Source organism: Lacerta agilis, chromosome 17 (genome assembly GCF_009819535.1).
Source record: "Lacerta agilis isolate rLacAgi1 chromosome 17, rLacAgi1.pri, whole genome shotgun sequence".
Taxonomy (NCBI): Eukaryota; Metazoa; Chordata; class Lepidosauria; order Squamata; family Lacertidae; genus Lacerta; species Lacerta agilis.
The window spans coordinates 18,378,271-18,449,707 of NC_046328.1; the positions used below are offsets into that span (position 1 = coordinate 18,378,271).

General features: G+C 48.1%; 2 protein-coding genes across 2 annotated transcripts in view; one reads left to right on the top strand and one right to left on the bottom strand.

The window, feature by feature from the left end:
• Positions 1 to 6,960: 6,960 nt before the first annotated feature.
• TBC1D10A (TBC1 domain family member 10A) lies at positions 6,961 to 49,228 on the bottom strand. The gene is made up of 9 exons (XM_033174356.1): positions 48,816 to 49,228; positions 24,490 to 24,589; positions 18,869 to 18,976; positions 17,727 to 17,833; positions 16,350 to 16,464; positions 15,308 to 15,373; positions 14,287 to 14,476; positions 12,641 to 12,795; positions 6,961 to 9,197 (listed from the first exon to the last, which is right to left on the bottom strand). Exons 1-9 carry the CDS (start codon positions 49,211 to 49,213, stop codon positions 8,805 to 8,807), a joined length of 1,632 nt encoding a protein of 543 aa, XP_033030247.1. The 5' UTR covers positions 49,214 to 49,228; the 3' UTR covers positions 6,961 to 8,804.
• An 11,074-nt stretch (positions 49,229 to 60,302) lies between these two features.
• Positions 60,303 to 71,437, top strand: part of TMEM233 (transmembrane protein 233) — a 21,782-nt gene continuing 10,647 nt past the window's right edge. The window contains exons 1-2 of the mRNA XM_033136370.1: positions 60,303 to 60,845; positions 70,039 to 70,173. Of these exons, the coding sequence (XP_032992261.1) occupies positions 60,624 to 60,845; positions 70,039 to 70,173 (357 nt within the window). The 5' untranslated portion in view covers positions 60,303 to 60,623. The remainder of the gene's footprint in view (positions 60,846 to 70,038; positions 70,174 to 71,437) is intronic.

Below are 71,437 nucleotides of genomic sequence, written 5' to 3' on the forward strand. Positions count from 1 at the left end.
TAATTTGCAGCCAGCTCCTGCTGGGCTGAAGGCTGCAAACTGTGTGCACAGTTGTATAGAAACTACTCTAGTGTACAAAGGGCAAATTTCTGTGCCCACTCTTGCCTCCAGCCCCACCTGCCATGTGGCCCCTGGAAGGCTCTCCAGAAGGTCCCCCAGTCTGAAAAATATCCCCTATCTTAATTTTGCAATTTTCTTCTGAACAGACTTCTTTTTCCTAATCCCTGCCACTCATTAATCATCTGGAGCCAGGGGGTTAAGCCAAAGTGGGTTACTTATTGATTTTGCACCTTTGTGTCGCCTTATCCCCTTGTCTATGATCAACCAGTTGCAATCTGACTGATGCCACCACCAGGGCATAATTCATTCCCTTAAGGCAGCAATTTCCAGAGGGGGCATCGCATTAGACTTCTGCAGCAAAAGCAACCCTCCAAAAGGTTTGGGATTTCCTTGAAGACGGACACTTATTATAGGATAAGCTTTCCCGGACTCGACAAGTTGGGCTCACGCTCCCATTCATTGGGCACCTCCTGAGTTTCCAGTGTTGAGGTTTTAATCTGTGTTCACATGGATAGCTCAGTTGGTTAGAGCTTGGTGCTAACAACACCAAGGTTGTAGGTTTGATCCCCATATGGGATTTTTGCATTGCAGGGGGTTGGACTAGACAATCCTCAGGGTCCCTTCCAACTCTACAAGTCTATGATTCTATGACGTCCTCCAAAGGCCGAATGTATCCTACACTTGGTTAGAAAACACTCGTGTCTGGTGGGTTGTCTCTCAAACCAGGTTCGCACCTTCACAGGAAAGAGAAACCCAAATGGATTCAGACCCTCCATGTGTCCTTATTTTCCAGACACAGTCCTGGGTTTACAGAAGCCGTCCTGGTTTCTTATTTGGTCCCAGAATGTCCCGCTTTTCCTTAGGACATCCCTATTTTCATTGCAGAAAAGTTGAAGGGTATGCCCTATGGGGAAAGTTTGCAAGTTTAGAGAACAGACTGAAGTTAGACAAATCCCATCATTTTCAATGGGTCTCTATAAGCGGCCTATTGCTGGATAAAACCCATACTAAATGGGGGTGCATGGGATGGGAATGATTTGGTGATTTAACAGGGAGCATTAAAAGGGGAAAGAGACTTGTCCCTTAGAAACCAGTTGGACCACGTGCAAAAGACCACATGTAACTGGATAAGACTACTATATAAGATAAGACTGCAATCCAAAGGGTAACTGGAGCCCCATAGTACGCAAGATAAGACTGTGATCCAATCATGACAACAGTGTCCCATTTGACAATGCCGTCTTTCTCCTTACCCTTTGCTAATCTAACTCTTCTGTGGGGAAAGAAGGGCAGAAGCAGCCCTGATTAAATCACAAACTGAATAGAGCGGAATTTGCTGACACATTTTTGATTCAGCGTTTCTACCCCAGAGCCTCCCTTTGAAGTCTTTGTGTCGAGGCACTCCCACTTTTGAGGTTGCAGAGGTTGTCATAGCAAATGTCATCATTTCCCCCCTCAGCTCTCTTAAGTTCCCTTTTTGTGTGTGTGCATGCTGCAGAAAAAAACCCTGAAACATAATACTTGAGAAATCATCAAGTCAAACCATAAGTTTTCATTTATTCAAAAAAACTAAGATGAGCCCCTGCAGGATCAGGCCCATCGAGTCCTGCATCCTTTTCTCACAGTGGCCAACTAGATGCCCGTAGGAAGCCTCTAAGCAGGATCCGAGGGCAAAAGTTCTCTTGGGGTACCACCTTTGTTCTGGCAAAATACAAGGCAGGGCAGGGGGTTGCGGTGCAATTTTTTTCCTCACCTGGTGCCGAAATGACTTCAAAGCAATCCATTACAATCTATTGCAGCCTAACAGGACGGTCCCCTCTGGAATTTCACACAGACACACAAGTTAGCAAATTTGCCTGTGCTTTGCTACCCAGAGTTTAAATGCATGACCTCTCTCTCTTTCTCACACACAGCAATATACATACTGTACCTCCCATCAGATGTCAAGGAAATAAACAACTATCTGACTTTTCGAAGACATCTGAAGGCAGTCTTGTTTAGGGAAGTTTTTAATGTTTGATGTTTTATTGTATTTTTAATATTTTGTTGGAAGTCGCCCAGAGTGGCTGGGGAAACCCAGCCAGATAGACCGCGGAGTATAAATAATAAATTATTATAATAATTACTATTATGCAAGCAACTGTCATAGCTTCACTGTCTCCAACCATGGCTAGTAGTCACTGATAGCTTTCATCAATTTGTCTTAATCCACTTAAAAAACAAACAAGCCATGTTTTTATTAAAGATTTTCTTGTGCTACGAAAAAACAACAACAGATGAATGGGGGAAAGTACATCTTTCGTCCCCACTTTCAGTGAGAGACGCTTTTGTCATGGACCTGCTTCCTATGCCTGGCTTAAGTTGTGTCATGTTCAGAGAATGCAAATGGGACTCAAGGCAAGGAGGAGTTGCTTTGGCCTGCCATTGGGCTCTGGCGCCACCTGCTGTTTGGCTCCCTGCTTTCTGCCCCTTAAGATTTCCAGGGGCTAAGATGTGACCTGGGACAGACACACCCAGCTCTGCCTCCTCTCAAGATTCCTCCTGCCTCAGGGTGGATTCTTTAAGATCAATATTGTCCTCATCAGGCTTAAGTAAAGAAAAAGTCCTTTAGCAGCTATGACTGAGCACGAGAAGATGCTTCCAGGGGTGAGGAAAAGCTAAACTTAAGAATGTTGCACTTCCTAATGAGCACCTTCTTTAAATAAGTAGCTGAAAGCTTCTGGAAAACAATTGTCTTCATTAAAGGCGAATGGTTCCTAGGTGTTAATGCAACGCCCAGACATGTGAGAATGGCAAGAGGGTTCTCGATGGCTTCTTGTTGTTGTTTATGGAGATAATTGCTGCTTTTTTGCATTCATTCAAAACCACATCTGGAAACGCTTGCGGCCACACCTCAAGAGAAAGACTGAGTGTTGGAAATTTCAAGACAGACAAAATCAAGGGTCTCCTTCGCACAGCACATAGGTGAACCAGTTGAAACTTGCTCCCACGGGAGGTAGCAATGGGCAACAACTTGGATGGCTTTAAAAGGTGGTCAGGCAAATTCATGAAGGAGGCTGTCAATGGTTACCAGCTGCTATGGCTACATTCTGACTCCACCATCAGGAACCACAGGAGGGGTTCTACCTTTTTCTCAATGGAGCTCAAGGTGGCTTACAGAATTCTCCTCCTCCTCCTCATTTAATCCCCACAACAACCCTATGAGGTAGGTTAGGCTGAGAGTGAGTGACTTGGCCCAATGTTGCTCAGTGAGCTTCATGGCCGTGTGGGGATTCAATCCTGGGTCTCCCAGTCCAACACTCTAACCACTGCACCACCTTGACTGTCAAGTTCCTCTTGTGAGAACAGGAAGCCTGACAGGAGGTCTAACACTTTCCTCTTCGGGTGAATCCGACACGGTGGATTTCTCTCACTTACGCATTTTCCTAATCTTAAAAGCTGAGTTCACCACATTTCCACATCAGTTTGCAATTTTTCTTCAGTGGCCTCGTGAAAATTCACCAGCATTTTTGTGCACACCTTTCCTAATAGACATATTTTTGTGTGCAATTTCCCCGGACATGATGCAACTTGCCGGATTTCCCTCTAATATGTCTTCTTTTATGCACATGACACACCACAAGCTCTGCAGGCCTGGACTGACGCTAAATTATTTTTTTTTTACCCTATACTTTCTCTCTTGCTGGGCTCTGCAGAGGCAGATGCCTCCTTCCTGTTCCAACCTGTCTGCTGGCATCACTGCAAAGCTGCTCCAAGTGCTGCTAACCCTCATCATCCAAACTCTGCCAGGTGAGAGAATGCTTTCTCCTCAACTCTCAGTGGTACGGAAAGCAGGTCTTGTGACAAGGGCAGCTTTCGGCCAAGGTGCATCTTCCACAGAGGAAGTCATTGCAAATGTCAATGGAATCTGCCTGGTGTCAGGGAATGGTCTGAAGACAAGGACTGGGGAATGCATTCTATGGCAGACCAACTTCTCTCCAATGGAGAGCTGGAGGGGGAAGAGTCGCTCCCCTTGTACACAGCGTGTTCAGAAGCAGAGAGACAGAAGCTGAACAGCTTAGGGAGGAGTTACCCAGTTTCAAGATAATGACAACAGAACCAGAAGGGAGGGGGCAGAAAAAAGCACCGATTACAACCATCAAAACTTATTTACACTGTTGAATTTATCTTAATGCTGCCAATGTTTTCAAGTGTACACAATTCCCCCCCATATATTCAATAGACATTTTCCAATCTTCTCTAAACTTATGTTCTTCTTGTTCCCTTATTCTGTATGTTAAGTCCGCAAGCTGCAATCTCTTCCAGACTCAACAGACGATATCCTCCAAATGCCATTTTTGGATGTCTATCTAGCATACAGCCCTTAAACGGTTTAGTCTTTGGAAGAAGATAATGATTGTAATGTCTTTCGGCCTCTTTTGTACCACCGCACTGACGCAAATCTAGCTGGACCACAATGCTAGTCAGTATTGCTGCTGTGATAGGCTTGCTTCATGCTTTCACCATTGGGAGTTTTGGAGGAACTGGGTTGCCGATTACAACCAGGAATTTCTTCTCATTGGATCATGGTTAAGTCCTGAAGTGATGGCTTCTTCAAGGTTTTGAGCCCAGTGACCCTGGCTTCCTGCCTAAGGCTTGTCCTTGACCAGCAGACAGAGTTGCATTCATCTCCCAAGCAACCTTCCAAACAACCGTGGACTGATAACTGACCTCCCAAATGTTATGTACTAACATATGTAGTGAGTTACTTACTTCCAGCTTACATGCCGGGCTAAGTTCAAGGTCCTGGTTTTGGTGTATAAAAGCCCAATACAACTTGGGACCAGGAGACCTGAAAGATCCTCTCGCCCCGTATATACCCGATGCATAATTTTATAAACTTCTGTCATGTCGCCTCTCGCTAGCCTTTTCTCCAAATGATAAAGCCAATATTGCATGAGACCAATGGTAATGTTTTTTGAGGGGCTTCAGAATGCAGGTCCAAACCTCAAAGAACACTTCCAAAACCCATGCCCTTAACTTTGAAAGCTAGCATCACACAAGGCATCGGGGTCAAGCAGAAAAAAATGGATGGGCAAATCCCTTCAATGATTTACCCATTTGCCACATTACATCTTGATGTCCAGCTTCACATTAACCAGCCATCGTCACGTAGAGTTTTGTTGATCAGAGAACCGTCTTTTTGAAGGAGGAGCCAACGCAGAAGTAGTTCTTACTGCTGGAATTTTCCACCAGGGATTTTGCTCTTAACGCAAGATGTCGGGGACCTCCGGGTGTTGTTGGACTATACCTCCCATCATCCCTGTCAGGCCATGCAAGCTGCAGCTGATGGGAATTGGGAGTCCAACATCTGGAGCAAGGGTGGCAGGCCTAATTAGCCTTGCCAGACTCACAGGTGGCTAGCCAGGTGGCTATCCTATACCACCTGGTGTCATGTCAGGTATGGAGCAGGTAAAAACTTGGCACAGCTGACAGGCTTGTTTGTAGGCATTGCTGTTCATCTGATGGGCAGTGCCTTCACAGTGCAGCATGAGGTAGTGCTACGAGAGGGGCTTCTGAAGACACCTCGCCCAGCATTTTGAAAGAGATCATCAGAAGAGCTTGCTGGATCAGGTCAATGGCCCATCTAGTCCAGCATCCTCTTCTCCCAAAGGCCAACCAGATGCCCCAGTGGGAAACCAGAAAGCAGGACCTGAGCACAAGAGCACTTGTCCCTCCAGTGGCTGCCAGCAGCTGGTATTCAGAAGCATTATTGCCTCTGACCATGGATGCAGAGCACAGCCATCAGGGCTAGTAGCCATCACTATCCCTCTCCTCCATGAATTTGTCCAATCCTCTTGGAAAGCCCTCCAAGTTGGTAGTCATCCCTGCCCCCTGGGGAAGCAAGTTCCACAGTATATATACCTGTATATATACCTGTTGCAGCATGATGAACTGTGTGGAGAACACACCCTGTCTCAAGAGTCTGTTAGCTCTACAAATGATTCCTGGTACAGGAGTCAAAAAACATTAAAAAACAAACAAAACACACATACACACAGATCAACAGCCAGCTGGCTGAGGGTGGGAAAATGATCTACTAACATGAAATACATGTGAGTTACAGAATAGCCTATACATGTATTTAGCCAGATTCCAGGGAAAGCAGACTATTAACTCCTCCACCATCCCTTCACTCAACTTCCTTAGCAGAATGTCACTTTTGACGCCCCACTGCTCTGGATTAAGGATTAAAATGTGAGTGGAATTCGGCAGACAAGGAGAAAGCAGCCCCTTTCTACCTAAACACACCACTGGAGCTTCAAAACAGATCAAAGGTGAAGGGACAGAGCTTAATCCCCCCCCCCCAAAGTCCCATGCTCACTCTAGACTCTGAGCCAAGGTCACGTTAACATGAATGCCATAAAACGAGTAACCTGCTTTCCAATAATGGCCGCTAAGTCGACAAGCAGTATACATAGATCAGGGGTCAGCAAACCTTTTCAGCAGGGGGCCAGTCCACTGTCCCCAGACCTTGTAGGGGGCCAGACTATATTCCTATGCCCCACAAATAACCCAGAGATGCATTGTTAATAAAAGGACACATTCTATTCATGTAAAAACACGCTGATTCCCGGACTGTCAGCAGGCCGGATTTAGAAGGCGATTGGGCCAGATCCAGTCCCTGGGCCTCAGTCTGCCTACCCATGACATAGATGCTTAGGAAAGCAACACACAGGGTGGGCTTTTCTGCAGCAAAGGCAAATGAGGAGAAAATCAAAACAGAATTTATAGAAGTGGCTGCAGGCTCAGCTGCCAAAGACACTTGCAAAGACTACTTGCCAGGCGGCTATCAAATACTCACTTTTTAAACCGCTCCCTCCCCCTTAATACCCAACAGAAAGCCACTCAGACAATACAGACCATTTACATAATTCTGGTTTTATTTTGCCTTTTGTACAAAACACTTTCAGCTAATGATTTCCCGTTTTAAAAAAAATGCACAAAAATAACTCCAGACCCATCAGTAATAACCTAGTACTGGGGGAGAAGGAAGGCAAGCCTCCACCTCCCCACCCAACCTGGACATACAACCCCCTGGGATGGGACTGTGCAGGCGAGGTTGGCTATCAGAAAAGATGGCCTCAAGTGCCACTGCGTCAGCCCTTCCTGGCAGATCTCTGTTGAAGGAATGAAAGGGGGCCTGTGGAGAGGAAGGAGGGGCCTCTCCTTGAGCCTTCTTAATAAACTGCAGTCTCCCATTTTTTTTGCTTTGGCCAGGAATTAAATTGTTGCCCATGGGAGCCTTCAAGAACAGGAAAAGTTCAACCTCAGCCTGCAAAGGGGCTAGAGAGAAAATGAACAGTGGCAGGGGTTTTGCATTTGGGAACCAACCAATCTATGAACAACACCATATCAGTTGGGAGGCAGGGCCACAGGCATCAACCAATGGGTGCTGCTCAGTCCCTTCTCTTTGGCCATTCAGGGTTCAGCTTTAATTCCATCAACTGAGGGAGGTTGTAGGTGAAGGACCAGGACTGCTTTCTGAAGAATGAGAGGGTGGGCAATGGAAGTGATTAATGCCTTGGAAACAAGCTGCCTCATTTTCCAGGGCGTCACCGGCAGAGCTGGACCATAAGTCAGCTCAAGCCAATGCTCAAAGACCCAAATCGCACAAACGAAGCAGCAAAAGCTAACACATTTCTGCAGCAGTTCCTTCTATAAAGAAAAATGGTCCAGAAGTGAATGATTTCAGCACTCCCGATTCCAGCATGGAAAAACCTTTTGAGAATTTTGGTCAAGACAGCAAGGGAAGGTGAACTTGTTAGTTCTCTGACCTTCACAAAACTCTGAACCATGGATGCACAGAGCAGGTCACCCGACTGTTCTGGCGTACAGGGCAGAAGACACTGGGGTAGGAGGGGAAGACATCGGGCCCTCCAGGAGCAGGAGGATTTCCAGATCCAGGTCAGGGCCACCAGAGTACCAGCAGGCACCCGCAATGCTTGGGCAGTAGAAGGAAGTGTTTCATCAGCTGATGTGAGGAACCCAAAGGGAAGGGAAGGAGGCCCAGAGGGGAATGTTGGAAAGGGAATGTCAAAACGATAGAGAGCGCACAGCTGCTCCCATGATCGAGGTTGGAATGCAGGTCCTGTAAGAGGCGAAGTCTCAACCGCAACCCTGATTGCACGAGGAAAGAGTGACAGGTGGCTAATAGGCCAAGAGAGCCAGGGAATGGATGCAAGTCCCATCCATTGGAACAGAGAGGGCCACCATCAGCCAGCCAACCTGGCTCCTGCCAATTCCCCACAGAACAGATACTTGCCGGACTGTCCCCAGCACTGCCAAAGCAATGATGGTGGGTGCGTAGCAGGAAATAAACCTGTATCTATACCTGCATGATCCTCACAGGCCAAACCCTGCAGGTGCACAGCAAGGGCAGCGCCCCGCCCCATCCTGTGAAGACTTCACAACAGAAGGCAGAACAGCAGCTTCTAGGTTTTAGCCTTTCCCACCGGAGACACAGAGGTGCACTTGTTGTGCCTCACCTCCGGGCCACCAGGGGGCACTGCTGCATACAAGATCAAGCTAGAGAGCCCCTGCAGTCCTAGCTCACCTTGAGTGCAACAGCAGAAATCCTCAGAATCCCAGCTACCCACTCACCCCCACCCATGGGTCGCTGGCTCCCTCTGGCTGCAGAGGCTACTAAGACAAGCGGCAGAGCAGGCCGGGTGGTGGTGGTCTGGAGTGTTCAGCCACCCAGTTTACAGGTAAGTGTCCTCGCTCTCCTGAGAGTTGAGGCTCTCCTTGGACTGGTGGAGGAGAGAGGACTCTGGCTCCAGCAATGTCCGAGTCCCGTTTTCTTCAGGGATGGGGCCGTTGACCGGGGTGCTCTTCCCTTGGCCGCCTCTCTTGTTCCCCTTCAGCGGTTTGGTCTTGCGGCCCTTGGGCGAAAGCGTGGTGCCGGGGGGCAGGATGATGGAGGGTGAGGGCTCCAGGGCTTTGCGGGAGTAGGGCTCGGCGTCGCTGATGGCCTTGGCACCGTGGAAGCGGGGAGGGGATTTGCACTGCAGCTCCCCGCGGGTCTCTTTCCACTTCTTCAGCTGGATCAGGTGCTCCCGCTCTATCTGGCGCTCCGTCACTGGCAACTCTATGATCTAAAGGAGGACCAAACAAATAAATACATCAATAGCCAGTTCATCCTTGGGCATCATGCCAGAACATGGTACAGAACAGAGGAACCCAAAGTTTAAGGGTATTCTGTCCCTCTCCTCAAATATACACCAGGTTCAGCTTCTTAAACGTGGAAATGCATCAATATTCACACCTTAACTTCCATTCAATAAAAAACTGAACAAATGTTTACTTCTGCTCTCAAGACGCAAGCTGAATTTTGAAGGGGACCAAGTGCACAGGCTTACTCAAAAGATGAAAGGGTGCCTCTCTTCTTGAACTGTCTGCACCTGCTCTCAAGTTTCCAGAAGCAAGAGCTCTGCTACACATTGCTCACCTCAATCAGAGAGAGTTTTCTTCTGCCCTGGGAACACCTGGAACTGAAAACAGAACCCACCTCCCTCCACCTCTCTTTAAAGAGGGAAGCTAAAGAGCCTATTGCAAGTGGGGGACCCTAAACTTGAGTCCAGCCCCAGGGGCCGCGTGTCAAAGTGGGTGTGACAAATTATTTTTAAAGGACAAATTTGGAGGGTCTGGAGTGCCGGGGGGGGGGGGAGAGAATTCACGGCAATCTTTTCACATTAGTCGGGTACCCATGGGAGCAGTCGGGTATAAATAAACTGGAGGGTGGAGTTTCAGGTCACAAAAGAACTATTGCGGGGGGCAGATTTGTCCCATGGTTACAAGGTTAGCTGCCCCTTGTCTAGGAGAGTCACTAATATACAAGTGACTAATCTTCGGGATACAACCCCCTCCAGAATATTGATTACACTTTGTGCTTCTTGAATAGTTAAGGCAAAAAGCAAGGCCTGTCTGTAACACAGCACAGTGGCAACCAGGAAAGACTCTACTTTGCCCTTTTGTAAACCAGTTATAAAAAGGCTATTCCAGCAGAGGGCAGTGTTGCCTTGGAACACATCAGCATCCCAACAGGAATAAAGTTTCCTTCTGCAAAGTACCCCATTGGTCTGCCTAGCCCGGGGGTCAGCAACCTGCGGCTCCGGAGCCGCATGCGGCTCTTTTACACGGCTGCCGCGGCTCCGGGGCAGATACGCCCGCCCACTTCTCCAGCTGGTAGCAACTGCCCTCCAGCTGGCCGGCGGCCCGCCCTCCGGAGGCTGAGGGCGCTGCTCAGGGGCGTACCCAGGATCACCTGGCCTTGAACAGCAGGGCAGCAGGGCTCGGAGGCGGTGGGGACGCAGTAGAGGTGGCGCAGCTCAGCCGAGGGCTCTGGCGGGGAGCGCGCCTGAGGCGCGCACGCTCCTTCGGGAAGAGATGGAGCTGGGCGAGCGGGAGGGGGAACTTTGAAGACCCCGCCTCCGCCTCCGAAGCAGGCGCCCATGGGAGAGGCCGCCCCCCGAGCCTGCCTGGCGGGACCAACCCTGCCCAGCTCCGAGAGTCTTCCTAGCGTGGGAGGGGACAGGGGAGCTCCGGGGTCGGCGGGTATGTGGGATCCCGCGGCATCCAGAGGCAGCTGGGAGACGGGACGGGATGGGGGCAGGAAGGGGGCCTTCAGACGCGTCCCCTCACGGGCACTGGAGGCCAGGACTCCTCGGCTGGGTCATGGGACCGCGGGGGAGGGCTGGCCGCGGTTCCTCTCGGAAGGCTGCTGGCTGCTGCGTCGAGGCGACGACGAGGTAGGCAGCTGCGGGCTGGGCCAGGGGCAGCGGGTGGCGGGCGAGGGGGGAAGCCCTCTTTTTAAAAATGGTTGAGGAAGCGGCGCCTGTTTCCCTGCCGCTGCCTCCTTCGCTCCTGGTTCCGCTCGCAGCCTCAGACCACGCTCTTGCGGGCGCACGTCTCTCTCCGCCCCGGAGCAAGGCCGGGACGTTTTGCAGTTTTTCCTCTGTCCTGAGTGTGTGTTAGGGGAGCCTTGACAAAGCACCTGTTGGCGTGGAAGAGAGGAGTCCTAACTTGGATCTGTGTTCATGTGCAAAATCTATCGCCATTGTCATTAAGGGGGCAGGGAACTCCCCTAAAAAGGTTTGAACACTACGAACTACTACAGCCACCTGTATGCAAGTCAGCACAAACATCACAGGCTTCTCTGGTGCAATTCTGTGCTTTATTTAGCAAGAGAGGAGGTTGGAAGAGGTGAACATAGCCTCTGGTCTGGAATATTAAGGGTAAAAGACACTAAGATTATTGTAAAAGCCAGCAGTCTTCAATTAGACATGGGACAAACATTTAACACAAGTGTGCAGTTGAGGACTCATTTAAAAAAAACAACAACAACAACAACAACAAATCAAATATTTGTATGCTGTTGCAACCCACCTTGGATCAGGCTGTGACCTGGTAGTGGTCCCCAGGGTGGATAAAAATGAATGATTTTTTTTTTAATGGATTTTTTTTTATTTAAATCGGATTTTTTAAATTTAAATCGGATTTTTTAAAAATTTAAATCAGATTTTTTAAAATAAAATGCAGTGTTATATTTGTTTTAAATGTCGCAATGGTTTTGCGGCTCCCAGGTTTTTTTTTTCCTTCGGAAACGGGTCCAAGTGGCTCTTTTGGTCTTAAAGGTTGCAGACCCCTGGCCTAGCCCATTACTGTCAGTTCTGGCTGGTAGCTTCTGCAAGGCATCAGGCAAGACTCTAGAAGCAGATGCGCACAGTGAGATTGAACCTTTAGGCATGCATGGGCTGTGTTTTATATTACTTTTACACACACTGGGACCTTCTGCTGAAGGAATCATAGAAACGGCAGATTTGGGAGGGGTCACAAGGGTCATCTAGTCCAACCCCCCGCAAGGCAGGAACCTTTCACCCAACGTGGGGCCCAAACTCAAGACCCTGAGATTAAGGGGTCTCATGCTCTACCAGTTGAGCTATCTGTATGGTATAAACAAACAAACAAACAAACAAACAAACAAACAAACAACAACAACAACAACAGGTGAGGGGGTGGGCAGAAGGTAGACTTGGATCTACCTGAACATCTTGGGGTGATCTGCAGTAGATAAATAAGGAATTCCAACTCTCAACTGTTTCAGCAGGAGCAAAACAAAAAACTAAACAACGTGCCCATGTGACACAGAATTCTAGTTCACTAAGCTTGACAAAGAGTTCTGTGTAGCCTGGAAACACACACACTGCTTCAACTGACACAGCTTGTGGTATAGTCAAATCTCCCCCCCCCCTTTCTTTTTTTGAAAAAAGTAGCAGTTCAAACACAGCACATTTGCTGCGAATCTCAGGGAAATCCAGTTCTGGTTGCACTTCTCCAGAACCACAAGTTGGGCCTTTTTTGGGGGGAACTCTGAGCTGGTATGGCTGCCTACTGACTTGGGGGAACTGAGGCAGCGATCAGTGCTGTGAGCTGCACTGGGGGAAAGTGACTCCTTCGGTCTGATCAGGTGACTCCTTCGGTCTGATCAGGTGAGGAAACCCATTGAACAGGCTGGGGCCAGCCCCCACTCCCATCTTACCTCTTGCACAAGGAAAGTCTCCTGCATGATCTTGGGGTTCAGGGCCCTCAGCCGCTCCATTGTCTCATACTGCCCCTGGCAGGACTTGAGCTTCTCAGAAGAGCCCAGGGTGTACTTCAGCAGCACCAGACCCACTCGGAATATAATCTTGACTCCTGGAAAAGAAGAGGAGGCTGTCAAGTTAACCATCAATGTGTGGAACAGTCATCAAGAGGCAGAATACATGTCAACCTACCTGCCCCTCCCAATTTATTTAGACTACTTCTGTTCTGCTTTCTAACCCTGAAAACAGGCATGGAGAACTCTCAATCCTGGGGGCCAAATACAACCCTGCCCCCTGGCCTCTCCACATGGCTCTCGGGACTCTCCCCAGGCCACACCCCCTTCCCTAAGCCATATTGCCTTACAGATCCTGCTGCACCCCCTCCAGGTGCTGTTGCCTGGATGGAATCTATCTTTGAACTCTTGGCTTGTCTGGATGGGGGATGGAGGGGTGTGTGGAGAACTCTGACTTTGGTGTGTGTATGCCATACAAAGGTGAGACTTGCCCACTTTTGCCTCAGGCCCCGCCTGAGGTTGCACACAAGGAACTGCAGCCCTCAGGCTGAAAAATGGTTCCCCACCCCTGCCTCAGAGACAGAATTGGCCCAAGCACTGTTATGCTGGTAAAAACTGGGCCAATCTAGGCTTGGTGGTCACCTTCCTCAGCAGGAAATGCCCAAGACCACCCGATCAACACACACTCAACATGCACAGGGGTCTTCCACCTTCCCATTCTTCCTCAAGTCTGTTAAGTGAAAGGAAGTATGGCTTTACATTTAAGAGAAGAGCCATCAGTGTGGTGTAGTGGAAGGAAAGAGAGTGTTCGATTTTGAGCCAAATGGTGTGGGTTGAAATCCCCCCCCCCCCGTCCTCAGCTACAAAGTGTATTGGTGATCTTGGATCTCTCTCACACACAGACCCCACAGTGTGGATACAAAGGTCAAACATGCTGCATTTTGCTGCCATCCAGATATACATAATCTGGGAATAAAGTTCTGGCATTCCTCAATATAAAGTTGCACATATGCCAATTGCCAGCAGGAGGCAGCATTTCAACACAAATCGATTCTCCCAAAGTGGTAGATGAAAGTTCGGCAATGAGAATGCTGCTTGGCCCACATCTGCAGTTTTAAGAGACCCTCACGCTTATGTGACCTACCCAGATGTGGGACAACCTTCCAGGGGCCACTTGCTGGACCTAGGCAGGGCCAGAGGCAAAAATGGGTAGAGCCTGCTATAAAGTAGGACAAATTTGTTATCAAGGAACCTGGGAACAGTAACCCCTGTTCCAGAAAGAAACTTTATCCGGTGGGCTTAAGATACAGAGACAGGGAAGCTGTGGCCTTCCAAATGCTTGTGGACTCACATCAGCCCTGATCACTAGTGATGCTGGCTACTCCTGGAGTCCAGTGATATCAGGGGGGTGGGGGGCACAGATCCCTCAGCCTGGGCATAAAAAGGGCCTCCTCTATGGTTGTGGAGCCAGAGGAAGGAGGATGAGCTGGGATTATCACTCACCCTAATGCAGCCAAGTGCACCTCATCCCCTTGCTCTCCCCGCTCCAGTTAGCAATGCAATTCAAGGGGCCCCACCCAAGACAGTACCTTCGCAGAAAAACATGTCCCAGACGCGCAGCACGGAACTCCAGGGCAATGTCCTGGAGAAGGCGCACATGAACCACTCCGTCATGTACAGGATGGGGTCAATCTTCTGCTTGCTCAGATGCTTGTAGGCCACAGGGGAGACCTTGTGCAAGAGAGAGAAGAGGATCTCCCCATCCAGCTGGATGGCCTCCTGTGCAGAGAGAGAGGGAGGGGAGGAACATGGGTCAAAGGGGTAAGAAAAGGCCTGGGTTGTCAAAGCACCACATGCTCCACTCCCGCTGGTCACGACTCCCTACTGGTCGGTCATATGACAAATTGAAAGCAGAAAGGACGTAGGGAGATGCTTTATACCAAGTCAGGTCATGGGGCCCATGGTGCTCAGGGCTGTTTACACTGACAGGCAGCACCTTTCTGGCATTTCAGTCTCTCTCCCAGCTCTAGGGGATTGAACCAGGGACTGTCTGCTTGCAAGAGCAATGCTCTACCACTGAGCATGCTTATTGGGGAAGGTTGAGGGAATTGGGTGTGGCTAGCCTGGGGAAGAGAAAACTAAGAGGTGATACAACAGCTATCTTCAACTATCTGGAGAGCTGTTCCATAGAAGACGGGAGTGAGCTGGTTTTCTGCCACTCCAGAGCAGAGGATCCAAACTAATGGATTCAAATGACAAGAAAGGAGATTTCGATGAAACATTAGGAAGAACTTTCTGATGGTGTGAGCTGTTTGTGGAACGGATTCCCTCACAAGGTGGTAGACTCTCCTTCATAAGAGGTTTTTGAAGAGAGGTTGGATGGCCCTCTGTCAGGGATTCGTTAACTGTGCTTGCTGCACTGTGGAGGTTTGGACTAGATGATCCTTGCGGCCTCTTCCAACTCCACAATTCTGTTATTCTATGTCCCCATCCTCCTCCCTGCTTAATTCTACAAGGGGCAACACAGACTGAAGATCGAATAAGCTGCCATCCCTTGAACTAGCCTGTCCCCCTCAAAAGGGGCATTCAGGATTGCTCCAGTTAACTCACCAGCTTCTCACTGTAGTAGCCAGGAAGGTACTTCTCACATATCTGCACAAGGCACCAGAATGCTTGCTGAGGGCAGAAAGGAAAAAGGAGGAAAGGCATCACTCTGCAGCACAGAACAGAGCTGATTGGAGCAACGTGCATTCAAGGTGGTCACTGTGCAGACTGATTGAACACCCACCCCACCGCTTTCCCCATCTGTGCAGTCCCATGATGGGAGGAGCTGCAACAGAGAAAATTCTCCCTTCTGTAGCAACTATTCTTAGCTGCTTCATGCACCCCACTCACTCCCAATGCTTCCAGAGAGGCAACACTGTAAGTGCAGCACACAGAGAGCAGGAAGCTGCAGCCGTTGGGACAGAGCAGCTGCCCGGACATCTCCAGCTGTTTCAACTACATTGAAGCTGGGGAGGGGATGTACAAGGGACTTCTTCAGCTCACCATGTGGAGCTGTGCCTGACATGCAACACCCTGTGTGGATATGGAGAAGTCTGGCTAAGATTCCCAGGAGTTTGGGGTGCAAATCCAGGGCCACAGTTACTAGGTCCCAAATTGCTTTCAAAGCCAGATTCCAGATAAGAGAAGTGTGAAGGAAGAGCTGCAAGGACCATGTCAGACCATACAGAGACACCCCCCTTTTAAGCAAATTTAAACAGACAGCACAGGATGTGTATGGGGGCTGAAACACCTTCTCCCCCCAAGTGCTGCTGACCCAAACAAATTCAGAGTCCTTTGTTTGGTTTTTAAAAGCAAAAAATAAATAAATATTAAATTAAATTGCTGATCATGCAGCCCTTAAGAAAAAAATGGGGTTGATGGGTCAATCTTGGCCTGCCAGGGGGTCAAAGGAGGGTCTAACCTGTGGAGCCAAAAAGGTTCCCTATCCCCGTCTTAGATGGAAGCGAGAATCAACCCAACAGGTTGATTAGGTTGAACTATGAGGGGAGAACTATGAATGGCACCTCATGCTCCTTGGAGGTAAAGCTGGGATACAAATGTAAGAAATCAATCGGGGAACCTCTGTTCAAAGCAAGGCATCACCTACCTCCGCAGGCATGTGCATCAGCAACACTGCAGCAATTGGGGCTTGGGCCTGGCAGTAACCTTCCTCCGGCCGATAGAGTGTGTAAGCCTTCAGTACCCGGAATAAGTCTTGCTGCCTGCAGTGAAAGAGCAACCCATACCACAGGCATGAGGACTAAGGGAATGCAAAGTCTGCCGCTCATAAGTGGAGCCCCCAAGGACTCGAAATTGCAGGAGAGAGATGACATCCGCAGTAGGGACCACAGAAAGAATTCATCTGCCACACTGGGGAGGCCTATCTTGCAAGGTTGTTTTAAAGCATGGGCAGGAAACCTGTGGCCCTCTGGATGTCACCGGACTACAACTCCCAGCATCTCTGACCATTGACCATGCTGGCTGTGGAGAGATGGGAGCCCATGAACATCTGGAGGGCCACAGGCTCCCGTGCCCTGTCCAAAGAAGGATTGCTTTTACTGAAAGGGCTCTGAGTGGTTGAAAAGCGTGTTAAAACAAAAAACAAAACATCATGTTTGGCTACCTGAAAACAACCATGCTTGTGGTTTGTTTAGTAGAATTTCCATTCCCTTGGCAGAGCCTTGCAGATTAGCTAAGCTTGGAAGTTCTCAACGAAATTTCAAAGCGGTTCTCCTTGCCCCTCACCATGAGCTGAATTTCAGTTCTCCAAAGAGGGAAGGAACCTAGCGATCAGAGTTGAGACTTTGGCCCCTTGCCCTTTTCCATTACTAGCAAAAGCAGGGGGAGGGAGTTAAGAGTACAAAGTTGTAGAACTACAACCGATGTAATCACACCAAATCACTATGCAAGCTTGCTTATTTACCTGAGCCATGGAGGCAGCAGGATTCAGCTGCCCTTGGTGCCAAAAGGTAACCTGAAATACTGCACCAAATGCACACAGCCCTGTGAATATCCCTAACAATAATAAAACAGATTGACGGCAGCTGATGGCTCCCATGGTCTGAAAGGAAAGTGAACTGCCTCTATTTGCCCAAGGGAATTGTTTTCTTCCCACCCCAGGCAACCCTCCCACCCCAAAGATTTGTCAGGCATGCCCAAAACTGCATCTCTTTGTATGCCAGACGTGCCCAGGTGGTCAAGGCAACCTGAATACCTGGCAGAGAGAACTTCCTTATAGTCACTGCCCTCTGCTAATCCACTTTACTCAGCCCCTGCCAGCAAGACAAGAGGCTCAAGTGGGGTTGCCACAGGGATTTCAGACAATGCCAACAACGCAACGCTAGGCAACCTGCAACACACAGCTAAAGAAAATCTGGAAAGCCTCCCCAACGCTGGGTTCACCAAGCCACTGGGTGCCCATGTGTTTGCCTTGAACAATGAAGATCAGCTGGTATTTGACAAGAGGAGAGATATTCTGGCTTACCCGTGTCCTCCACGAGCAACAAACATTTCGTGGAAGGGAAACTGCCTGTGGAGATCCCGCTCAATCACATCCAGCCACTTGGGGTCTCCCGGCGCCAAATCTAGCTCCTGGGGAACAGACAGAGTAACCACTTTGTGAGTTGTGTGACTATGATAGAAAATGAGTTGTTGGGAGAGGTTTTCCCCCAAGTATCCAAGGCGATCTCCTCTGGATTGATGCTGTTAAAGATATACCAAAGTGGATGCTTAGAGATCCTTGTGCAGGGGGAAATTAGTGGACTACCTAGCAATAGTAAAATAGGCAACGACAAGACAGACTTTCAAATGAGGGAGTGTTGAGGACAACAAACATCACCTCCCTCCACAACTGAAGGAGGAGGAAATGTACAGCCCAATAAGAACATCAGAAGAGTCAGATGGATTAGGCCAATGGTCCCTCTAGTCCAGCCTCCTGTTCTCACAGTAGCTACCCAGATATCTATGGGAGACCTTCAAGCAGGACCTGAGCACCTTCCCCTGCTGTGGCTTCCAGGAACTGGTATTCAGAAGCATTACTGCCTCCAACTATGGAGGCAGAGCATAGCCATTGATAGCTTTATCCTCTGTGATTTGACACTAGAGGGGTTGAGACAGAAAGCACTCTAGTATCCCTGAACTAGGGTGCACATGACAGGATTAGAGAAAGCTGCCTTACACCAGGTCAGACAATTTGTCCATCAACCCTGATGGCTGTGTTTACCTCTCAATCTTTGCCCATGTTTGTTCTCATTTATATATGCAGGCACAATGCCAGAGAGAAGAAACCCCTTTTTGTTACTTGCGCTAAAGAAATTATTCAGCACCAAAACAACATGTTCAATTTCTTGTTAAGGGTGCAACGTCCAGAGACTTGGTTACATTTTAGCACCTTTTTGCAGACTTTGCCCCTTTAAAAAAAGTGAGTTGCCTCATAGGATCAGAGCAGCGTCCGAATTACACAAAATGTTAAATGCATCTTTACATTCCACCTAAGTCACGTGGACTTTTCCATCTAAGCAACTGAGAAGTCAGCACATCACGCGGTAGCAGATGCCCTTGAATAACTCTGCACTGTAGGAATGGGGGCAGAGAGGTAGACTTATCCTGCCTTGAGAAACACCTTACGTCAAACTTCCCGGAATTCTGCTCCAACTTGACTTTTCCTCCAGAGAGGTACTGCCAGGCCCTACCCCGCAGCGATGGTGGGATCCCCTTCTGGCATCGCAGTCGGATCTGAAAAGGCAAAGGAGTTATTGCAGAGGTGTGAGAAAGCCATATACACAGCATGCAAGAATTGCACATGAACACAGAAAGCAGGGTCAGGCGTCCGAATGCCTGATTGGGTTGCTTGTAGGATGAAACTTAGCAGAAGACTGTGTGTTTAGTAGCTCACAGGCCCATACAAAAGGCCCCTCTCTTTTTACCATGAGCTCAAGCCCCCCCTTGAACATCTGTTTTATTGTGCATTGACAATATTAGAAAGGTGACATGTGAATTTGTTCTCAATACTGCTTGCACTTACAAACACTCTGAGTTGGGCAGACTGCTTCATTTCCAACAGTGCACATCCTGTAGCTTCTTGCTAAAACCTTGTAACTTTTCATGCCACAAAAGTTCAGAGGGGTGGGGGGGTCACCTACTTTCACTGAGCTGCAGTGCACAAGAGAGCCCCTCCAGGCAGCAGTATTGCTGCAACGCTGGGGATGCATAGCAGAACAGCTAATAAATTGGAGCAATGTGTGGACAGTTCAGTATAAATCCACCATTAATGTCCTATTACTGCATCAATGACATGCTGCAGAATACAACTGCCACAACAACAACAACACGACGACTCTACAGGAAATCTAACCTAGGGTGACAGCAGCAGAAGCCAAAGTGGTGGTTGGTGCCAACTCTATCTACACGCTTGCATATTTTATCCGTGCTGCTCTAAAACGTGAATTTCTTTTTACTACTTTTCTGTGTTTGTCATTTTATTTGGGATCGTTTTAAGTTGCTGTAAATGACTTAAGAGATTTTCTTTGATATAGGAAGCAGTGTATATCAATCCCCTAAATCAAACACTATAGATTTGCATGGCGGTGGGAAGCTAAGGGGTTCCTTAGGAAAAAAATCAAGGACAGACACTCCAGAACAGCAGAGCATGTTGGGATATGGATAGAAGGGGGGAGGGGGGGCTGTGAACGGGCAGAGAGAAAAGTCAACACGGGATGCAGCTGTATTCATGGGAAGGCGCCAGAGATTAAACGCTGGAAAGCATAAAGGAAATCTGAAGGTCTAGTGCAGACAGAGGAGTCAGCAGTCTAAGGCAGGGCCTGACCACAAGAGTCCACATCCGCAAGAGCCAGTTGCAGATGGACCCTTCTCTTCCCCACCCCAGTGTCTGTGGGAAAGGCGGCTTGCACTGCTAGTGCCAAAGGCAACTTCAGACGCAAACTCCTACCTCCTGCCCGACTCTTTGATGTTGGGATGGAGGAGGAGCCAGGGAAAGCACAGGAGAAGAAACGGACAACCTCAATCCGCAGGTGAAAGGGGGGGAAGCACTGAAAAGTTTGCAGTTGTCAGGGCCCCCACAGGGAGCAAGGTTAAGCCCATTCTAGCTTGAAAACACAGGCTGCAGAGCCGGTGGGCTCTCTGTGGGGCTGGCACGTTGACAGAGCCGAGTGCTACCAGGAATTTGCAGTCACAAAGGGAAAGGCCTCCTCTGGGACGTGTCAGGTGCCAATTCAAAAACTGACCTGTGGAAGTGGGCAGAACTTTCCAGGGCCAAGGAGGCTTCAGAGAACCACACAGTCCCTTTAAACCCTCCCTCCCAGTGCCTAACGGTTGCAAAATCCGACCACCTTTTGTGCTGGTGAATACAAGTTAAGTTGGGCACAAAAATAAGAGGGAAAATGTATTTTGGAATGGTACTTGCAACATGGTTTTATTTATTCTGGTCCTCCCACCCATAACCAGGGAAGTTGGCCTGACAGGTGCCCCCAAGCTACTTGCATTCTACCTCCTCTCTTCACTTAAGAGGGAAGTTGGGGAAAGGGGGGGCAGGGCTGTGTCCAGGGCATAGCTGTGTCCCGTATGATGAAGCATGGTGTCTGTTTCAATAGTTCATACAAAATCCTAAGCAGCATGGCTTTTTAGGACAAAAGTTCCTAGTCTTCACGGCTGCACGGAAAAGCAGGGACATTACCAGATGAGCCTTTGGTATCGTGTAGAAGCTACCAGTTTGTGCCCTACACACTTTGGCAAGGCATGTCAGACACTGATCCAGTTCACCAATCTTGTTACACTTAATTTGGGGCTTCTATCTCCGTACATTCCCACCTTTGATCTTTCCAGAAAGGTGTGTGGGGGGTGAGAAGTTGGGCTGCACCTCCAAAAAATACAGCGGAGGGATTTTTGTGTAAGAAGTGATCAAAGTATTTTGGGTAGGAATGTTAAGATCCCTGCCGGACCAGGCCAATGGCCCATCTAGTCCAGCAATTCTGTTCTCACAGTGGCCAACCAGATGTCTGTGCGTCAAACAGGACCAAAGCACAACAGCACACTCCCATCCTCTGGTTTCCAGCAGCTGCTACTCAGAAGCATTACTGCCACCAACTGTGGAGGCAGAGCGCAGCCATCATGGCTAATAGCCATCGATAGCCCTCCTCTCTATGACTTTGTCCAGTCCTCATGTAAAGCCATCCAAGCTGGTGGCCATCACTGTGGCAGTGAGTTCCATAGCTTTAACTCTGTGCTGTGTTAAGAAGGACTTCCTTTCATCAGTCCTGAATCTTCCAATACTCAGCTTCACTGGATGGCCCCAAGTTCTGGTGTTACGAGAGAGAAAGGAAAAACTTCTTGGCACTCACTTTCTCCACACTGTACAAAACCGTCTATTTCTCAGGGTGGGATTCTCTCCCTACTACTCCCCCCTTCATTTCTTTGTCCATCAAGTGAAGCCAAAAGCTTCGCAAAAGCGGACGACAAACTGCCAGAATGGTTATGGCTACTTTCGCTACCTTCCAAACTCTGGCTCCGTGGTGGGGCTTACCCATATCAATCCCAAGTTCCTAGTTCTTCCAGTTTAAGACTGCACTCTTAAAGCCGACTCTGATCCCCTCCAAGGGAGCTTCTGCAGGGGGAGCTCTAAGCCTGTCCTATGCCACAGCTGGTAGGACAGCAGGCTCAAAAGTGCCAAGGAGTGTCCCAAAATACACACACAGCAGCGCTATTCTGCTTGGTGACTTCACAGGCAGGAAGGAAACAAGACAGGAGGAGCTCAACTGGATGCCGCTTGTTGAAAGCTCTGTCTCAACAGAACTGAGCCAAGCTCCTCTTGATTAGGGAGGCAGATGGATTCCAGCTTTGCATGGGGGCAGGGCAGTGAGACATAACAATTAAAAGGCCCAGCAGGACAAAGGATCCCTGGGAATTTCTGGGTAGAGTCACTGATCTTGGCAGGGATGGCAGATTCTGTCAGCACAAAAGCAGGAGCTGTTATCATGGGATGAGCCGGACAGTGTAAACAGGAAAAAAGGGGGATTCCCAGCCTGTGCATACAAGGGATTTGATGCAGGATAACAAGTCCTGTTGAGAGATCCCTGTCCACAAAGCCTGTATGTTTAAGTGACACCTCCCCCCCCCCCCATGATGGGGTTGAGGAGGGGGTGCTAAGACCAAGAATGAAATGTTAACAGGAAATGCTTGGCCTCACCATCAAGCCACAATTATTCCTACTGTTTTTGATTTTGCTTTGTTTTTTTTTAAAAAAAATTCTTACTATTTGAGTCCAGAAAGAGGAAAAAACTTGGAAGACCTAAGAAGCACCTTAGGGCCAAGCTCCGTCTGACAAGTATCTTGAATCACTGCAGGTTGCTTTATGTCACAATGGATTTGTGAGGTTTATCAATGAGTTTGCTTTACTTGGCCAAGTTGGTCTGCATACCGATTACCAGGGACTGCAGTCACTGCCATGGAAGTCAGTGAGGATTATCAACCAGTAGAGATGGCTCTATTTGGTCACCAAATGACAATTTGGAAGTCATGCAAGTGAAGGCCCCAGACTCTCAGACTAGAATTGTGAACCACAGTTTGATCAGTGGAGGCTGGTTCATGAGGGTGAATAAAGTACTGCCCCATTAACCTCAGCCAGACATCACCAGCTCTGCCAGGGGGTGGCAAACCTTAGCTTCAGTGTTACCTTTGCAGAACTCAGTAGGGGAGAGAATGCCATCAAAACCAGAATTAGTTGGCTCTGCCTGTCTTTGTCCCTGGCTCCCTGCCTTCTACCCTACCAACCACTGCAGTTTGATCACGGCTCAGATGTTTATGGTGAACTGTGGTTTGCACTAAATAGAAAAAAAAAAATAGAACCCCAGAATTGTAGAGTTGGAAGAGACTTCGAGGGGCATCTTGTTCAACCCCTTGCAATACAAGAATCTCACCCAAATCATACATGACAGACAGCCATCAAATAATCTGCTTAAAAACCTCCAAGGAAGGAGAATCCACCACCTCTCGTGGTAGTCTGTTCCACTATCAAACAGCTCTTACTGTCAGAAAGTTATTCCTGGTGTTTTTCCTACAGTGCAAAGGGAATGTGAGGGTATGAGCTTTCAGTCTGTCCCTGATCATGAGTGTTGTATCTGAACCGAACTTTGTATGAAGGACGGTATATAAATTTAATAAACAACAACAACCTAGCAGGCAGGTCTTAAGCATTCTCTCCTTGTCCCCCCCTTTCATCCAGCATATGGAGCTACCTAACAGGGGTGTTTTACAAATGAGATAATCAAAGAGTGCTCTATACGTGTCATTCCATATAGAGAATGGACAAGGGTGTGAGTTACCGATTCCGGCAAGGTTAGGAAGACTCTTGCATGCCCATGCAAGCACAAATCCAAATGTTATCATCTTGGGATAAACTGACAATATAAAGAAGCCCACAGTGGGTTAAGTACATCCTGAGATTCCCAGCCTGTGTGAACAAAAGCTTTGATTCAGGGTAATAAGCCCTGCCAAGAGGCTGACTGGAAGCCTTTCCCAGCAATCTGCGGCAAGCTTTGCAGCATGGCCAAGTCAGATCAAAGCAGAAAGGGTTTCGCTGACACACAAGAGGCAGGGCAACACAAGCCCTGAGCCCTCATTACAGGGAGACATTTTGCATCAGGAAGCCTGCCTTGGGTAAAAGTATAGTTCAGGCCGCCTTGCCGTTTGAGTGCTCGGTCTGCTCTCAATCAAGATGCTGAAATGCAAGAGGCAGAAAGGGGAAATTGTGGGAGGGCAAGGCAGTCTGATTGCCCTTCTGATGCATCATCATGATACACTGCCAAAAGCCCTTTGTGTGGAAGATGTTATGAAATGCAGGATGATCTACTGCTAAAACTGACCATCTGGGAAGGTGGAATCCTCTCTCCTCAACTGGAGGGCAGAAACAACCCCACCCCCACCCCCCAAAAAATATGGTGCACTGACTTTTGCATCATTCATGTGATTATCTCATGTTGCAAATTGTTTCGTTTTTTTAACATTCTGGCAAAGAAAGGAAACCAAGAGCACAGGAAACAGAGGAAAGGTAAAGTCTGTAGGGACTGGGTCACAGGATGTATCGCCCTGCCCAAGAGTGGCTCTACACATCAACTGTGGCTATAGCAGAAGATAGTGTGGCAAAGGAATGTTCAGAAAGTGTTAAAGAAAATAATATGGTGAAAGAAAGAGGAGGAGGGCAGCAGCCATCACCCGGCGCTTGGCCGGTGACTCACCTTTTTGTGTTTCTTTGCCATCCACTTGTCCCAGTTGTTGAGCATATCTAGCCACTTGGACTCCCTCTGCCTCAGCACTTCCAACGGCACCTCCTCCAGCCTAGGAAGATGAAGGTAACAGGCCAATTTACCCATCTGAAGGTGATCAGTCTATCACAGGAGTGAGAAAGCTGTGGGCCTCCAGATGTGGCTGGACTAGAACTCCCAACGCCCTCAGCTCTGACTAAGACTGGCAATGAGAGGCAGCAGGTTCTGAACAGTGCATGTGGGGAATCTCCCCAACCCCCCATGCTTAACTATATACCATCTATTGTCCTTGGTCTATTGGCCATGCTTGCCAGGGCTGATGTGAGTCCAGAAGCATCTAGAGCAGAGCTTTCCAAACTTTTCATGTTGCTGACATGCTTTTCAGACATGCATCATTTTGCGACACAGTAATTCACTTTTACTAGCAAATCGGAGGTTAAACTAACCCCTTTCCAGCTCCATGAGGAGAGTGGGGAGCTTTTGTGCAACATACCTACACACTGCAGCCGACACACTACCATGTCATGACACACAGTTTGGAAAGCTCTGATCTAGAGGTCCAAAGGCTCCCCACCCCTAAGGGAGTGGGTGCTTCCAGATGAGGGTATGTTGAGAGATCAAGGCTTTGTCATGCAGCCATAAAACGTTCAACAACAAACAACAACAACAACAACAACAACAACACATTGCCAAACTCCCATTTTCTCTCTGATCTATTTGCAAGCCCCATCTGGAACCACCCAGCCACCCTTCCCAGGCTATAGGAATCACTTCCATGTCTAAAAACCTTGGGCTCTTCCAGAAGACCTATTCTTTCATCCTGATTTGGTTGCACAAAGCTTACATGACGGTTAGACTATGTCTGGTATTTACCGAGTGTTTGCTTGGGTCTGTTTATGGGGCAGTTATGCAAAAATTAACATTCATTCCATACTTTTCTATGCCTTTCCATGTGACTTTCCAAGCTGTAAAAAGCCAATTGCATACAAGAGATTCCTCAGCACTCGCCCATCCAGGTGAGACAAAAACCAGGCTCTGCTAAGTTTCAAAGATGACTTACACACTCATGGGCGTAGCCAGGATTTTTGTGGGGGGGGGGCAGAACCTCAGGTATGTATTGATTTTCCCTGAAAGGGTTCTTAATGAATCACCCCTCTAGGGAATAGACAGGGTGAAGAAGAACAATCGAGTGCCTTGTGACCCTCGACAGCCTCACTCCTGTCCCTTTTAAATTTATCCCACAGATTTGAAATGGTCTAAACTTGTAATGCCAATAAAAGTATTTGTATTGCATTGCATTGCATTGCACAGTATTCATTGATGGGGGGCAGCTGCCTCCCCCCCTTGGCTACATCCATGTACACACTGAATTCCTCTGGATCATAATCGGCTACCTCCTGCACTCCCATCACAAAGCAAGCACCCTCTCTCAACTGCAATCCATGAGTCACTCTGCCAATATGCAAACTGCAATATTAATATTAATATTAATAATATATTTACATGCCACCCATCTGAAAGGGTTGCTATATTATGCCAAATATTAAAGGCACACCCACAACAATGGGACTGCTATAATCATACTGCTCGCTCCCTAGGGATTCCTGGGAATTGTAGGCTGGAGCTCAGCTTGGGAATTCTCAGCAACCTCAAACCACAATTCCCAGGATTCCTTAGGGAAAGAAAACAGTTGAACCAATTGTAAGACATTGCATTCAGCACCAGATACAGTCCCTGGATGAACCCCAAGCGTAGCCTCCCCCCGCCGCCCACAGCACATGACAGTAATTGGCTTAGTATACATGGAAACCTGGGAGTAGGGGACCATATTATCCTGCACCTCAGGCAGCAAACAGTCTTGAGCCAGCCCCAATAAACCCCATCTGTGCAGCACAGGAGGGGGTAGCAGAGCTGGGGCACCCCGTAAGTGAGGAAAGCAACCTACACAGAACAGGCACCAGTTACGTAACTCCCTAGGTTCAGCAAGCACAACAAGTTACCATACAATCTGCAAATCAGGGTCAGGCAAAGTTTTCAGAGGCTGGGCCAGGGAATCAGGAGGCAATTTTTTAAATGGAAAAAGGAAGTAGACAAGGCCAAACCATCCCGCCCACCTTGGAACTGAGCTGGCTGCTCCCACTTTCTCTGCCGGAAATGTGCATTTATGGAATTTCTAGCACTGAAAAGCCAAAGCCCAGTCCACTCACTTCCTCCCCCCCCCCCTCCGGGCCTCTTGCAATGCAAGAAGAGTAGCAGAAGGGAGAAGCCGGCACAGGCTGCAGTCAAAAGACTGGGCAGATAGGAGCAACAGCAACCCACAGGGAATGGCTGGTGAAGAAAATCAAGCCCTAAACATCATGTCCAGCAGTTCACTGGCTTGCTTTAAGTAGGGCAAAACTCTGTCCCCAAGCAATACCCAAAACTGGTGTGTTTGACCCCAGTAGGATAAATCAATAGGATAAATCAGACCATTTTCCCCAGATGCTTTCAACTAGCAGGAGCTTTTTCCAAGAGCACAATAAGGCTTGGCAGTGGTGACTGAACTCAATGCACGTCCTGTCAATGTACTATGAAATGGGGAGGGGGGATTTCAAGCACAGCATAGGAGCTGAACTCTCACCACTTTGTGGCTAACCTGGGGCCCTCCAGATGTCAATGGACTTCAACTCGCATGAGCACCAGCCAGCATGGGCAATAGTCAGTGATTATGGGACTTGTAGTCCAGCAAGGGCCAAATGCCACTCTTGGTAGGAAGAAAGAAGGTGGGGAGAAAAATCTTCTTGGGGCAATGCACAGATGTGCCTACCCATGATAAGCCTTAAGTCACCCTTTACAGTGAATCAGCCCTAAACCACAGACGGGGAACCTTTTTCAGCCCAAGGGCCACATTCCCTCCTAGAAAACCTTCCAAGAGCCGCAGGCCAATGGGGGCAGAGCAAGCAATGCAAACTTTAGCTTAGTACAGCAAGCAAGTTCCCACACACATTCACACTTCCCTCTGCACCCTCCATCCAAGGAAGCAAGCAGAATCAGAGTTCAAGGACACAATCCAGCCAAGCAAATGCATTTCAGGTGTGAAGCAGAGCCAGTAAGTGGAGCAGCCTGGAAGGCCACCTTTTGTCCACAGGCTTGAGGTTCTCCACCGGCGCCCTAAACCTTCTCCAGGTGCTTATCGGTATTTTAAAAACACATTCTCCCCAGAACTGGAAGGGTTCCCCCCTCCCATTACACAGATTTCATTCTGCACACCTGCAGATGCAAGACATAAGCCAAGGCCTGCCAATAAGCACGGCAATCGGGCAACAACAGTGCCTCGATGTATCAATAGGCATAAGTCACCACCAAGGCCAGTTTCCCTTGTGCAAGTCTCAACAAGCAGCCAATAACTGTATAATCAATAACTGTACATTGTTTATTCATTTTTTACCCTTTTGAGTCACTTGCATTCTCACTAGAGAATGTACATTTTAAACCCACTTACTCCAGCAAAGGCTTAAGGTAGGCAACAGAACTAAATGGCAAGAATTCCTTGGCTGATTGTGCTGAGATTGTGCCAAAGCACCTGGGATATTTTTTGGGGGGGGTGGGTGGAGAAAAGAGAGAACCAGCTCTGTGTCTGGCTTAAATCACGTGCAATTCAGCTGCGGGCACTGGGCAGTAGGGAGCCTATAATGCACTCCTTCAGCACATTCTGAGCCAAGCATGAAGGAAATGGGAACCATCCACTGCAGAAAGCCTCAAACATGCTCCACAGATGGCCAGCATTGGAAGCTGCTTTACTAAGAAGTCCAGCACCATCTGGAGGGCCATAGGTTCCTCATCCTTGGTGCAGGATGAACAGGCGCTCTAATGTATTTTCCTCCTGAATCATTTGGCTGAGGCATTAAGGCCTGCTCATTGGAGGGGGTGGGTAGAGAGGCTAGGGATCTTTTAATCTGATGCTTGGAATGGACCCAACTGCTTGTGCTTGAGGCTCTCAGGGCTGCCTAAACAGGCCTTTGTGTACCTCTGTGAACAGGCTAGACGATTCATCAGGAGTTCGGGGGGCTGGACAAGGTCCCCTTTGTTTTCACATGGGGGCTGGAAAAAAGCCGGTATGCAGAATGGCCTCAAGAGGAAGTAAGTGCACAGCTCACTGCCAGCAGACACACCAGGTTGCCTCTCTGGCGGCCTTCTGATACCACACACAGCAGGAATGCCACCTAGGCACATTTTGAGGCCCCGGTTCAAGTGTGCCAATGAACTCGCATCGAGAACAGCCCACCAGGGCCAATCCTCTGAGTCTACAGTGATGCTAGGTGAAAGCACAGGAACATAGGATACAGAGCCAGTACTGCCTACACTGGCTGGCAGCACCTGTCCAGTGTTTCAGAAAGTGAATCTCTCCAAGCCCTACCTGGAGATGCCAGGGATTGAACCTGGGACCTTCTGCATTAAAGCTCTCCCACTGAGCTAGGACCCTTGCCCAATCTTTCTAGGAGAGCTTGCACACAGGTGATGAGACAGGGCTGTGAGCCAGCAAAGTCAATTCAGTTCACATCTCCCTGGTGGGTTCCGTCTGGTGCCACCATTAACCACCTTTTGGTGCCGGGTAAAAAAAAATCTCCCAGGTATTTGGGGAATTACTGCAGCTGTGCTTTCTATTAATGGCATGTTTTTGCTGTTGAAATCTTCCCTGTTTTTTCCATAGGTTATTGTATGGCTCTTATTGCAACTAACTGATCCCCCAGCCCCAATTTTATGTCAAGCTTTACGCTCCTAAAATGCTTTAAGTCACTCAGAGACTCTCACGCGCAAGCAACTAATAAACTGAATAAACATTAAACAGACAAGTGCCTCTGTCCAGTGGTTCCAGCACCACAGTCAGCAAACGGGGGGCCCTAATGGAGCAGGACTGGCTCACTACATTTTGGGGTAAGTAATACATATTACCAACAAAAGAGGGAGGGTGGTGGTAAGGTAATTAGGCTCTGGATTTAATAGTTTAGCAGCATGACTACCTGTTACAGACTGGACTAAGGCAAGTTGTTTTTGTCTCAGCCTCAATTGCACACACTCACCACTGCAATGGAAGGAATAGTGACCTACCTTAAAGGGGCTGTTAAGGATCACTGACAAAGTCAGCAGAATCATGGTGTTACCATGACTGGAAAGGACACACCCTGGCACAGTTTCCCTTGGATGGCAAGAATGAGCACTTATCCTGTTTCACCACAAATTTGGCTGCTAACCCATTAATCTATCCCAACAGCAGTCAAACGGCCATCCACACCTGCCATCTCTAGTCTGCCTGCTCTAATTCTGTGTTCATCATATCAAGTCGTCCAGACGGTGACAGCACAAGAATGCATTTTTCAGTGGTAGCTCCCGGCTTGTAGAATGTTCTCCCCAGGAAAGCAGGCCTGGAACCATCACAGGCTACTTTTAGGTGCTAGGCTTCTGGCCTTTAATTTGGAGGGTGCAAGACATCATGGTTTCTGTTAGTGGGCGGGATTTGTTAGACTGCTTTTTATGTATATCAATGTTTTCAGCTTTTGTTTTGGCTTTACATTGATTTTAAAACTTCTTTATATTATATTGTACGTCATAAAAAGTGACTAATAAGTCCAATAATTAATTAATAAAAATGATAAACCTAATCGAGAGAAAACAGCCATGTTTTTCTTACACCTCCTGACCTAGACAGATAAAGGTAAAGATACCCCTGACCATTAGGTCCAGTCGCGGACGACTCTGGGATTGTGGTGCTCATCTCACTCTATAGGCTGAGGGAGCCAGCGTTTGTCCGCAGACAGCTTCCAGGTCATGTGACCAGCATGACTAAGCTGCTTCTGGCGAACCAGAGCAGCGCACAGAAACACCGTTTACCTTCCCGCCGGAGCGGTACCTATTTATCTACTTGCACTTGACGTGCTTTCGAACTGCTAGGTTGGCAGGAGCAGGGACCGAACAACGGGAGCTCACCCCACTGCGGGCATTCGAACCGCCGACCTTCTGATCGGCAAGCCCTAAACTCTGTGGTTTAACCCACAGCGCCACCCACGTCCTCCTGACCTAGATAGCCCCATCCTTTTAATCCAAAATGGATATAAACCATCTGCTGTGGCCATAAATCTCTGTTCCATCCACTCAATTCATACACACCGCATATGGGCAAGTCGAGAAATACCACTGACTCACTCTTACGGGATCATGAGGAAACAGTTGAATCCCCTCCAGAGAGCAAATTCACTCATCCCAACCATGTTTAAGGGGTACATCAGCAGCAACCCTAACCACAGTTAACATCAACCAGGGTTCCTTCTTCTGAACCCTGGGCACAAAACCTACATTCAAACTGTTATGCTTGCACCAGGTCCACAGAGTCACCAAAGCCAATAATCCAAATCTGACTTCTTGTGACAGATAAATCAACTGTGCTTGCCTGACCTTCCTGAGAACTTGAAGCCTGCACAGGTTGATTTAATAATACAATCTGCACCAGCTTATAAACAGTTTGGCGACACACTGCCTAGCTGCATTGGCCCTATTCCAGGCAAGATTACCGGTTTCAGGCCAGGGAGAAGGAGTAACAGACAATAATAATCCGTGAATGTGGGAGAGGTTCTAGGAGCAGGAAGCCAAGCAAAGTTGCATTGACAGATGCAGTCTCAGTGCAGGAGGGTGACCGGAGGCACAGCTAACAGTACCAGCACAACTCAATTTTTCCGGGTGTTGCCGAAAAAGGAGACATAACTCTAGAAACAAGCAATGCTGCCAAACCAGACTGAAATTAAAACTGGGGGCAGCCAGGACAGTACATTCCACAGAGATCTAACTGGCTCTTTGCACAGAAGCATGCGGCCTTACTGAATCGAGAGTCCATGATGCAGGGGTTCCCCCCACCCCATCAGCAGTTTAGAGGTTTCGAGAGCCAGCAAGTCTATGAAATTCCTGGAAATCTAATAAAAACTGAAGCTAGAGCGATAAGCAAGGCATCTTTCATCCAAGACCTGCCCATTTTATTCCCCAGTGGAAAGCTGCTTCAGTTTCTGTTAGACCTGCTGGGTTTCTGTCAACTCAGAATTCCCTGTTTGCTCTTCAACTCCCGGCTGCTGATGGAAAAGCCAACATTACACCTACGTATGGGGTAAGAAATTTGGGTTGGTATGAATCTGAAAGTGAACCTAACTTACACTTGCTGAAACAATATTCAAACTTTAAAGCAGCCACCCTTCAAAACTCACATTTCTCCAAATTTTGCAATGCACTTCTCAAACAAACAAATACAAAAGTACAAATATTAGGGGAAAGTTACATAAAATGCACATATTAGTAGAAAACATAGCAAACAGCATTTAATATAAGGCAAAACTGCTAACAAAAGAAGTATTATCAGGAGATATGTTGGGCTGATGAATTTTGTGAGAATTTTTTATACAGTTATACCTTGGAAGCCAAACGCATTGGCTCCCAAACAAATCAGCTCCTGAAGAATCGAAACCCAGAAGTGAGTGTTCCGATTTTCGGAAGCCAAACGTCTGGCACGGCTTCTGATTGGCTGCAGGATACTCCTGCAGCCAATCAGAAGCCGCACTTTGGTTCTTGAACTGTTCCAGGAGTCAAATGGACTCCCAGAACGTATTCTGTTTGAGAACTGAGGTATGACTGTATTTTTAAAAAATCAGAAACTGATGGAGAAATGTAGAGAACAGAACCTAAAGGTATGGGGAAATGAGAAAGTGAAATTGACAAATTCCTCCATCCCTAGTTACACCCAGCTTCCACCTACATAAAGAATTGACTGCCACCAAAACAGGCCCAAATATAGGAGTCTCTACAAAGCACTTCTGGAAAGATGCTCAGGCTCTGACTTTGGCAAACCTCCAAGGAAAAGCAGTAGCCACGAGATCTATTTATTTATTGGATGTGGTTTAAAACTCCACCTTTCCATGTGCTCAAGACTGCTTATTAACAAAAATACACATTAATTCTATAACCAAACCATTCTGGGAACACCCACACACAGCTGCAGCAGTATTTTATTTAGTCATTGGACTGAGTGAAGGATTCTGACTGCTCTTAAACTGGGGCTGGGGAGGGAGAAAGGGGGCTCCCAGAGCAGCTTACAAATATCAATCCCACCAACAGTTAGCACCCTCAATATTACGGTCTAAGAGACACAACACAAAAGGCAAAAGGGGCAGGAAGGGAAAAAGAGAGATGAAAATCATCACAAACAGTTCTGTCATTCCACCAATCCCTACTTAGTAGAAGCCTTGAAAAATATGGCAGTTACAATTTTCTCCAAGGAGATGTACCAAAACATGTATTATTGCATAATTTGAGATTCCAAGAATTCTGCTAGCGATATTTCAGTCTTCTGTAAAGGGATATATGGAGTCCTATGAGATCTGGAGGGCCATAGGGTCAACACGCCCCCGCCCCCCCCAGTATAGGGGGTGTGATCCTATCCAAACATTACATCTCAACCTGCTTCCTCTAGTGGACAGATCAGGATGAATTTGCACTCTCCCACCACCTTAAGAGCAGAGACAGCAGCAAGAGACCTGGGCATATGAAGCATTTCACATCTTTTATTTGGGAGGGTGGGAAATTAAGGTCCTAACCTGGCTCTACTGGGAGAAGCATTTTTTAGTTAAGGTATTCTCCCAGCCTCCTTCTCCGGGCTTGCTCCTTTTTAATCGTACAACCACCCTGTGAGGTAGGTGAGGCTGAAAGAGCACAAACACACACCCCAGCAAACTTGAGGGCTGGTGACAGAATTTGAACCTGGCCCTCTCTAGTCCAAACTCAATCTTCTAGCCTCAACAACACACTGGCTGTCCAAAGTAGTTCTGAATATGCACTGGCCATGGATGCATTGGGAATGCCAAGTCAGTGCTTCAAAGCTCCCCACTCTCTCTGCACCTCAGTCTCTGCTTGTATATGAGCTGCCATTTTACAGTCAATGACAACTGCCTCAAGAAGGGTGGGGGAGCAGTGTGTGCCAAGTATGAACTCCTCCAAAATTCACAGGCGAGCTTTAACAGCAGGTTCATCCGCAGCTCCAAAGTGACACCCACCCACCCTTTTCGCAAAAGCGAGAGATTTTCCCATTCCTCCTGTAGGAAGGAGATTCTGAAGGGAGCCAGATAAAGCTGCTTATCTGACAATGCTTAAGCCAAGTGCACATCAATGCGCAGAAATCCTGTGCTTGAATGGAACAACCAGTTTTGCAGCAGACAAGAATCTGGCATGGCTTGACGGAAACGGAACAGCAAGATCCTGGAGCCTGGAATAGCTGCCAGAGATTCATTCCCTACAGATTCTAAAAGCACTGGGCCTTCTTCTAACCCACTTCATGTAGCTGGTGCCTGCTAAACTTCTATTACTGGTGGTGGTGGAGCAGATAATACATCTAAGCCATGTTTCTTCCTAACTATCAAGGCCTAGCTGAGCCTACATGCTCAGGCCCATGCTTCACTAGATAGGAAGCTGCCAAATACAGGGTCAGACCATCTAGTTCAGTGTTGTTTACACTGACTGGCAGTGGCTCTCCCAAATTTCAGGCAGGGGATCCTCCCAGCCCTACCAAGAGATGCTGAGGATTGCGCCTGGGACCCTCTGCATGCCAAGCAGAAGCTCTACCAGATCCATCAGGCCAGCCCAATTTCCACAGTGCCATTGAATGCTGATGAACAAAGGCAAATTTTGCCCAACCACTTCAGTAGAGTTACAGGTGGGTAGCCGTGTTGGTCTGCCATAGTCGAAACAAAATAGAAAATTCTTTCCAGTAGCACCTTAGAGACCAACTGAGTCTCTAAGTTGGTCTACTCAGTTGGTCTCTAAGGTGCTACTGGAAATAATTTTCTATTTTGTTTCCACTTCAGTAGAGGTTATTCAAATCTCCCTAGCATCTTTTATACAGTGGTACCTCCAGTTGCAAACAGGATCCGTTCCGGAGGTCCGGCTGTATCCCAAAGTTTTCTCAACCGGAGAGACCGCTTCTGCGCATGCGGCAGTAGACCGCTTCTGCGCATGCGCAAGCTGCGAAACACTTCCAGGTTTGCTGCTTTCACAACCCGAAGTTTGCGTTCCATTGTATATAACTGTAATGTATGCGTGAAGAAGCTTGTTAGTTAAACTGATTAGGCAGGTATGCCAAAAGGTGGGGTGTACTTTGTGCTTTAAACACAACATTGTGCACCAAAGTAATTCAAACTTTAATAACTTAAGAAGCACAACTTGTGAGTCATGTTCAAGTTATGCAAAGCATATAATGTCCAGTGGCAAAGCTCCTGGCAGTGATCGGCAGAGCTGCCCTGAAGTCTCTGGCTGCCACTGGCTCAGCTGCTCTGACTCTTAAGAGGTCTTGCTGAGCTGCTCTTACCCTAGAGAAGCAGGGCACATGGATGGGCCTAGGAAAGGAGATGTAAGCAGCAAGAATATCGGAAAAGAAGGCCTCAGAGGAAATGGTCAGAATGAGGGCAGAGGGGAGAAAAACAGAGGAAGGAGTTGGAGTTGGAAAACTAGGAGGCCACATAAGTCAGCTTAAGAGGTGAGGAGTCAAAGGATATAGTAAATCCCCAGCCGGTTGTTCTGACCGCAGGCCAACAACACAATGAAGTTTGGAACACTTCAACCACCAGCATAATAAACCACCTCCTGCTAGCCAACTGCTCTCAACCATACCCATCTCAGAACATGAGAAAAACGCTTCAAGCTTTTTACTCTGAAAGGCCTGCCACCAGGCTTAAAATGGACTGTAAACTACACAATGTCCCTTGCCAACTCTTTTAGTCACCAGCTTCTATTCTTAAGTTAAGCCCTAGCGTTCCTATACTCTGGACTCATAAGGCTTTACCCCTTGCTTCCTTCATTCTGATCCACTGTACTCAACAACCCATTTCCCATTTCACTCCTCAGGTTCCTGCTTCCCTCTGCTTCCCTTAACCTACATGTGAGGAGCCTCTGCCCACCCCCGTTGCCCCATATGTTCCTGAACTACAACTCCCATCGGCCCCAGCAAAAAACGGCCAGGGATGATAGGCACTGCAGTTCAGCAATGTGTGGAGGGCCAAAGGCTTTCCATACCTGCCTTAATACCCACACACAGCTTTTTAATGACCAAATATTGGGAAGTGAGAGATTAAAAAAAGCTTCTGCTTCCCCATCAATCATGTACTGGCTTTATTGAAGTGTTTTATAGCTTGATTTACACACTAGATTTGTTCCACTTCTTTGTCAGGAAACAAACCAGCAGCACTGCTTGCTTCATTGCGATAAAACAGCTCTGTTAGAACGTGGCACATCTTAGGTGCAGGCCTCCCCAAGCTAATCACTTTTGCAACAGCATCCCAATCCCACCACTCTGCCTAGTGCAGCATTACTTTAGGAACTACCGGTAGATGGGATTTTAATGTGGAGCAGAGGCCCTGCTTTGACCTAGTTTTAAACCCACAATTCACACACCCCACTTACCCTTCTTTTAAAAAGAAAAAGAAAAAAAGAGCAAACGACCAGATTCATTAGGCTAGATCTTGCTTCTGATGCTATTTGTCAGCACAGAACAGATGAGGATAAGCTGCTAATAAATCCAATTTTTAAAAGACGTGTTATTTACAGGCAAGCTGTACAAGTATTGTCAAAACATACGGCAAGGACAGCTCCCCACATTTTAATTTAAATGACAGATGCCCAGAACCTGACATCTCACTCTGCCCTTAAGAGTGCAGGAAATGGTTTACCCAACTCTGAAGGCATATTAGACCTGCACCATTTGCAAACAACTATTGAGGTAAAAAATGGGTTGTTGCAACTTAGCATGAAGGAAGCTCTGCTTTTCCTCCAAGTTCAGGAGCGTGTTGTCTCAACAATTCTGAGTCAATCTTTCGTAGGTGCGGCCAGTTTTAGGGCTATAATGTCCACTTGCAGCAAAATGATGACTTAATGAGCTTTAACCTAGGCTTTAAAAAATAGCTTCTAGTTAAAGAAGGATTTCTACATGTATTTGGCTCAATCGGAAAAGACCAGTGGCCCATCTAGTCCAGCATCCTGCTCTGGCCAATCAGATGCCCCAATGGGAAGCCTGTCAAGCTGGAACTGAGTGCAACACATCTCTTCCCACCTGGATTCCTGGCAACTGGCATTCAGAGGCATCCTGCCTCCTGACTGTGGAGGGATAACACAGACAAGGTGGTAGAGGGCTCTGGACATCTGCTTTTGGGGGAACTGATACTGTTCTTTTTTAAAAAAATGAGGATATTTAAGAGCTGTCCCACACCCAATTTGCAGGTATGCCCCACCCAGTATGTTTGTATGCAAACATAATATTACATGACATCTCCCCACAAGGAGACCTGCCCCGTCCAGGTCTTATTATTCATTTATTGTCCACGGTGATCTCTCAAGGCTGCATGCCTTTTGCAAAGATATTGCTTAAGTTTATCTCATTTACTGAAAGGGCAGGAAACTTTCTTTCTATTGAAGGCTATACTTTCAAATGTAATCAAGTGGGGGCCACTTGCTGGTAATGGGTGAGGAAAGGTCTGAAGTCTGGGGTGAAATACCTTGCCTTTTTCTCTCTGCCATCCCCCTTTCCTTCCCTCCTCCCTTGAACATAAGAAGAGCCTGCTGGATCAGGCCAGCATCCTTTGCTCACAACGGCCAACCACATGCCTTTCTGGGAAACCCACAAGCAGGACCTGAGCACAAGAGCACTCTCCCCTCCTATGGTTTCCAGCAACTGGTATTCTGAAGCATTATTGCCTGCAGCTAAATGACCAATTGTGTTGCCGATAACTCTGTTTTGCCCCCCAATATAAAGCCTGCCCCTCTAAAATAAATCTAAGCTATGCCCATGTCCCCAGAACGTAACCCTTATGCGAGTTTAAAGTGTCTTGTACTTTGCCTCCTGCAGCAACCTAAAGACAAAAGCAGATGCACAGCCCCAAATAGGCAACTCCCAAATAACAAGCAAAACTAGAAAAACGAAACAAAAACTCTCAATTTTTTTAAGAAGGGGGTCTGGAAAGGCACCTGAATGGGGAAGGTTACATTAAGCAACTTTCAAAGTACCACTCAAAGTGCTTAATGCAGTCTGCAGTCAACCTCCCAGCTGCGGAGGTCTAGGTCTTCCACCGTTTGCCCCCAGGCACCCATCCAAGCAGGATGTATTTGCCTCCTACAGCAGCTGCATCTGTTCTCCCTCTAATCTTTGTTTTTCTGTTCTCTAGCCCCTTTGTCACCATCTTTCCTGGAAATGAGAGACTTTGGACCAAAATAATATTTAAAACTGCAGCAAAATCAGAGTAATCTGGAAAAGGCACCAAACCGCTTCTCGCACATTAACAAGATGTGTATTCTGTGTGCGTGCATATAAATAATGCAGCACGGTCTCTGAATCCAGACCTCAGACCTCTCCCTAGCCATGCCTCCTCCCCAGGCTTCACCTCTCAATGTGTCCTTAAACTGTGATCAATGCTCTTTCATACCTGGATGGGGAGAGGGGTGTGTATAGAACACTTTGATGTTTGCTTGTCTGGAAAACAGTAATGTACAAAAGAAAGAGCCATGTGTTGCTCCAGCCGCTTTTGCCTCTGATCCCATCTATTTTTTACCCCTTTGCCCTGCCCACACCTGTCAGTGGCCCCTGAAAGGTTGCCCATGAGGGAATGCAACCCTCAGGCTGAAAAATGTTTCCCAGCCCCACTGTGGTCAATACAGGGCAATGGCCTGACTCTGCATGGCAACTTCCTAGGTTCTTGACTCGAGCTATGGAATGAAGCACTCCTTTAGCATGCCTCGTGGCATATGCAAAGTGCCTGTAGCTACAGGGCAGTTCATGAAACAAGGATAAGGCAATGAGAATAAGATGAGAGAGTGTAGCTTTCACAACAGCCACTTGCTGCTCACCTGCAGTGTGGAATAACTGCCTTCCTGGTCACCTGGTAAGGGAAGTCTGATAAACAGGAAGAGAGAGACTGTTGTTGGATCATTCAGTTTCCTTTCAGGTGTTGTCGGGTAACAAGCAACACTACAGCATTATGTGTGGGCTAAAGCAGTGTTTTTCAACCACTGTTCCGCGGCACACTAGTGTGCCGCGAGATGTTGCCTGGTGTGCCGTGGGAAAAATTGAAAAATTACTTTATATATAGTCAATATAGGCACAGAGTTAAATTTTTTAACATTTTCTAATGGTGGTGTGCCTCGTGATTTTTTTCATGAAACAAGTGTGCCTTTGCCCAAAAAAGGTTGAAAAACACTGGGCTAAAGGATAGGCTATTAAATGCTTGTAAGCCAAAAATAAGTACCGTAATAGGTTAGGTTTGTGGAATTATCTGCAAGCCTGAGATAGCAGAAGTCTCAGTAACTGTTTGTTCCAAGTCAGTGTTTTCACTTGCAACCTTTGTGCCAGCAACCCAGGAATGTGAAGAGATCTAAAAGCACCACAAACAGAAGGGGGGGGGGCTCTACAAGCCTCTAATCAAACTCTGATAACTGCCACAGAGCCATGAGAAAATAAGTTGGTTTCTTTAGACCTCACAGCTCCAGACAGACTCAGGGCCATTTGAGAGCTTCTGAAATGCTTTTGAAAAGTTTAATGGAAGGTAGGTTAAGATGAAAGAAACCTCATATCATGCTATTTTAAAGCAGAGGTTGGGGCGGCCATCTGTTATGGATGCTTTAGCTGAGATTCCTGCATTGCAGGCGGTTGGACTAGATGACCCTTGGGTCCCTTCCAGCTCGGGGATTCTATGATTTTGTTTCTTTTGAATGGAGCTTTAAATCCATCTATGGCTACCAGGATATTCTGCGTCTCAGATTATTATTGCATTGTTTTGTTTAGAACAGAAACTCCAAGCAAAAATGATCATGATGAAAGTTCCTAAGAGATGCATTTTGCATACAGTTGCCTTGACTCAAATGTTTGTTCCCTCTTTTAATATTTCCTGTAGCTCAGAGATAGAGCACTTTGCATGCAGGGTGTCTCCCAAGTTCAATCCTTGGCATCTCCAGGCAGGGCTGGGAGAGAAACCCACTTGAAGTCCTGGAGAGCTGCTACCTGTCAATGAAGACAATGCTAAGCTAGATGGACCAATGCCCTCACTCAGTATAAGGCAGCTTCCTAGGGGTCTTTCCCTTAAATTGCTACCTGATTTTTTGTTGTTGCCAGTTCCTTAAGAGGTGCAATTTTTGTCATGGCTCCAGCCAGGGAGGAAAACCCCCTCTTCTCATTCATTCCATTTCCAGTGGGGAGAAGTAGAAAGCGGACTCTTATGTTCCAGATCAGGCATCCCCAAACTCGGCCCTCTAGCTGTTTTGACACTACAACTCCCATCATCCCTAGCTAACAGGACCAGTGGTCAGGGATAATGGGAATTGTAGTCCCAAAACAGCTGGAGGGCTGAGTTTGGGGGTGCCTGTTCCAGATTGTCATCATTCAAGAATACTTATGAGATGCACATAGGTTTTCCTGATCACCTTGACCTAAAACTCTTCTTAAGACTGCAAAATAGCCCAGTTAATATTGCCTCCAAACCTCTGATCATACCTTTTGAATTGGTCAGTCAGGACTCAGGGATGGCACCATGCTCCCCAGCTAATGGAGATGCTTCTAAGGTAATGCTGTGCCCATCCACAGTAGTGCAGCAGACTGCACTGTGGAATCCCGATACATCCTAAGGCCCACCCTAGTTGATGTCACTGTTCATATGAGCAGGGGACAGAATCAATCCCTCATGGGGCCTCTGAGCTCAAAGAGGTAGTGGGGGACACAGCACCCAGTTTGGGAGTCACTACCACACTCAGAGCAGCCAAGGTAACAGGGACTAATTTCCCAAATCTCCTTTCATTGTTGCAACTTTTTCTGGGTGTTTTCTGCAGCAGCATAGCCTCCCAGCGAATGAGATTCCTGCTCTCATATATACAACGAAGCAACAATAGGGAGTAGCTCTGGCACCAGCACACTGGAGTAGTGGCTGCTTGCTCTCTCCTTCACTCTCACTTATCTCCTCTGCTACATATTCCAGACACTCCTCCTGCATGTTAAGGAGCTCTCGCAGTCTGGCAAAGGCTCTCATAAAAAGCAACATTCACTCAGTCTGCATATCCTCCAACAGCCCTGAACATCAACCGTTTGCTATGTTTGGGTGGCAAATATTGACTCCTAGTCTCCATGAACTCAACCAGAGAAACCCACACTCCAATCCCTTTAGTCCAAAATACCAGCAATGCTCATCTCAGACATTTCAAGTACTGGTAAGCCTCTTTGACTCAGCATACTGTTTTCTTCCTAAACACACCAGATCTCCTCTCAACACTAGAAACAACTGAATTAAGTCAACTGGGCCCGGTTAACAATGACATAAGGTAGCATGTTCTTAGATACCTCAGTCCATTTGGGGCCACAGTAAGAGCTAACAGGTCTGCTGTGATAGGATGATCAGGCTGTCCAGTTGTGCCCCTGCTCCTTTCAATACAAGGCAGTCAGAAAGTGCTGGACAATATTTCAGAGCTAGGTATATTCACACCAAAAGCAAGTATCCAAGATGTATTTCCTCAATGAAGGCAGTGCCACAATTTTGTTTTTAGTTGCTAGGAAAATACCAGTTTCTCTCCAGCTACCACATTCATTGAGATTCCTACCAGAAGAAGGCAAAGCACAGACAGTGCAGGCACCTTTTAATAAGTGGCAAGATCTAATAATACTGTACAGGCCAATGCTGCAGGCATGAGCGGAAAGGGAAATCAGAGAGATACAAGTTGAGCAACACAAATTCCTCTGCCATCCCATGTCCAACGCCTACACCAGTGGTGGCGAACCTTTTAGAGACCGAGTGCCCAAACTGTAAACCAAAAACCACTTATTTATCACAAAGTGCCCAAACTTGTTGAGCTTTTTTGGGGGAGCTGCCGACCAAAGTTTTGGAGCTTTTTTTGGGGGGGGGGTCGCACAAAACTTGCTTTGCTTTTTGGGGGGGTGCCCCAAAACTACTGAGCTTTTTTGGGGGGAGACAGGGGTATAGCAAGGTAAATTGGTACCCGAGGGCAAAAAAAAAATTGTCACCCCCCCCCAGGCATGGGAAGGTCAGGTGGTACCCAGCAGCATGGGTTGGGGGGGCCATCTGTCAGGGATCTTCATTCTTGCCTCACAGGGGCTTGGACTAGATGACCCCTGGGGGTCCCTTTCAACTCTACAGACCTGATTCTATGGGTTACGTTCAGCCTGGCTGGGCAGGAGGTGGGAAAGGAGGACCTCCTCTCAGGATAGTCCAAAAGCCATGCCTCTTGCCTCCCCCCTTCCCAAAGCCTCTCAGGCAAGAAGGAATGGTTTACAGCAGAGGGGTGAAACACCAACCCTTTGTTATTTCTTCTGTTTATTTCATAAAATTTATATATTGCTTGATTGTAGGAAAAAATGCAAAGCAGTTTTATAGAAATGATAAAACAATGAAATTACCGCTAAAATCTTTACAACTGTGATTTAAACACGCAGAAGGTTAAAACCGCAATAAAACTGACTGAAACAAACTAAAATTGCTACAACTCTTTAAACACTTCCAGGGCCAGCATCAGCTCATGTTCCGGGGGGGGGGGGGGGGGCGCTGTGCACAGATAAAGCTAAAACCACCATGTCTGATCAGCAGCGGTGCGTAATATCTCAAGAGGAAAGGCTCTCAGATTTGAACCTGTTCGAAGCCACAACCGCTTTCTCAAAAGCCCCCCTTTTTTTGCAGATGTGTGGGAAAGGAACTCTGTATGTGCTCAGAGGCATTCTGTTGCTTCTTCATCTTGGAGGACGCACCAGTTGCTCATGGTCAGGGGCCAAGCTTTGTGCAGGGAGAAGAGTGCATGGCTCTGAGAAAATCCACCCGTGTCCATTGTAAGAAATGAAAGGGTACCCCCTGGCATGTGCAGAGGGCTGACTGCTCATCCGGATATGGCAAGGAGGAAACAAAGGCCAATGCCTCCTTGAGTCAGCTTCTCATGTGCACTCAACCTGGTTGGGGTGTGTGTGGACTGGGGAGAGGGAGTCGAGTAGTGCCAGGCCCTCCAGCCCTCTTCAATCAGAGCTCTGCAGAGCCAGTTGCTGCGGGCTGCCAAAATGCAGGCAATATCTGGACCCCTGGAGGGCTGCAGTGGTGCTTCAGGCCTCCTCTTTGCACCCCCTGCCTCCGCGACACCCCAAAAGGCACCCCAGTAGTGGCAGCACTTTTGGGGGAGTGCCCCCCCCCACACAAGCAGACACTTCATTCATGACACAATCCCCTCCTCAATACAGTCTCTCCAACCCCCACCCCACCCCCAGTGGGTTCTTAATTTATTCCCCACATATTGAAATAGAGCAGAATCCACGGGGGGGGGGGGTTATCCTGTGTAAATTCTTGGGAAGGTTGGACGAGGGTACGACTTAGTGTCTGGTGGGAGAGGAAAAGCTACCCCCTCCCCAGTTAGTAATTGCTTCGTTAATGGTTTTTTTTTTTTTCATTTTCAATGTGCTACTTTTATATGCTGCTCTGCAGCAGAAGCAGAATGTTTTTTGTCTTTTATTTTTTAACGAAGCTTTGAGCAAATCTCGCTTCTTTGCAGAACTACAGGAGTTAACCCAACAATCAGGATCAGCCAGCCCTGATTACCTCCGTCCCCCCTCCACCCTCTCACATACACTCTCCTATAAAGAAGAGTCTGCTCATGTCCTCTGTTATTTTGGGGGCACGCACTCTGCACATGCTCTGCGGCTTCCTCTTATTTGCTCTCCTATGTTTTGAGAGCTGTTCTCTACACATGCTCCGGGGCATTCTGTCATTTTTTTCCTTTCACTGATTTGGAAACACTGGGGCATTTTTACTTACTTTGCCTCTGTGTTTCGGGAAGCACACTCTGCACGTGCTCTGGGACACCCTGTTCTTTCCGATTGCTCTCGATGCATTGTTGGGTTGAGGGCTGGGGGGCGGGGGTGAGTTCTGGCGCTGAAAGAGGGCAGCCCCATCACCATCTCTCAGGCGGGTATTCCCCCTCCCCCCCCCCCCGTTTTTGCTCTGTTTCTGTCTGAGCAGACCTGATCCCTTCCTCTGTGCGTTCTCAGTCGGAGAGGCAAGCGAGCGGGCGGTCCGAGGCCGGAGCGAGGGGAGTCCGAGGCAGGAGGGCGCTGGGCTGGTCCTCTCCCCGCTGCCTCGCTATCCCCTCCCTCCCTCCTTCCATCCCTGCCCTCCCTCCGGTGGCGAGACGCGGCTGCATTTTGCATACGCCGAGGCAACGAAGCACGAGGAGTGTGACTGCCTGTTGCTCTGCCGGCCCACGCTTTGCAAAGTCCCTTCCGCTTCCTGCTGGGCTGGGCCCTGGGCGGAACGGGGTGGGCCAGCAAGGAGGGGCCGCTGTGGAAGGTTTTTTGAGCTGGCTCTGGCTGCCTCGCTGATCGCGGGGGTGGGGCCAGCTCCGAGAGTGTCACCCCCCCTCCCAGCCAGGGAAAGCTGCTGGATGAGAGAGCCTGAGAGCAAAAAGCTGAGATCAATCGCCGAACACAATCTCCAGGGACTAGCAAAAAAAAAAAAAAAGTTCAAGGTTTCAACAGCGGACGCAAGCCTGGGGAAAAAACGACAACAGCAGCATGGATGGGCCGATGGTGCGCGTGCCAGCAGTGAGGGCTCTGCGTGCCAACTCTGGCACGCGTGCCATAGGTTCGCCACCACTGGCCTACACTGTCAGTAGATTTTGGATATATTGTGCAAGCTCAGTGCTCCCTCGCAGTATAGCCCCAGTTTACAAGTTCTAATCCGAATTTATGTGGGTTTTTTTTTAATAAACAAAAACAGGGTGTTTTCACTGCTTTAAGCCTACAATCAGGGAGTGCCTCACCCATTCTGTGAAGCTCTTAAGATTTTTTATCTGCCTACTGGCATACTGTTTGAAGGCCACCCACTCCCATTGTTCCAGGGTAGTGAACAGGATGTGTCATTTTCACTTCCTCATTTCCGACAGCAAAAGTGAAATTGACAAGCCCATTTGAAAAAAACAAAAACAAATCCAATTCTGCGGAACTCCTTTACAACCAACCAGGAGCCACCTTCAATCTCAGGCTTCAAAACAGAGCCCACAGCTGTCCCTGGGTGAGCTTCCACCACCAACCTTCTGGTTAACAGCCAGTCACACTGACTCATTATGCTGTAGGAGGTGCTTCTATTTCATACCTTTATCCTTTTCTGCTTCTGCTTCTCCCCTCAGGTGGTCTGAACCATCATATTGCTTGCTGGTGTGTAAAAGTGGCCAAAAGCAGCTTCACTCCATCTTCACTCCATCTAACACCTGCTTTTACCCTGAAAAAGCAGCTAGTTTAAGTGAGGAAATGAGACAGTGGCAGCACCACTGATACACCCCACCCAAGGTCCATTTGCAAACCACTTGTGAGTTACAGCTCACTGAATGAAGCTCAATAGTTTAGGTTCTGCAGTTAAAGGACCCAATGCTCCTATCCTAGGAAGAGGGGGACAAGGCTCAACAGTACTCTTTTCCCCTTCACAGCAAGGCATCTTGTCCCTATAACTCACAAAGGTTGGACATGGCAGGCTACTTACTTGATCACATGTAGCAAAAAACCAAAAAACCAATCACCTCTCCACATGATCAGACAGGGAATCATTTGGGAAGTGGAAAAGACAGCATCTCCACCTCAGCATGCATTCAAGTTTTTAATGTGCCACAAATGACTATACATCCATATGCATTGGCAAGCAGGCTGGTGATCTAAACCAGATGTGAGGAAGCTTTGGCCCTGCAGATGTTGCTGAATGGCAACTCCCACCATCCCTAAAAACTGGCAGTGCTCTCTAGGGCTGATGGGAGTTGTCATTCAGCAACATCTGGAGGTTCAAAGTTCCCCACACCTGATCTAAACAGCCATGACTCCTCCTTCCCCCACCACAGGGGCTTCTGAAGCACCCCTTTGTCCTGAGGGTAGCAGAAAAAGAAGCCGAAAAACAGCTGCTTCAAAAGTCCCCCCCCCCAGTTGCATGTATAATTTTTATTGTCTCGTTTCGTTGTACTAACATTATTGTAAACTGTTTTGCAGGATCCATCTGACAAAAGTATATAAATGCCTTATGGAAATATAATAAATTATCCACGAGTTTAATTGTAAGGCTGGGTTATATTTTAATTGCTAGGTGGCTATAAAAGGAAGGCTGCCCTATGGGAAATATCGCTATCGAGACATGCTTTTTACAGTGTCACGTGGGCAAGTGAACAGTGCCAACTGGCTGGGATGGGCCAGGTGTGTTGGATGCTAGCCAGCTTACCACCTTTCCACAGTGACCCTGCTCTCACCAAAACAGGTATACCTACTCTCACACAAGAGATGTTGGAATGCAATACACGTCTTTTTGCAAGGTGTGCATTAAACATTCCCCAGGCTTGCCCACCCCAGAGTGTCACGGGTTACGTGGCTTCTTCCCCCCACCTTTACTTCAGTTCAGAGGATATCACGCTCTTCAGTTCCAAAAAAAAAAAAAAAATCATGCTGAAGGGAATGTTTCCTCCTGGATCAATTGTCTTCTTTCAGAACAGGGAGGAAGCAGGCCACGGAGTCAAAGCCATACAAAACAAAACAAAACAGTTGCTGCTTCTGTGGCGCAGCAGAAAAAATGCTTTAAACAATCATTAACCTGCCTCACGGTCAACTGAGAGAAGGGTAATTATCCAAGACAACTGCCCAGTGAGACTCCTAACTCAGTATGTCTTTGGACATGATCATCTATGCTTTACAGCAGACCAGCCCCTGAGCTGGAAAATTGCTTTGGGGAAGCCCAGTTCCAGGCTGGCTGAGATAGAGTAAAGGGACACAGAGTGCAACTTAAGGAGCTTACATAAGAAGTCAAAACATCCTACGATGGAGGGCACCCCCTCCAAAACAGTGCATGAATACTTGGGGAAAGAGGTTGATTTCAAGAGGCTCCATATAGCAAGCCCTAGCCTACTGCCACCACCATCCAGTGGAGACTGGGATGAAGGTATCCCAGAGAAGGGGGATTTGGCAATCAAGATCCATTCCCCAAGCCACAACATCTGCATTCCTAAAGCCCGCCTTACTCTGCTACCCTCAGACAAAGTTCCTCTTGACTTCAAAACAAGAATACTCCCTGCACTGCAATTCCCATGTCATCCAGGATCAGAAACAAGGGGGGTGGTTTCACTCTGGTCACCCTCAGGCACTTGTGGCCCAGATGCTCCTAGACTAGGTTCGCTGCCTAAAGCCTCCATCCCTCAGTTGTTTCAATATCTCAGAAGGGCTCTGGTACTGTTAAGAGGGGAAGTCCAGCAGCAACAACTTCTCACTACTGTTGCACTGAGACAATTTCCATTTTTCCTCCACCCCTCACTGGGAAGAACAGGGGAGGCCGCCCCTAAACCTGGCAATCCAAAATCTACACATCCTCCCCATTCCATGCCTTAGTACTTAGTCCCTAAAACAGTTTCCAGACTCAAGAGCGCTAAACAGAGGCAGAGAGAATAAAAAGTGTGAAAACCCAAGGTCATGAAACGTGTCTTCTACTCAAACATACCCTAGGTGTTTTTTGCCTACAACTCCCATCATCCATAGCTAGCAGGACCAGTGGTCATGGATGATGGGAGTTGTAGTCCAACAACATCTGGGGACCCAAGGTTGAGAAACACTGCCTCGGACATCCCAGGGAGGAGCTGGATAGGAGGCTTCAACCAAGTAGCCGTGGCCCTATTTTATTCTGGGCCACAGTGGAGTTTAAAGTAACAAGAGGTCCTCAGAATCCTTTTAATCACACATCCCTCTAAGCCAGGTGATGGGACACATCCCAATCTAGGCAGGCTGGAGCCCTGGCACCTCTCTGAAGGCAACAGACATCTGTAGCCAAAAGCGATATTCTTCAGCCTAGGGTCATCCTCAGACACAATGAGAATCCAACTCTCAAAAGCAAAAGAACCTCTGCCCATGGGAAAAGCTTCCCCCAGCCCATTTGAGGTTACAAAAACAGGCAGCTCTTTGTGCCTTACTTGTACAGTGGTACCTCAGGTTAAGTACTTAATTCGTTCCAGAGGTCCGTTCTTCACCTGAAGCACCACTTTAGCTAATGGGACCTCCTGATGCCACTGCACCGCCAGAGCAGGATTTCTGTTCTTAAGCGGAGTTCTTAACCTGAAGCGTACTTAACCCGAGGTACCACTGTACTACCAAAGCAACTGCTTACCCACCTCTCTTCTGCCTAGAAACAACTTTCAACATGGCCCACAAAAGCAAGAATATCCCTGCCCATGGAAAGAGCACCCCTGGCCATCAGGGTTACACATGCATATAGCTCCCACTGATCATTCTCCCTTCACAGGGCTCCCCGTCAGGTCTCACCCCTCTGGGATGCATACAGCACCCCTCCCCACCCCACGAAAGGAGTGCCCCCTTGCCCTGGCTGCTGGGGATTACAGAAACTGGTTGTCCATCCTCACCCACCCAGCCCGCTAGCAAGACAGGACAATTCCCAGAAAGGCAAGAGTGCTCCTGCCCATGGCAAAAATGCCTCAGCGCCACTGGGCTTACAGAAACTTGCCCTCACCACTCTGGGAAGGAAGACAAGTCAATTTCCCCAAAAAGGCAATGGGGGGTTATAACTCTTGGGTGCAAACCCCAGCCCATTGGAATTGGTGTGTGTGTGTTACAGAAACTTAAGTCACCAGCTGTTCACCCTTGCCCACAGAAAGAGTGCCTCTGCACCACAAACATATAGCTACCACTTGCAGTTTCCCTTCCACAGGGTTTTCCTACCACAGCTCATTCTTGGCACGGAGAGTGCCTCCTGACCATGGCAAGAGTGCCCTGTGCGTGTGAGTGCGGGTGAGAGACAGAAACTTCCACCTACCACCCTCCTCAATAATATAGGATGCCAACTTGAATAAAATATTGGGAGAAGCAAGCCCCACCCCGTATAATCGATCGCATGGTGCTTTGCATGCGCACACCATTCGAAAGGCAATGTCCATCAACTATGGGGGTGGGGCAGGGGCGGCCACCTCAGATATTTTATGGGAGGGGCGGCGACGAAGGAACCTATGCCAATAACAGAGGCAGGCCAATCTCCGGGGAATGGCAACAGTGCCCCTGCGCATGGCGAGAGCGCCTATGCCGCACTACACAGTGGTAGGAACCGGATACCACTTTCCTCTTGATTCTGGCCGGCCATTCCTGGGCTCGAGGCGAGCCCATACCCACCCACTCCCGAAAGAAGCAAGAGTGCCCCTGCCCATAGCAAGAGCGCCCAGCGCGCGCGCACACACACACACACGCCGCCGCCACTCACGGCGCCTCCTGCTCTGCTCCGTCTCCGCCGTCCGCGACGAGGAAGCCGAACTTGTCGACGCGGCGCTCGCCGTCGGAGCTGCTGCTGCCGCCGCCGCCCAACGAGCTCCGCGAGTCCATCTCGCTCGCCGCAGCCGCCGACGCCGCCTCGTCTTCGGCAGCGTCGTCGTCCTCCTCCGCCTCGGCCAGGGGTCCGCGGGGCGCAGAGCCCATGCCGCCGGCCTGAGCAGCGGAGGCAGCCTCCCCGTCGCCGACGCCGCTTCCTCCCGCTCGGCTCTTGGCCATATGCGGCCGCCTCAGCGGGAAGGAAGGGGCGCCGCCATCGGCCGAGACCCACAGTGGATCCGACCGGGCCGCCTCTCCCTCAGCCGATCCGGCCACGCCCATTGGCTGAGCCATCGCTCCCGAGCCCGCCCCTGCGCAGCCGGCATTGGCTCTCGGGCGCGGGCGAGAGCCGGAGGGCTCGCAAGCCTCTTGAATGGAAAATGGGCGGGAAAGGGAGCTCGAGCCGGCAAAGCTCTTGGCCATTCGAGCTGCCAATCAATCAAACGCTTTAACAACCTTCCCCTCTCCTCCTCCTGCTTCTCATCAGCCAATCCAGTTGACCAGGAGCGCGGCGTTACCTCCTCCGCACCCGCCTCGCCTCCTCCACACTCCTTTTCCATTCACTTTCCACGTATGACAAAACTTGGAGAAACGCGGAAGGAGCGGGCGGTGGAGGAGAGGAAGGAGGTGTTTTCCAGTGTTACGGTCCTGTGGAATAGATGCAGCTCAAACGTATTCAACAGCAGGCTGCAATCCTATACGCACTTTTTTTGGGGGGGGGGGAGAGTATGCCCCATTGAATTCAATGGAACTGATTTCAGTAGGCATTCATTGGGATTACTTTGTCCCGCTTCGGACAGGCGGTTATGTAGAGGAGATGCAAGTCCTGTTGGGTTCTGTAATACAGCAGCGTTTATAAACCATCAAAAACATAATAATCTCGAATGGTAAAACAAGCCTGATGTGTCTTTTAATGTGTCCCCCTCCAAAAAATATTTTAATGTTTTCACTTTTTTATTCAAGGATCATCAATCAGCATTCAACAAACCCCCCCCCCCAACCTAAGCACCAAATGTCTATTTGATTACAATAAACTTTCACATGGTTTCAGTTTCTAAACAAAAGTATCATATGTTTTATTTCACTGGTGTTTTTAATTTTTCTGAATGTTTTACAAAGTTGCTTTTAACTGTTTTAACCGATAATTTTATTGTTTTATTCTCTTTGAGGTTTTTTTTTTACAATCAGTGTATAAATTTAATGAAATAAATTAAATAAAAATAAATGGTAAATAAGTGTGTACATTTCCTATCACCTGGGAGTATAGAATACTACCACTTCTCCTTTAACATAAAAAAAACCTGATGGGTGGGTTCAGATCCTACTGCTCATGCCATGTCATAGAAAGTTTGGAGGACAGTCAAGAAGCTAGACAATAACTTTCTGGTCAGTCTCGGGCAAAAGCAGAACAGACGCAGGGAACTCCAGACAACAGCTAAATTCAAGTTACAGGTAGGTAGCCGTGTTGGTCTGCCATAGTCAAAACAAAATAAAAAATAAAAAAATCCTTCCAGTAGCACCTTAGAAACCAACTAAGTTTGTTCTTGGTATGAGCTTTCGTGTGCATGCACACTTCTTCAGATACACTGAAACAGAAGTCAGTGTATCTGAAGAAGTGTGCATGCACACGAAAGCTCATACCATGAACAAAATTAGTTGGTCTCTAAGGTGCTACTGGAAAGCTAAATTCAAGTAAGTCTAGTGTCATCTAGTGGCTAAATCATATACCAACAATATACAGTATACAGTGGTACCTCTGGTTACGTACTTAATTCGTTCCGGAGGTCCGTTCTTAACCTGAAGCACCACTTTATCTAATGGGGCCTCCCGCTGCCGCTGCACCGCCAGAGCACGGTTTCTGTTCTTATCCTGAAGCAAAGTTCTTAACCTGAAGCGCTATTTCTGGGTTAGCAGAGTATGTAACCTGAAGCGTACGTAATCTGAAGCATATGTAACCCGAGGTACCACTGTACACAGCTAGGTCACAGCAATGTTTGGCTGCCACCCCCACTTTCAGTAGCAATGCTTAGGCCATAATAAAATTGGTAATTTCTAAAGTGCTGCAAAACTCTTTGTTGTCTATGTACAAATGCACCACACCAGTTGGCACTGCCACCACTCCCTAACTGGCATGGGGAAACCTCCTACAAAGGGCACATTAAAACAATATGGAGCTGGGGAGAAAGGGCTGTAGCTCAGTGAGAGAGCATCTGCCTTGCATCGTGCAGAAGGTCCCAGATTCAACCCCTGGCATCTCCACATAGGGCTGGGAGAAGCCTCTTCCTGGACCCTGGACAGCTACTGCCGGTCATTGCAAACAGGACTGAACTAGATGGGCAAGTGGGTCTGACTCAATGTGAGATGCCAGCCCAAGCCAATGTCATTGCAATTTTCCTTTCCATTCAGCTTAGCTGGCGACATAAGAACATAAGAATACCCTGTTGGATGAGGCCGGTGTCCCATCTGTTCCAGCTTCTTCTTCTCACAGTGGTCAGCTAGATGCCTCGGCCCAGTATATCTGAAGGAGCGTCTCCACCCCCATTGTTCAGCCCGGACACTGAGGTCCAGCTCCGAGGTGCCACTCTGGCGGTTCTCTCACTGTGAGGTTGCAGGGTTCTCTCACTTGAGGTTGCAGGGAACCAGGCAGAGGGCCTTCTCGGTAGTGGCTCCCTCCCGGTGGAATGCCCTCACATCAGATGTCAAGGAAATAAACAACCATATGACATTTAGAAGACATCATTCCCTTATTGGGAAGTTTTTAATGTTTGATGTTTTACCGTGTTTTTAATATTCTGCTGGAAGCTCCCCAGAGTGGCTGGGTAAACCCAACAAGATGGGAAGAGTATAAATTATCATTATCATTATCATTACTACTACTACTACTACTATTATTATTATTATTATTATTATTATTATTATTTGGGTTTCCCACAGGCATCTGCAAGAAGTGAGGTTACAGGGAACCAAGCAGAGGGCCTTCTCAGTGGTGGCACCCGCCCTGTGGAACGCCCTCCCATCAAATGTCAATGAGATAAACAACTATTTGACTTTCAGAAGACATCTGAAGGCAGCCCTCTATAGGGAAGTTTTTAATGTCTTAATGTTTTTTATTATGTTTTTATATATGTTGGAAGCCACCCAGAGTGGCTGGGGAAACCCAGTCAGATGGGCGGCATACAAATACAACAGCAGCAGCAGCAGCAGCAGCAGCAGCAACAACAACAACAACAACAACAACAACAACAACAACAACAACAACAAGCCACTATGAGAATAGGATGCTGGACTAGATGGGACATTGGCCTCACCCAGCAGGCTCTTATGATGTTCTTCCTGGATTTCCTATTAACTGGAAATACTTAGGACTTGCATATATTTTATCAGGGAGAGAGGATATTGAAAGGCGAGGCACAACGTGAATGCAGCTTACAGCAGGATAGTTTTGTCAGTCCTTTGCAGCATCCAAACGGATCAGGCCAATGGCCCATCTAGTTCATCATCCTGTTCTCACACTGGCCAGTCAGATGGTTCTGGGAAGCCTGCAAGAGGCACATGAGCACTGGAGCACTCTCTCCTCCTGTGGTTCCCTGCAACAGGCAGTCAGAGGCACGTTGAAGGAGAACATAGTCATTGCGGCTATGAATTTGACTAATCTCTTTTTAAAAGTTGGAATGGGCACCCAAGTTTTCTTCTTGCTTTCAGGCAGGGCTCTTGCGACTTTCCCAACTGCACGACAGCCAGAAGTTCAGCAGGTTGAGCTTTTTCCTGCAAGCGCTCTCCCCACCCTTCTGGCACAGGGATGGTGGCTGTGGAATAGATCAGTCCATTTTTCGAAAGAAATACAGTACTGATGGCTGCTGCCACCTTCTGGTGGCAGGCTAGCATTGGGTTGTGGGAGAGAAGGGAAGCAGGGCTCGTTCCATCAGCTCTGCTGGAAGGCTGGCTTCATCAGGCCGCCTCTCTGGCCACTGAACTGTTTCCAGCTGCTCCTTATAAGAGCTACTATTTAACTTTAAGAATGGGCACCTGACTTGCTTTCCCCCTCTTCCCTCCATTCCCTTTTCCTTTTGTGCTATGGCTTTTAGAATGCAAGCCTGAAGGCAGAGACTGTCTTGTTTTTAACTGATTGTATGTGAGTTGCTCTGGGAGCCTTTTCTGGATGAAGAGTGGGGTACAAATGCTCTAAATCAGAAATGGGGAACCCCAGGTCTAGGGGCCAAAAGTGCATCTATTAGGGGGAAGTGTGCATTGGTGAAAGATTTAACCTGGGGCTGTCTGCATGCAAGAGAGATGCTACGCCACTGAGCTATGGCCCTTCCTAGGTGATGAAGGGCAGGTAAGACATGCAAAACACTACTAAGAAGAGAAGAAGAAGAAGAAGAAGAAGAAGAAGAAGAAGAAGAAGAAGAAGAAGAAGAAGAAGAAGAAGAGTTTGGATTTGATATCCCGCTTTATCACTACCCGAAGGAGTCTCAAAGCGGCTAACATTCTCCTTTCCCTTCCTCCCCCACAACAAACACTCTGTGAGGTGAGTGGGGCTGAGAGACTTCAAAGAAGTGTGACTAGCCCAAGGTCACCCAGCAGCTGCATGTGGAGGAGCGGAGACACAAACCCGGTTCCCCAGATTACAAGTCTACCACTCTTAACCACTACACCACACTGGCTCTCTCTTATGTAAACCTTAGGTTACATAAATACAATCCTGGTAACAACACACACAACGTAACAGGCTGTTTTTGACTATGTAACTTCTATTTCAAACACAATTCGACATATAATACCTTACAAAGTGTAATTCCATAGACCAACACATCATGCAAACAGAACTTATCAAGAGAAATCTTGCTCCATGTTTCCGCCATACAAGAATATGGTATGTAAACTTGTTGTATAACTGGTATGTTATGTTACTTAGTTTGTATAAGGATTATGTTATATCATGTTTGACGAAGCCCGATTGGGTGAAACAAGGTACAGTATTATCCTGGAATCGTTGTTGTGCCATACTGTACCTTCAAGTTTCCCATCTGATCCGATATTTACATACAAGGAACGTTAGAATCCTCAAAGCAGCAATACGTGGAACACCATAAGATAAGCATACCATATTGTGGTTATTGCCAATATGCCAATTTAGGAACCAAATGGACTTTATCTCCTGACCATCCATTGGACTTTAATTTCTCTTGATATGTTCTGTTTGCATGATGTGTTGGTTCTGTTTTTCATGATGTGTTGGTCTATGGAATTACACTTTGCGAGGTATTATACATTGAATTGTGTTTTGAAATAGAAGGTACATAGTCAAAAACAGCCTGTTACGTTGTGTGTGCGCAGGTAAGACAGTTAGTGGAGGAGGATAATCTAGGAGTGAAAAGTCCCTCTGAAACTTACTGTAACAGAAGGAAGGAAGACGTGGGTAAACTGCCCTGTTTTTCCCTTCCCAAGGTGGAGCAGTACATTTTCTCCCTCGCTCCCATCAGTAAGTGGAGACAAATTGATGCTGTTTAAAAACCGATCAATTTCCTGCTAAATGGCTGCATCGCATCAGTGGCTTTGAAAAGTGCTTTATCAGGCACATACATGAGATCCCTCTGTCTCTTCCTCTCCTCTCTGAAACCCCTTGATAACAAGAATGTCATTTCTACCAGGTCTGGTGTCACCATGCATTATTTTTTAAGAGCTTGACACCCCAGGCAGACTTACTGGAAAGCGATGCCTGCTCTGTCCTAGGTTTGGGCTTACCTAGGGTAGGCAAAGTGGTAGAGCAACTGCTTCACATCCAGGTTCAACCCCTGGCATCCCCAGGTAGGGTTGGGAGAGGGAGAGACCCCCCCTGCCTGAAAGTCTAGAGAGATGCTGCCAGTTGGTGTTGGCAATACTAAGCAAGATGGGCCAATAGCCTATCTCAGTATAGAATTCAATATTAAGAATGGTATGGCTCAATGGGTTGAGCATCTGCTTTGCATGCAGAAGCAATCAGGTTCAACCCCCAGCTTCTCCAGGTAGGGTTAGGAGAGATCCCTTGCCTGAAACCGGGGACAGCTGCTGCCAGTCATGGTTGGCAGTACTGAGCCAAAGGGACCAGTGGTCTGACTTAGTAATAAAGCACCTTCCTATGTCCTTATATGCAACTAACTAGCTGTCACAGAGTCGGTCAGTAAATCACACAGTTCAGAGTTGGAGCTAACTCTTTATTAGCAGAAATGCAATCTTCACAGACTTGGCTGAGTGCCAGGCCTAATGAGCACAGCAGCTCATTCCCAGTAGGTCTTATTCCATGAAATCAGTTGCCAAGACCTCCCCATAGCCGCCTGTATTTCTTCCTCCCCAGGGTTCCCACCACCAGCAATCAGAGACTGTGCCTTCCGGAGACTGTGCTCCTCCCATTTCACACCTCTTCTGGTTCTGGGGTTGGTGGGGGGAGGGAGCTCATCACAGCAGGAAGGGGAGGCACCCGTGACTCTTCACCAGCCTGCCTCATCTCTGCCTCTTGGCCCCCCTCCTCTCCAGCCTCCACTTCTGCCTCTGATTCTGGACTGCTCTCTGCCACAGACTCTCCCTTCTCATGGAGCCCTGTTACCCCTTCGGCTTCCAACACCTCCTCTTCCCATCTTCTCCCTCATCGTTGTCCCACCACCACCACCACCACTCCCCAGGCTCTCTGATCCTTCTTCCCTTGGGGGTTCCCCAACTGGTTCCTCCCACCATTTCTCTGCGTCCAACCAGCTGCGATGATGACAACTATTGTAACTTGACTGCAACTGACTGGTGATATTTCATTCCGTTTCCTATGTTTTTGCATAGCCGCCCATCCAAATCCTTCAGCACTGGGTGGCCTACGAATCTAAATGAATTGACAAAAATAAAATAAAAATGGCCAGCTCTTACATCAGCTACTGAGGGCAAAAGCAAAGCCAGGGGTGGATCTCCCCCTCCCCAATCCCACCCCCACCCCCAGTTTGTGGAGGGTCCTGAGGAGCAGCTAGATAACTGCTATTAACAGACCAGAGGTCACTGGAGAAAGCATGTCTCTGATGGGCACAGAGGATGAGAAATCTTCTTCCTGCGCAGCAAAGAAGACAAGCAGGAAGGGAGGCTAGTGAGAAACAGGGAGGAAAGAACGAGAAAATAAAGGCCCTCCCAGCCAATTGCGGGTGGCGCTGTGGTCTAAACAACTGAGCCTAGGGCTTGCCGATCAGAAGGTCGGCAGTTCGAATCCCCGCAATGGGGTGAGCTCCCGTTGCTCAGTCCCTGCTCCTGCCAACCTAGCAGTTCGAAAGCATGAAGTGCAAGTAGATAAATAGGTACTGCTCCGGCGGGAAGGTAAACAGCATTTCCGTGCGCTGCTCTGGTTTGCCAGAAGCGGCTTAGTCATGCTGGCCACGTGACCTGGAAGCTGTACGCCGGCTCCCTCGGCCAGTAAAGCGAGATGAGCGCCGCAACCCCAGAGTCGTCCGCAACTGGACCTAATGGTCAAAGTCCCTTTACCTTTACAGCCAATTGCCAATTGTAGTTCTGCCCACTAACTACAGGTGTGCACACCTGATGGATAAATCCTGGAGGAAATGCCGTCCGCCCCTCAAGCCACACCAAACATTAAAGCAGTACCACCAAGCTTTAAAAGAGTCATGGAATCATATGTGGTGGTCATGTGGGGAGGTAAAAGCTTTCTGGGAAATTATATATAATGAGCTGAAAAAAACGTTTAAGATAACTTTTGTTTTAAAAAAAACCAGAGACTTTTTTGTTAAGTATTATAGGCGTGGAACTACTAAAAGGAAACAAAAGACTGTTTATGTATGCAGCAGCAGCAGCAAGGATACTCCTAGCCCAGAGATGGAAAGAAGTACCGACCAGATAAGAGTGGCAGACCAAGCTGATGGAATATGCCGAAATGGCAAGACTGGCGGGAAAGATCAAGTATTTCTAAAAGACTGGAATAATTTTTTTAACATATTTGAGAGACCACTGTAAACAGTTGAAATCATGGGCAGGAATGCAAGGACACTTGTAAAGTAACATGGAATTTGGAATCATATATGATTGTATAATAGATTACATCAAATGATGCAGGAACAAAATAGAGAAATGGAACCCATGGAGGGAAGGAAGGAGGTCTGAAGGTTCGATATTTTTGGAAATGTTATGTTTGTTGTGTATAACTTTTATGTAAAACTAATAAAACAACAACAACAAAAAACCCTAGTAACGGCTTCCCCCAAAGGTTTATGGGAGCTGTGGTTTGTTAGGAGTGCTGAGAGTTCTTAGGAAACCCCTGTATTCTCCCTCCCAGAGTTCCCTGGGAAGACGTCTTGATTGTTAAACTACTCTGGGAATCATAGCTCTGGGAGGGGGGGGGGTCTAGGGGTCTCCTAAGAACTCTCAGCACCCTCAACAAACTACAACCCCCAGGATCCTTTGGGAGAAGCCACAACTGCTTAAAGTAGTATCACGGTGGATGGTGTGAATGCGGCTGTAGAGAAGTCCCCAACCTCTGCCTTCAGTAATGCTAGTGCAAAACTATTATACTTCCTGCAGAAACCTCTGAGATCAAATCAGTCTGTCTTGGAGAGCCAAGAAGAAGGTGGAGGAGCGGCTTCAGGATTAATGGGCAAATTGGCAAAGAAATGAGCCCGATGGATCTGTGCCTTTTCTTGGAGATCAAGAAACGTCTATTGGATCAGCGTTTCTGTTTAGTTTCACAGCAAGAGGAAAGTATGGCGAGAGGCAGCAGTGTCATCGCGATGACAATGTGGATGAGGGATTGGGTGGAGTCCAAGCCAGGGTTCAGATCCTCCACTCAGTCGTGGCGCTTACGTGGTGTTCATCAGTATGCGGATGATACCTAGCTCTACCTCTATTTTAAATCAGAACCAGTGAAGGTGGTGATGGTCCTGTGTGAGTGTCTGGAGGTGGTTGGAGGGTGGATGGCGGCTAACAGATTGAGGTTGAATCCTGACAAGATAGAAGTACTGTCTCTGGGGGACAGGGGGTGGGTGGGGGTGGAGGACTCCCTGATCCTGAATAGGGCAACTGTGCCCCTGAAGGACCAGGTGCACAGCCTGGGAGTCATTTTGGACTCACAGCTGTCCATGGAGGCGCAGGTCAATTCTGTGTCCAGGGCAGCTGTCTACCAGCTCCATTAGGTATGCAGGCTGTGATCCTACCTGCCTGAGGACTGTCTCGCCAGAGTGGTGCATGCTCTAGTTATCTCCCGCTCGGACTACTGCAATGCGTTCTACGTGGGGCTACCTTTGAAGGTGACCCAGAAACTGCAACTAATCCAGAATGCAGCAGCTAGGCTGGTGACTGGGAGTGATCGCCAAGACCACATAACACCAGTCCTGAAAGACCTACATTGGCTCCCGGTATGTTTCCGAGCACAATTCAAAGTGTTGGTGCTGATCTTTAGAGCCCTAAACCGCCACGGCCCAGTATACCTGAAGGAGCATCTCCACCCCCATCGTTCAGCCCAGACACTGAGGTCCACCTCCAAGGGCCTTCTGCCGGTTCCCTCACTGCGAGAAATGAGGTTACAGAGAACCAGACAGAGGGCCTTCTCGGTGGTGGCACCCTCCCTGTGGAACACCCTCCCATCAGATGCGAAGGAAATAAACAACTATCTGACTTTTAGAAAACATCTGAAGGCAGCCTTGTTTAGGGAAGTTTTTAATATTTGATTTTTTTATTGTGTTTTTACCATAATTCTGTTGGGAGTCGCCCAGAGTGGGCGGGGGTATCAATATATTATTTATAGAATAAATAATATTTATTTAATTATTGTTGTTGTTGTTGTTATAATTATCACTGTGTGACACGGGGCCAGTCATAAGAAGAGCCTGCTGGGCCAGGCCAATAGCCTATCTAATGCAGAATCCTAGCCACCAAGATGCCCCAAGGAGGTCACAAGCTCAAAAGGGGTCTCCTCTCCTGTGGTCTCCAACAACTGGCATTCAGAAGCCTTGCTGCCTCCTACAGAGCACAGCCGTACCACAATGCAAGTGGCTTCCTTCCAGCAGGCCAGAAGGCCACCATCCAATCCACACACCATCAGCCTCTGGGCTTTCTCCCTCGTAATCATGTCCCTGGTTTATCAGGAAAGGAGAGCAATCTGCTGGAGTGTGTGTGTGTCATTTTGGAGTAAAGAAAGACCGATGTACTGTGCAGTTCTCCAGTGTCCCATAGAATCATAGAGTTGGAAGGGACCCCGGCGGTCATCTTGTCCAAGTCCCTGCACATAGCCATCCAGAGTGGCTGGCCGCCTAGAGTGGCTGGGGAGACCCGGGCAGATGGGCGGGGTATAAATAATAAATTATTATTATTATTATTATTATTATTATTATTATTATTATTATTATTATTATCCCTGAGTGGGCTCAAACCACCAACCTTCTGGTTCACAGCCAGATACACTGACCTATTATGCCAAGAGATGTGGACGTAAAACATCACTTGATTGTCACGTCTCACATAGGAAACTGCTCTATACTAAGTTAGACCACTGGGTCTATCTAACTCAGTTCTGTCTACACTGGCTGGTAGTGGCTCTCTGGGGTTTCAGGCTAGAAACATTGGCAGCCCTGCCTGGAGATTGCGGAGATTGAACCCAGTACCTTGGAAGTGTTGAGATGTAACTCAGCTTGCACCGACCAAAGGCTGATGTGTCTGCATGGGAAAGCACAGACAGAGAGGGGGAACTTCCACATTCCCCTCTTCCTGTTGCTCTGAAGCAACTGATTTCAGTGGTATACTACCACTGGCTCTGGAGGTTCAGGTCACATCTACGCAACCCATTTAAAGCACGTGACTTCCTCCCTGCAAGAAATCCCGGAAATGGTCGTGTGGTTAAGGGTGCCGGGAATTCTAGTTCAGTGAGACGTAAGCTAGAGTTCCCAGGATTGGGAAGCCGGCCATGTTGAATTTGCTATAAATACATGGTGCGGATGTGACCATTGGAGCCAACTCCTTGGGGCTGAGGGGTCTTTTCCGCCCCTCCAATAAAATATTTGAGGGGGCGCCCCCCAAGTTAATGGTCATTACCATTCAAATGGTGTGTGTGTGTGTGTGTGTGTGTACCGTATCATGTGATCAATTGGGCTTACCTCCACACACACCCCAATATTTTATTCAAGTTGGCACCCCTTGCCATACTGCCTGGGAAGACCTTCTAGCCATCCTGGCTCAGAGCCATTTCCTCAGTCCTCTCCTCCTCCTCCCCCTCCCATCTCCCCACAATACCTGATTGGGTCGAAGAGCTCCGTGTAACTCCAAAGTGGGCGTCCCTTCCCTCCAATCAGACGGCGCTCCGAGCGCCGTGGTGCTGCTACTGCCGTCGCAGCCGCAGCTGCAGCCGCTGGCCAATGCCATACCAAAGGCGCTTTCAGTCCTTGCTGAGCCCGTCGGGAGCGATCTCTTCTTCCCCAAGCCGCCACCTCTTCGGCTTGGCCTGGGAGCGAAACCTGAGAGTTTGCCCGGGATCGAGGTGGGCTTGGCTCGGTCTGCCTTTTGGCCGCCGTCCCTGAACGGAGACAGGAGCGAGGAGGAGGAGAGGGTTTGAGCGAGGTCAAGCGGCTCCCTCTTCGGCCGACGGAGTAGCTCTTTCTGCCGCAGGGACAGCAGCAGGCGTGCGCTCCTCTTCGGCTCCCGTCCGCCCCGTCGAACTTTTTTTCTCCCTTCTTCTTCTTCTTTCCGCGCCGACTTCATGGAGGGCTCCTCTTCGCCGCCGCCCGCCTACTCGGACCTCAGGCGGGGCCTGGGGAAGAGCAACAGCGGCGCCGACCTGCAGATGAACGGCGACGAGGAGGCGCCGGGCCCCGAGGAAGAGGAGATCCACGCGCCCAAAAACTACCTGTGGCTCAGCATCCTTTCCTGCTTCTGCCCGTCCTACCCCATCAACATCGTGGCCTTCGTTTTCTCAGTGATGGTAAGCCTTGTGTGGTGTTTTTTGGGGTTGAGGGGGGGAGTGGGTTTTAAGGGGGCGCCGTCGGGGCCGGAGCGCCCCTGTCTCCACGATTGAGCCCCTCCCCAGTTCGTCGCCTCCTGCTGGACAGCGCTTACTTGGAATGGGGAAGGACAAAAGGGTTGTATTCAGCTGGACCCTACTCAGAGTAGACCTTTTGATTTCTTTCCAAGCCCTACTCAAGAGAATATTGGTTGGACGACTCAATGGGCACAAGGTAGCCATGCCCATTGGCTTCAAGGGGGTTTACTCTTGAGTAGAACCAACCAGCATTGGAGACGATTCACTGACATTAAAAGGACACCAGTTCTCCATGCTCCTTACTTTTAGTGGATCTAATGACAACCCCAGCTGACCCCTGATTCGCCTGGACTATAGAGGGAGGGGACACAACACCCCCTATGAAATTCATTTTTCAGAATCTCTCCTTTCCGGCTTCAGTCTCCGCTGCATCTTTAGATTCTGATCCGCTGCAGGTGTACTCAAAAGTCCCATGGAGTTCAAACAGGGGCTTGCATCTAAGGAAGCATGGATGTGATGGCAGCCCTGACCTATTAATGGTTGGCTCAGAAGCAAGCTTCCTGGGTGATATTTAGCTGGGCTTAACTTTCCAGGAAGTGCAATAGATGGTTTCAAGATGCAATGTTAGGGGGGAGCCTCCAAATGTCCCGTCATTCCATTGTCAGCCCACACTTCCCCAAGCATTTCTGCACTACTTTCCTTCCTGAAAAAAGCCCCCCCCTTTTAAAAGGTGAATTTATTGCCTGAGAACACTTTAACCCACTTCTTATTGCCCAAGCCTAAATTTACAGCTATGCAATTGAATCCTTCTCCCAAAAGAACCACAAGCTGTGTGTACATATTGCTGGCTTAAAAGCCAGCTAAGTTGTTCTTTTTTCCAGTTGGGATCAAAGCCAGGGTGGGTTTTTTTTGGGGGGGGGGTGCAGCATTTTGTAAAAAATATATAGAATCATAGAATTCTAGAGCTGGAAGGTGCTCAAAGGGGTAATCTAGTCCCTACTCTCTGCAATGGAGGAATCACAGTTGAGGGTTGATTTTGGTGTTGCTGTGATCTAAACCACAGAGCCTAGGGCTTGCCGATCAGAAGTTCGGCGGTTCGAATCCCCACAACAGGGTGAGGTCCCATTGTTCAGTCCCATCTCCTGCCAACCTAGCAGTTTAAAAGCACGTCAAAGTGCAAGTAGATAAATAGGTACCACTCCGGTGGGAAGGTAAACGGCATTTCCATGCGTTGCTCTGGTTCGCCAGAAGCAGCTTAGTCATGCTGGCCACATGACCCAGAAGCTGTCTGCGGACAAACTCCGGCTACCTCGGCCAGTAAAGTGAGATGAGCGCCGCAACCCCAGAGTCGTCCACGACTGGACTTAACGGTCAGGGGTCCTTTTACCTTTACCTTATTATTGCATTTATCTCTCTCCCCCACATTCGTCCCAAAGGGGTTCAGGGCAGCAAAAGGCAGGATAGATGTGGATTGAACCCAGGGGTGAGAGCACACTGGGTGCAGAGTAAAAGAGGAATGTGTGCTTACACAGCCCCAATCTAGAGGGGACCTGAGTTTACTCCGGATCCTAAGCACTGCTGAGTTCAGTGGGGCTCACTGTGCTGTTGGTGCAAGCCTATGTTGTAACCATTGGTCTCAAGATTTTGTTATCGATACTGGATAGAAGTTGTGGTTTCTGTAGTGCAAAGATCCTGCTTTACAGTCACTTGCCTTGATTGACTGTCTTGTTTCTGGAACTTGTTCTCCTTCTGGCGCCCAGTCCATGCAAGCCTTACAACAACCAGGGTGGTGTAGCGGTTGCGGCATCAGACTAGGGATTTGGGAGAGCAGGGTTCAAATCCTCCCTCCCTCACTTGGGCGACTTTGCGTCACTTCCCAACTCTCTCCTGGCCTAGCCTACCTCACAGGGTGGTTGTGAGGATAAAATGGGGGAGGGGAGAAGAACCTTTGAGCTCTTTGAAAAGTGGGATATAAATGCAATGAATAAATTCAATTTCTAGAATGTGCACCATTGGTTTTGATTATATATATATATATATATATATATATATATATATATATATATGAGAGAGATAATGAGCAGTGAGTGATTGTATCTTGTGCAGCACAAGGCATAGTAAAGATGGAACAGCAAAGTTAAAACCAGAGAGCCAGTGTGGTATAATGGTTAGTATGTCAGACCAGGACCTGGGAGACCAGGGTTCAAATCCCCGCTTGGCTATGCAGCTCACTGGGTCACCCTTGGAGGCCAGTCACTGCCTCTCAGCCTAAGCCACCTTGCAGGGTTGTTTTGGGGATTGAATGAGAAGCACACATACTGCCTTGGGTGGATCTGGGTCGACTTGGAATTTGGGTGGATCGGATTGAGGCAGCCCTGGGTAGGTTTTGGCTCAGATCAAGTCCACCTGAAGCAACCCAGGGCTGTCAAAATGCAAGGCAGTCTAGTGGCAAGGAAAGCAGGGAGAAGCAGAGCCCTGTGTGACTCTGTAAGGCTCCTGAATTGGGTCGGGGCCTGGATCCAGGTTGGGTGCAAGACAGGACGGGGGAGCTGCTCAGCCCTCGTATGCACACATGAGGAAGATGTGCACAAGTCTTTTATAGCGGTGCATGCTTTCTTGGCAAATTGTCATCCTATCCCCATGGCAGTTCTAAACTTTCCTCTCAAACAGCCGCATTCCAATCACGTGTGAGATCCAGGAAGCAAAGATGGTTTAGGAGCTCTAGCCTGGAAAAGGGTGTGAGATTGGCTCGTTCCCCCACCCCCAGCCCCGCAATGAAAAAAATCCCAGCAAGCTCTGGGGTCCTGGTAGGATGAAAGACCCCTCTCTGAAAGTCTGGGAGAGATGCTGCCAGCCAGTGTAGACAATACTAAGCTAGAGGGTCCAATGGTCTGACTCGGTTTATGGCCACTTCCTATGTTCCTAGCTGCCAACCCAAAAGCCCAAGAGGAGTGTGAAGGCAGAGGTTCCTGTGGCCAAAAGACCATTCAACAGCCCAACCTAGCCCTGGCTGTCATTTACCAGTTTGAAATATTTTTACCCCTGCTCTTCAGCTGGGGGGGGGGGGGAAGCTTCCCACAGTGGCCTACAGCTATCAGTAATAAGACTTGGCTTATAAGCTAAGATATACAATACAAAAGGAAAAAGGAAGCGGAGGGAGGAGGAAGAAGCAAATTCAGGTGCTAGGTCTTCGCTCTGGAGTTCTTGTAACAACCAGCTGTTAACAGGTCAAAGAGAGGAGGTGCCAAAACAGCCCCGTGTGTACACGTGTGCATGTGTGTACATGTGTGTGTGCGTGCGCGCATGCAGGCGCATAGAAGATTCTGGATTTGGAAGATCAGAAACGCTTCCAGTTGCAACTCTCTTTTCAAAAAGAGCAACATTGGGCTGTGCATATGAGTCCCTTCTGCAACAAATGTACAGTATATTGTTCTCTCCGTATTGATTGCTAGGGGCTGTGCCCCTACTCACTCGGTTCACAAACCTCCCACCGTTTCCCCGCCCCCACATTAGCCCCCTAGAGCTTTCCCTTCCCACCTCAAGCTACTGCTAAGCTCCCTATACACCTTCCCAACCCCATTTTTTCTCTTCTATTCTGCAGTCCCACTCTGCACTCCCATTTTCACAGACATGCCCATGACTCCTCCCCCTGCCATGTTCCTTCAGTTCCCCCCATCCCCGCTTCATGCAAACCTATGCTCTTCTTTTCAACCACAACATTTCACCTGTCAATGTCCCTCCCTTCTCGCTCCCATGACATGGCCGCTGGTGTTGTGCAGCTTGCCTCCTCACCCCACCCTAACTTCCTGCAAATCTGGGATTTTGATGCGACACCCAAAATCCTCCCAATGTGGGGGCTACGTGACGACAACCTTACATTTTTATGCATATAGGAAGATAAGTGTAGAAGTGTGGGTGGATACATGCACGACACGGAGTCCATTTAGCCAACCTAATGGGTTGCGGTCCATTACTTGCGCAAAGGGAGAAATGGCTGGCCGTTTCAGAGCCCTGAGAGATTTGGAGAGGCTAAGGGTGTGTGCTTTGCTTCTGTGTGCCAAAGAACCTTGATGCACGTTCCGTCTGCAGTTGGCAGGATGGCGGATTGGAGACAGACGGTATTTCGCTAAGAGAGATGGCTTCTCCCCCATCTCTCCGGGGACCATAAAGCTTTCAAACAGCAAGGGTTATTTGAGAGCTCAAAAGAGATGCCTCGAATCACTATACAAATGTCTCACCCTGCTGATCTGCTCTTTAAATAATGGGTACCATTTTCTCGCCATCAGAGTTAATGGCTCAAGAAAAAAACAAGTACGAATGGCACCAGCCCAGTACAGCAATATCTAGCTGCCCTGTCCACACTCGTTCCTCTGCATCAAAGGTAGGGAACCTCTTTCAGCCTGAGGGCCGCATTCGCTTCTGGGCAATCTTCCAGGGGCCACATGCCAGTGCTGGGTGGAGCCAGGAGGAAAACTGGGAGGAGCAACAGATGCAAATTGGATCTCTGTACAATAGGCTAGTCTCTACACACACACTCACAATCCAGGCAAGCAAGAGGCACAATCACAGTTCAAGGACACATTCTAGCCAGGCAAAACACTCAAGGAGGGTGCAAAGCAGGGCCTGGGGAGAAGAGGTATGGCTGGAGAGGGGTGTGTGGCATGGGCATAGGTGTAGTCAGGATTTATGTTGGGGGGGGTAGGGCACCCCACCCGGCATCATCGCCTGTCTGGCTCTGCCTAGCACATTCGGAATGAAAGGTCTCAGCTGTTTTTTAAATGACTTTCTTTTGACCCCAAGTGCTCAGGAAAATCTGTCTAATTCTTTCTACAGTTTATATTTTTAGTTAAGTATTATTTATTTATTTATTTGATGGGCATGGGGAGAATCTCAGGGGCCACCTGGAGGGTTGAATTTGGCCCCCAGGCCCAAGGTTCAATAGAAGCTTATAAAATTATACACAGCTGGGAGAAAGTGGATAGAGAAAAAAGCGTTTCTCCCTCTCTTTAATGCTAGAACTTGTGGATATCCAATGAACCTGAATGTTGGAAGATTTGGGTCTTCTTCCTGAAAGGTTAAAATGGGGCTTAGCTCTAAGGAATGAGGAGGCCTGAGCCCCTGCAGAAATTCAGGTGAAGACGAACCTCTTTTGTCAGGCTTTTAGAGGTGGAGAGCTTTGATAGGTGAAGGAAGTCGCTGTTTCTGCAGGGGATGTATGCGAATTGGTTCAGATTATTTCATTGCGTGGTAGCTGTTGCGGTGCAGAGTGGTATGAAAACAACTTAATAAATAAAACAAAACAAACGTCTTTAACCGAAGTATTTTTTAGCCTTCTCTCCAGCTGAAAAAGCCTCCCACAGTGGTTGACAAAGATCAATAACAAGGCAACCCTGACTTTTTAGAGTTGCGGCCTGTAAAGGCACATCACAAAAGGAAAAATGAATGGGGAGGGAGAAGGGAGGAAGCCTTTGGGCGTACAATAGAAAATACATGAAACAGAAGGGGGCGGGGGAGAAATGAAGCCATTTCATTTACGGGAAAACAAACCACGATCCTTGGATCTGATGTAACACAAAGCCAAGACTTGGTTTGTTTGTTCATTCTGCTTCCACCAGCGGAGGATAGAAGAGGAGGCAACTGGGCAGTATATACCAGTCTGCTGTTCTTTCACAATAAACCACAATAAATAAGCCATAACATCTGGCTTATCAAACATGGCCACCAACTCATATAAGTCAGGGTAGGGGAACTTCAGGCCCAGGGGCCACAACTGGCCCTCCAGCCATCCCTGCCTGACCCGTGGCACTCTCCACAGGCCACACCCTCCTTGAGGTCAAATTTAAATACGTTGCTCCACCCAGTTGTGCTTCTGGCTCCACCCATTTGGCCCCCAGAAGGTTCCCCAGGAATGCAGGAGGCCCTCACTCCCATAGAAGCTGCAATGTATTCATTTTGTATTGGGTTATGGATAAGCTCTTGCAAGGCTCCCACAAAACGCAAGTGTAATAAGAAGCGGAGGAATGCCCACATGATATATTTGCTGCATTGCTTCTGAAAAAAAAAGGCCAGATGAGAAACTTGATCCACTGGCAATTTCCCTCCAGGCCTGCAATTCAGCTAATGCTGCATGCCGTCATCGCATGTACAGCTGAGTAGACCTCCGCATAGTTGTGTAGCTGGTAGGATTTATTCTGTCTGCTGAACGTCTTCTTAAGGCGCTGGCATTCTGAAAAGAATCGCCTGTGCTCCCAACCCGCCACAACTTATAACAATTCCTCTGAGGGGAGGAGAGATAGGATGCCTTTATACTGAGTCAGATCGCTGATTCCAGCTAGCTCAGAATTGTCCGCACTGACGGAAGTCTCTCCCAGCCCTATCTGGAGATGCCAAGAATTGAAACTGGGGCCTTCCGCATTCGAGGCAGACGCTTGCCATGGGCTGGCCAAGTCGGGAAAATGCAGAGGGAGGATATGGGAGAGGCCTCCAGTAGGATGTGGGGCATCTGCTGGGAGTGGGGGAATCTGCTAGCAAGGATTGCAGGGTGGGGGAGCTTCCTCAGCCTGTTCTCTCACCTCCTCCCTTTCCAAGTTTGGTGGAGAACCTCTGTCAGACACAGCTGTCTGATACTGGGAATAGCTCTGCCTTCCCAGAGATGAATAGTTCACCAGTCCCAGCCACCTCTCAGGTGGTAGCGACATGTTCCCTGTCACCCAAGTCCAGGAGAAGCCCAAAGAGAAGGAAACAGAGGGCTCTGCCTACTGAGCATCGCAAGAGATTGCAGAAACTCTTTCAGCCTTAAGATGAGCTCATCCCGTTCCTATATGCAGGATAGTCATCGGATGAATTCTCACAGCTTTGCCAGCTGGAACACCTGCCTTTGTTGTAGCTGTATTGAGGATTAGCAAAGAGTATTGCCTAAAGTGCCTTAAGCCAACAATCTGCCTATGTACCACAATAATCTAAGCATAAAAGCCTTTGGAAAGAGTGTATCAATTTTCATCAGCAACTGGGAGCCAGGGCAATGCTCTGCCGCTGAACTTTAGCCATTCTCAAGGTTTTGTCCTGCTCTGATCTGGTGGAGGGGAGGGGAAGGTTCCAGCACCACGGAGAGCTCCAAGCAAACCACTTGTTCCATCAAAGGTAGAGGTGGACCGAGGTCCTCGTGTTTATTCATAAAAACAATATACAAACGTGAATTTAATTAGGGTAAATGTCTTGCAAAAAAGATGTGTGTATTTGCCCAAAGGAAATGCAAAGATCTGTCTATACCTTAAGAAATGTCCAGACCCGTGCGTTTTTAAAATGTTGAGTCCGCCATATTGATTCACAATGGTGGCCAATATCAAAACATAGTTAAAAAACCGCTCCATGATTTCAGGAGCCATTGTGCCAAATTGCTTGTGTCACCTTAATCGTAAATAAATAGAGGATTTAGCTTTTTGCCCTCAGCTTTCATCTGATCTTTTTGTAGTTTATATGCCAGGAAGTGAACCTAGAACTTCTAGATGTTGGTGGCCGCCACTGGCTCTTGCGGGAATGAGTTCTGTAGTTTAACTATGTCCTGTGTGGAAAAAGTCTTTTTATCTGTCCCAAATCTTTCAACATTCAGTTTCATTTTATGTCCCTGAGTTATAGCATTAGGAGAGAGGGATAAAAGCTGTTCTCCATCCACTTTCTGTGTGCCATGCACCATTTTATAAGGTTCTATCATGGCACCTCTTAATCGCCTTTTCTCTAAACTAAAAAATCCCAAATGCTGCAAGTTTCCTCAGGGAGAGTCATTTAAACCACCAAGTCAGCTACAATTCAGGAGCAAATAAATGTCAATAAAACCACACCTAAAAATAGTTTGCCCTCTTACACAAATGCCTGGCCAGTACAATGATATCTGTGGCCTCCAGGTAAAACCAGAATCCCTTTCCTCCTGCCCTCCACCTCGCACTGCTCAGATGCATATTCTCTCATGTGGACAGGCGAGCCTTCGAAGCGCAGCACTTAGTTAAATTGCTGTGGGATTTATTGATCAGCAGTGGTGGAGCAATGAAACGTACAACGAATGCAGCAGTAATAATCAGCTCCTGGATAAATGGCCGCTTCGCCCCTGGCGTTGATTGGGAATAGCCAGTGTGGTGTGCCTTTTGGAAATCAGTGGTTAAAATCAGCACAGCTTTTAAAGGTTCAGTCCGCCTTGATTCAAAATGGTTTCCAAGCATATCCAAGCACAGACCAAAACCCATGATCTTGATCACAGGAACCATTGTGTAAGATTTGGTCACGGTATCTTTTAAGAGGTGTGAAAATGTACGACAGCTTTCCAAAATATATAGTAGATTTGGGTGGTGGGGAGAGAGGACAGGAGCATGAAAAAACTGTGAACTTTGTTGTTAAAGTATTATGCTGGTGATTTATTAATCACTGAATTGATACTCAGACTTTCCTCCCCAAGGATGCCAGGCCGGCAAACCGATACAAAACTGTAAAAAGAAAAACACAAATCAGATTAAAATGTCCTAAAATCAATTCCAATCAAAAACATACTTCTAGCCTATGCTCTCGAGGTGGCCAGGCACAGTATTCTTCAGCCACCAAATGCCTGGGTGAACAGGGACATTTTCTCCTAGTTACAGGTAGGTAGCGGTGTTGGTCTGCCATAGTCAAAACAAAATAATAATAATAAAAATCCTTCCAGTAGCACCTTAGAGACCAACTAAGTTTGTTCTTGGTATGAGCTTTCGTGTGCATGCACACTTCTTCAGATACACCGAAACAGAAGTCACCAGACCCTTATATATAGTGGGAGGTTGGGGAGGGGTGTTACTCAAGAAGGGTGGTGGGAATGGGTGATTGGCTGATAGGTGTGGTAAACCTGTTGACGACGGTTAATGACTGCAATTTTCTCCTAGAGAGTTAATAATGATAGAGACAGGCACACCTGGCTAGAGAGGGCATTCCACAACTGGGGAGCCACCACCAAAGAGGCCCTGTCACAGGACAGGGCCAGCCAGGCAGCCCTCAGCAGCAGCGGCTCCGGCAGCAATGCCTCACCCACCAGTGGTGGCAAAAGGAGTGAGAATGGAAGCACAGGTTGGTTGGTTGGTTTTTTTTTTTTAATGAAAATCACATTTCTCCTCCGCAGGCATTAAACAGTTATGCACAGGGAGACATAGAAGGGTCAAAAAGACTGGGCCACACCGCACTCCTGGTTGCTATCGCAGCGATCCTCATTGGCCTCGTGCTGATCGGTATCCTTTGTGCAGTTCATTTCACTACGGTAAGTCAGATTTCGCCGTTCTCCAGCCAATGCGCTAGAACTTGATGCCATCTTTAACAACGCTGTTAATTTGCGGAGAGGGGAGAGATGAGAGGGAGGACAGTTATTTCCAGTACTGTAGTGGATACTCGCAGCTATGGCAGCTTCTAAGATTATGTTATCTTATTTAATCTGTGTTTCTTGTGCTTTTGCATGCTTAGAGGGGCAGGCCCAGCACTCAGGAGTTGTCTTCGCTGGGTACCTACCAGTGCCCACATCCCAACTCCTGGAGCTCCAGCAAGCATGGATAGGAGTTGAGAGAAGGGGAGACAACCTCTGCCCACCTTGCCCCCTTCTCTTTGGGCAGAGTGGGCCCAGAGGAAGAGGGTCAATCAGTGGGGAGCAGTGACTTGTAGTAGGCTCAAAGCCACCAGCCCCTTCTGAGGTTATAGGTAAAGGGACCTCTCACCGTTAGGTCCAGTTGCGGACGACTCTGGGGTTGTGGCGCTCATCTTGCTTTACTGGCCGAGGGAGCCGGCGTACAGCTTCCGGGTCATGTGGCCAGCATGACTAAGCTGCTTCTGGCGAACCAGAGCAGTGCACGGAAATGCCGTTTACCTTCCCGCCAGAGCAGTACCTATTTATCTACTTGCACTGGCGTGCTTTCGAACTGCTAGGTGGGCAGGAGCAGCGACCGAGCAACGGGAGCTCACCCCGTTGCGGGGATTCGAACCACCGACCTTCTGATCGGCAAGACCTAGGCTCTGTGGTCTAACCCAAAGCACCACCCACGTCCCTTTACCCGTGTCTGAGGTTATGCAGCCTTCTAAAAACAGTCTTATTAATTTTCAGTAATTAGGGGTGCATTGCAAACGATCAATGCAAATCTCCATGGGTTGCCTTTCAGCTAGTTCTACAATGTTCCATGCACGTACATGGGCAAATGATTTGGAGCGCTCCAATATCTTCTTTTGGAGCAAGTTACATTGTCTTTTCCGTGAAGGTCCATTGGATGAAACAGAACGTGCACCCCTGTTCCCTTGAAACTGAAGCATCTGGTGTTTTCAGTCTTCCCAAATGCTTGGGCTTTGCAGCAGCTCTGGATTTTATTTTATTTTTAAGAATTTTTATTAATTTTTACATTTTGGCGTAATATTCACCGGAGTCAACATAACATTTTCCCCACAACACTTCCTCAGACTGGCGGGCATGCCTTGGTGATACTCTGATTACCCAGATGCACAAAAACAAAAACAAATAAACACACATCGATAAAGTAACACTA

Coding starts and splice junctions, on each gene's coding strand:
- TBC1D10A (XM_033174356.1), bottom strand. CDS start 49,213: ATGGCTCAGCCAATGGGCGTGGCCGGATCGGCTGAGGGAGAGGCGGCC. Junction 14,477..15,307: donor GCTACTACAGTGAGAAGCTG/GTGAGTTAACTG, acceptor CTCTCTGCACAG/GAGGCCATCCAGCTGGATGG. Junction 9,198..12,640: donor AGACTTTCCTTGTGCAAGAG/GTAAGATGGGAG, acceptor GTCCTCCTTTAG/ATCATAGAGTTGCCAGTGAC.